This window comes from Acartia tonsa, chromosome 9, assembly GCF_053477335.1.
Source record: "Acartia tonsa isolate MP-2025a chromosome 9, ASM5347733v1, whole genome shotgun sequence".
Lineage (NCBI taxonomy): Eukaryota > Metazoa > Arthropoda > Copepoda > Calanoida > Acartiidae > Acartia > Acartia tonsa.
In genome coordinates, this window is record NC_137268.1 from 11,586,307 (window position 1) to 11,658,034 (window position 71,728).

The following is a 71,728-nucleotide window of genomic DNA, read 5'->3' on the forward strand; positions in this document are numbered from 1 at the left end:
GGTCTAAAATTAAAAGTTGAAGGTTACATTGAGAAAAACAAATAACCCTGCTGGATTACTGAGTTAGTCAGGAGGGGTTGATACCTGTCATAAATACTGTAAAGGTTTACAACTTTATGTTTACAGTTTTAATGGTTGAAATTTTTTTTCAATAATATCATAAAAAGTGCTTAGTAAAGCAAAGCACAATCGGACTGGATATTTTAAGAGAGGATTATTTTGGCAGGAGCAATATGCTTTATCCCTGGCCGAGCTTAGTTGTTGCTGCGCCTCAGTTTTGGAGGACACTCAGTTGGCATGGAAAGCTAGGGATAAAGAGAAGGAGAGAGAGAGAGAGAGAGAGAGAGAAAGAGAGAGAGAGAGAGAGAGAGAGAGAGAGAGAGAGAGAGAGAGAGAGAGAGAGAGAGAGAGAGAGAGAGAGAGAGAGAGAGAGAGAGAGAGAGAGAAAGAGAGAGGGGGGGAGGAGTAGCTAGAGAAAAAAAAGATGAAAAAAAATTGAAAACGGCCTACACGTAACTTTTTAATTTTTTCCGGAAGAATAAAAAAAATTTCATTATTGATAAATTACAAAAATTTAAATAATCATACATAACAATTTTTTTCAAAGAATAAAACAATGAATTTTAAAAACTCTGAAAGCTCAAACACAAGCACAAACAAACAAACACACACACACACACACACACACACAGCCAGACAAGCAGGTCAGCAGCTGGAGCTAAATTATCCACAGTACAATACCTTTCTATCTTCAGGTCCACACTAGACTCTTAATTCCTATTGTATTTAGGATCAGGGATATTAAGGGACAAGACAATGAATGAATTTATGAAAGACTGATGTACATCCCCAGTGATGATAAATGATAAATAATTACCCGTACTTTAGATTATAATTGGAAAAGTTTGAAAGTTCTGCTAGTTTCAACCAACCAATCAAAAACAATCACTGTTTTTTTTTAACCAGATTAAAAATATTTGGTTCTACAAAAATTCCAGTCAATTGTCCCCCTCCTCCCTGATTTAGTATACATTACAGTTTCTATACTATTATATGTGATGAAATAGAAAAAAAAACTTAGTGAAAAAAGTGAATAAATAGCAATTGAAATTTTGTATAAAAAGTGTTTAAAAATTTTTAGGACATAAGTGAAACCAAAGTAAAAGACAGTGATTTTGAAAAAATATCAATAGATCTTTTTCTAAAATTTTTATAAAAAGTGAAATCTAAACTTCTGAAACCTTTCACCTAATCTACAAGACTAGCAATAAGTAAATAGTTTAAACAAAAATTTATTTAAAATACTTCAGCATTACTTAGAAAATGATTAATATCGGGTGGATTATAATCGGTCCTTAGCCATACTGAAAAATCATGTATAGCATCATATTACAGAAAATTTTCATCGAATATTATCATAAAATTCGGTCCCTTTAGGTTTAATATTAAGTATAATTTTTCAATTTGATATTCGCCGAAAGCTGTCTATAATACGATGCGTTATGTAAATATTATCAATAAAGTTAAAAAATAGAATTTTAATATTTGTTTCAGAGAGGTAGGACAGAAAAATGAGAGTTTTAGAATAAAATAAAAAAGCACCTCCATCTTATTGACCTCCAGTTGCCTCCAAAAAGCCTCCAGAAAAAAACAGCTCTAAAGAAACCCTAATTTTGTTGATATTTTTAAAAAGTAGGAAATTTTTACTAACAAATTTTAAATTTAATACCATCATTGAGATTCTCAAATCTTTGATTTTTTTTGAGCAGGGATTTTAAGGGATAAATTCATGTTACCCCCAAAATAATGATTTACAAATTACCCCTTCATTTGGTGAAAATTATTTGTAGAAAAGTTTGAACAGTTAGAAATCAATAAAGTTTCGATAAAAGTTACAAATGTTTCAAGCATGTGAATAAGATAACCTTTTATTTCTTCAGAACTTTGGTTACCGGCTAAGCTTTTTATTTAATTTTTTTTTTTTTTTTTTTGGGGGGGGGTAAATACCCCCTCCTGAATGGCTTGGGGTGCCTACGGCCCCCAAAAAGTAGGGGTAAAATTTTAATGGGGGGGGGGGAGCGACGGGGGGAAATTTTTATCTTTAGGATTTTATTAGAAGCTTTAATGTAATTTTAAAATTAGTTTTATATAAAAAAAATACATGTATTTTGTTTAGGAAAACCTTTCTCCTGAATCAAAGCTTGGTGTCTTTAGTACAGAAGTAAAATCAAAATCTCATAAATCAACAGGTATTTATTTATTCACCTTTTTAAAAAAATAGATAATAGTTTTTAACAATTTTATGGCCCAAAGGGCCTCTTAAACAAATAGTTAGTTTGTCTGTATGCCTGGTGACACATGTATGAAATTATTTTCTACTAAAGTAGTGGGATGTATTTATGTCTGTCTACAAGAAATTATACCTATCTTGGCCCTATTTAATCGGATTGTAAATTTGTTTAACTTTAACAAGGATGATAACATCCATAAAAGCGAAGCACTGAAACGGTAGAACAAACGGACATTAACATTTGTATAGTATCTGAAACATAAATGTACAAATGTCGAATCAAAATTGTAAGTAAATTTGTTAAAAAAACTGCTTAAAAACAGGATAATGTTTTTGGACATACTTACATTTTTGGACTTGATTATAGAGTTGCTTCGCTTATAATATTGTTCTTTGTTGTCCCAGGAATCAATATACCAAAAATCAGATCAAACGGATAATTAGAACACTTGAAAATTTGTTGTTAAAAAAGTAGAAAAATCAACATGTTTAAAATGGACGTACGGACATTCTGGTAATGATTATAGAGTTGCTACGCTTTCTAAATCGTACCCAACTACTACAGGAATCATCATACAAAGTTTGAAATCGATAGGACAATTCTAACATGCCTAAATTAACGAATAAAAGCTATCTATCTCGGACAGACGGACGTACGGACGGACGGACCGACCCTAATTATAGAAAAGCTTCGCTTTTAATAATCAGAAAATAATTTCAAGATGTTCAAAAACTTAGATAACCTAAACCTCGGAGACTAAATCCGAGCCTTTCTTGTAATTGCTATACACTTTTTCTAGCGGTTTCTCGGTTCTTAAACACACAAAGCTTACTACCTTAGTATAAAGGATGAAAAAAAGCTAGTTTTTCCTTTTCTTCTAATTCAATTTATAGACAATACAATTTTCTCGGAAAGTGCGACGAAAAATATTTTTGTGTCTCTAAGGGACAAAAATAAAACACCCTGCCCTAGATTTTATTGCAAAATAATGCCAATTATTTTTGCAACGGCAAGAATGAACGCAGGCAACCCTTCTTAATTAGATGCTAAAATTTAAAATTATTTATGTCAATACTAATGATTGCTTTTAATTGAAAAAACATTCCTATTTTATGACATGTTCATTATAATTTTTTATTTATTTTTTTGTAGCAAAACTATACGAATTCAAAATGTCCGTCCATCTCTCTGTCTTTCCGCCTGTCCGTCCGTAGGCAAGGGAATAGAGCAAAGTGATTTTTTTACTCCTATTCAAGATAGACAGCTGAAACATTTCCATTATTTTGGATTATTTTTCAGTACTAAAAATATTTGGCTATTGGAATGCTTTTAAGCAGCTTTTTGCTTGGATGATTTTTTGTTCGATTGAAAACAAATTTGGGTATAAATAAATAAGTAATACTAGAAAACGACCAAAAGGTTTAAGTTAGCACATACATGTAACGGTCAACGAAAAGCGCAATAAAATAGACCTTTTAGCAGATCTGCAAGTAATTTAAAGATTTATTTTGGTGTTATATCAGCCGTTTGGCCTAGCTTATCTCATATTTTTTTCTTTAAATAAAATTCCTCTAAAAATGTTATTAAATTTGAAGCTTGTTTGAGCACTTTTGTTGAATCAATAAAGAGTGTATTGTTAAAATGTGTCATTTTAAACTATTTCAAAAATTTTCCTTTCTCTCATTATTTCTCTTTTTTCTCTCTCTCTGGGATAATGATTTTTAATAAAAAAAGAAAATTTTATTTTCCAGTACGGCTTCGAAACCGATTAATAAACCCTTGGATTAGATCCGATTCTCAGCCATACTGAAAAATCATGGATAACATATTACATAATTTTCCACAATTATTTTTTTAAAAATCATAAGATTAGTACCAATTAAGAACAAAAGTGGTTTTAATCATTTTTTTAATATCAACGGAAAGCTATCTATAATACGATGCGATAAATAACTATTATAATTATATTATTAATATTAGTGTTGCGTCCCTAGAGAGGGCATTCCATGGGGGGGGGGGGGGGTAGTTTTAGCCACCAGCTAACATTTTAGCTTTATATAGAAAAAGTAAAAAAAAATTTAAGAAGATGATTGAAAGAGGGGGGGACATCACGTTCTCAAAAGAACTGACTGTGACCCATTTACAGCTTCCGTGAAATGTGGACCTTTTTCTTATAAATTTACATCCTTATTCGTGAAATTCTTTGCTTAGTTCTAATGCCCAAATTGTAAATAAGCTACTCTGTAATGTCAAATTCCTTCTAATTCAATATACATAAAGTGTATACCTTTTATGGGATATAGGGAAAGGCCAATGGATAATTATTCATATATACATATTTTGATTACTCTTACATAGACTATTAAAGCTTTTAGTAGTGCTTCATGAAAAATGACGTAAAACTGGCCTACCATTAGTTAATTAAAATGTAAACTAGCCTGCCATTGGTTATTAATATTTAGTATGTGTATATGGCCTATCATTGGTAATTTGTATTGTATGACGTCATTTTTTTATAGACTCTATTAACAGCTTCCTATTAAAATTTTGATGCAAGGTAAAATTCTGGTGCTCCAATATTACACACATTTGTAAAAATGGGCAATTTTAAAATTTTGGAGGCTTAATTTATGTTTCATTGGCCTATTCCGGTATCCTCAATACCTTGAGACTCATTTTGACAATTTCTCCCCACTGCCTCTAAATTTGTCCCACTCCTCCTCCCTTTCAGCTAATGTGACTTGCTCCGGTCAACGCGCGACATGGCGCGGCGTAGAAAAGAAAGTGTGGGTCAGCTTACATTACCTATCTTTCTCTCCCTCCCCTCTTACTATCTACCACCGACCCCTACCCTCCCCATCCCTCCTCAACTCAATATAAAAATATCCCTAAAGAAATTAGCTATTGACATATTTTGCAGAGCATTTGGGCACTTTCAAAACAAGTCATCTATTAAACTTACACGCATTTTAGATTTCCTAATCATTCAAAATCACAAGACTGTTTTAATGATTAAATTATCACTCATTATTTAACGTAGTAGTTAAGTTTTTTGTCTGAAGCTTAAGATTTCGATAACTACTGAAAATATTAATTTCTTAAATCATGGAGGTTTACATAGGTCCCAGGTTGGTTTTTAGCTATTTTTCTGTCCTTCCCATCCATTCTAATACAAACTCTGTATTACAGAGCCTATAAATACTAGGAGCTAAGCTGTTAGTAAATATAAAAGGACTGACGTTACAAAATTAATCCCGACAAAATCCAAAAGTAGCAAAGCACAGAAATAAACATAGAATAATAAAAGACAGTCTGTACCTGATTGACAGATGGACAGACAAAGGTAGTTATAATGTAGCTTTGCTACTAAAAAATAAAAAAGACAAAAACGTGTTTATCCTCTCACAAACAATCTGTGTAATCTTTAAAAGTTTGAAAAACAAAAAAACTTAATTTTTTGCTTACAAATCTTTAGCAAAAAAATAAAATGTACTTTTGATTCTTGTTGGTAATTATTGTATTTATGCCAGTGCCGTGAAAAAGATGTATTATTTTGCCAGGAACTCTGTGATGTTTCGCTTCTTGTGGGTGTTGTCGTCATTGTTTAAATTTGCATTGCAAATACAAATACATTGTAATGATCTTTAATCAAGGATACGATATCCATAAACAGCGCAACAATGTCAAACTAATAAAGCTTTTTAAAAATCATTATTGCGACGTTCTCACTTTAAAAAAGGAGCTGAAAATTAGTCTGACTGGTTAGGGGAATCAACACAAAATTTTTTAGAAGCCTACCACTTATACCATAATTAGAAACTAAGTAAATCTAATGAAAGCTTTGGTACTTATACTTTACTATTAGCGAATACGCCCCTAGAGGCCTCTCTAGAGGAGGAACGTAAAATGTTTTTTTTTTAAATCTATGATAAGATAAGCTGTAAACAAAAAAAATTTAATAGGCCGCTACTAGAAATATTTTTAGCATTATTAGCGATCTCTCTTGAGAGGGTGGTTGTACGTCCTCCAAAATAGCTATAAACCTTCACAGGACCTATGCGAAGCTACACTCTAAAAGAGAACAATATCGGTGAGCGAGATCTTTAGGTACAGACAGACAGAGATCCTGTTACCTGTTGATAAAGACAGACTGATGGACAGCAATTAAGCTACGTATAGAGTAGCTGCGCTGCTGAATATTGTCCCAAAACTCGATATGTGCACACAGAAAAATATCTTAGACATGCCGTAATGGCTAATTTAAGAATACGTAAACTCTGAAGAAAAAAAACAAGGATGACAACATTCGTAATAGGAGAAGCATAGCAAAGAAGACAAAATAACGAATATTAACCTTTTACTATTTTAGAAAGAGGATATTTTTTTCAAAATCTAAGCAAACTTTAGCGTGCATTTGACGTCAAATAGTTTAAATAATTTGCTTACTACATGGTACCGACCATAATCATAGAAATGTTTTGTTAAACACCAAATATATTCATAGATCTTGTAGTAATATCGTATTTCTCTTTTACCGAACTTTGTAATCTAATTTTTAGGGTAATTAGATTAGTTAAGAGTTTACTATTATCAATAGAATCCCTCGCTGAAATAAAAATACAAAAGCAAATTAGTCTAGATAATCTGTTTAAAAAAAACTAAAAAAAATCTATTAATGATATAGGGTTTGATTCTCTAATTTAATTTTCACCTTACTACCTAAGCTTTGATATTATATAAATTTAATGTTATTTTATCATTTTTCTATAGAAACTTAGATCTACATTTCATATGATTTATCTTTAGAATATCTGTCCCTGTAGAAAGCTGATGTGAATTGAGTATTGATATATTTTTAGAAATGCATTCATTCATACGTCTTTTATGTAAAGACGTATTCAGTCATTATTTTCGGGGGAGAGGGCAGAAAACTTTGTAAGAGTTTTTTTCTGTGGAGGGCGGTGGGTATGCAATATGATAAACATTATAGTAGCAGGATGTGTATTTGTGTGTAAATAACACTAGTATCTGTATTGTAAACGAATAAATCTATCACTCAATAACTCCCTCCCAGGAAAGCTTCAAAGGTCTTAAGCAGGTTTAAGGCTATGTGATCACCCCTTACTCTTAATTTTATATATCCCAGATTATTAACATTACCAGCAAAGCATTTTCTTTTATTTAATTTATATTTTTTGGGAGGGGGGGGGGGGGGGGTGATACCCCTTAACTCTTTGGTTTGAGCTTTAGGGGCTTGGGGTTAAGCCAATAGTATCCTAAATACATAGATATAAATTTTACATAAACATCTAAAGAGTGCAAACATGCACGAAACAATTTGTAATGTCTGAATAAACATGAAAAATTCATATTTTGTTTGTGAGTTAACCTCTTAAATATCTGAATGTGTGTACAATAAGATCAAATAAATTCTGGATCTATCAGTCAAAAATTCTTTATGCATCTTGTTATTAATTAAGAGCAGGTTTTACGCTTTTTTGGGGGGATGGGAGGGGGATTTACCCTCACCCCCGATCAAAATGCAACCCTGTTTACATGCACAGCCATTCCTGCAAACTGTTACATATCATAAATCTCAATAACTAGAATTTATTTCAATAGTTTGACACTTTCCAAAATATTTTTTGTACCTTTTTTATTATATAATCAAATACTGTTCTTAAGTCAAATTGACACTAAATAAAAATTCCTATTACGAATTTTTGTTCGTTAGGACATCGCTAACCACCATATCGATGCATGCCCATGGTTCCCAAGATAGTTTAATGCTATTTTTTATCTTAAAATCTTAGGGTGGGGTTTCTTGCCCCTTTCGCCACTTTATAAAGTACCGAACCCACTAGTACTTAAAAACAACTTGAAAAGTTGAAAAATAAATGATTCTTATTTTTATATCAATTGTAAATTGTATATAACAAAGTAGGCGGATTTGAAGATATATGTAAGATCTCGTAAATGGGTAATCCTTTGCTCTACAATTTTATAAAAAGAATAAATAAGATTAGTCCTGGGCTGGTTTTGAGCTATTTTGTGATAAGAAAAAAAACTGTTTTTTTTTAAACAAAAAAATAAGGTGAGGAGGTTATCCAAGTATTTAATATATAATACAAGAGTTTTTTAATAATTTAAATTAATTACTAATGAAAATAATCCTTTTGTTTGTTTAGAATCTGTCCAGCCTCAGTGTTAGTACTTTAGACAACCATCCTCTCTCTACTCTGTGTGTGTGTCCTGTAAAATCTCCAGAATTCCTACAACTTTTATATACACATGTGGAACCTTTAAGTCTCCATGAGACAGGTATGTAATTAATCCTATTTTATTAAGAAGTAAGGTTTTCTGTTTGTAGCTTAAGATTTTGATAACTGCTCAACCGATTGGGTTCTTCAGTTTAGGAAGGTTCAAATAAGTTCTGGGCTGGTTTAAGAATATTTTGTTTAGATTTTAGTATGGGGTTGGTTTTAGACTATTTTTCATCACTTCTCATCCCTTTTGATTACAGAGCCTCTTAATTCTATATACCTATATATAAAGACAAACAATCAATTACAATTATATGCTAGCAACGCTTTGAATATTAAAGCTGATAGAAATAAAGGTCTAGCAAACATTGAACCTAGTCGTATTTGGAATCATATTTTTTCAGGTAAAAATAAGGTGTTGATTTTATTTTATCGAAATTATTGTGGAAGGTTTTAAATCCATTTGATAATTCTAACAACAAAACTAAAACCACATTTTCCTTAATAACATTCTGCTTTATGTTTGTACTGCAATCATAAAGATATTTTACTTTCATAAAAAAGAATATTTTGTATCCAAACAATGAGCTGAGAAGTATGTTATCATTCCCGCAAGTAACAAAGACCAAATTATGCCAAAAATGATACCTGTAGGCGCTAACGTCATAAAAATTATGGTTTATCCATCTCTTTTTTTTGTGTGTGATCTAGCTTCAATTATGGGGACCCTTAAACATATTACTAAACAACAGTCTTTTCCCTTTTATTTTTATTTTTGTATCGATAGGTTAAGTTAGATTCTATCGAATAGATGGAAGCCGTGCAACGTTAGGTCAACAAAAATATACGCCCCTAAGGGGTTAGTCGTAGAGAACCCCCTTCCTTTCTTCATTTTCCATTACTTTCAAAAAAAGGGGGAAGGGATTCTTTGCTTTCAAATATAAAAAAAATGCGGGAGTGATGACACACCAAAGCTGAGACTGTAAAATATTTTACGAAGAGGCAACTTCTTCTTTTCTCTGCTTTTTATGACAAAAACAGTTTTTAAAAAAATTGGTTCTGATTTTAATGAATGTATATTTGGGTATGACGGAGATACTTTTGCTGTACGTTTATTAGATATTAAGAAAGTTAAAAGAAAAGTCGAACTATATAGAGAATTATATATTTTTTAAAAATTAAATACTACACTACAAAATAATAATTTCTGTAAAAAAATCGGAATATTATACATGGGAATGTTTAGAAAGATCTCGTAAACCGCTTTACCGATCGGTCAAAATTTTATTGATAGATAAAAAGAAAAAAATCCCCATAAACTTATCTTTTCACAAATAATGCGAGTGGTTTTAGTTAAAAATTGGTGTATATTTATGTATCATATTATGCCTAACATAAATCTAAAATTACTTCTTTCTAAGAAATATGGCCGATTACCTTAAATCTGAAAATGGACCACAAAAAAACCTTGTTTGTTAAATGTGAATTATAATGAATATATTAGGTTAGGTAAGTCTAAGTAAAGATTAGAGTTAAGTTTTAGCGGGATTAGAGTTATCCATAGGGGTTAAAATAGTAGAAAATATGAGGGGGTGGGGGGTGAGATAATGGTCCACGTATTGGTTGAAGGAATTGTGCCGGAATATGTTTAGTCATTTCCTTCCTCGACCGAAACTTTTAAACCTCACATTTTCTTGCTATGTTTAATGTTTATTTCAATGTTAAGATGTTTTTTTTACAGGTGATACAATGTAACCAGAAATGAATAAATTATATTTTCCTAATTTTCAGTAGGAGAAAAGGCCTTATCAAATAAACATAAATCTTTACTTTAGGATGTTGGAATTAAATTTTACAAAATATTAAGGTCTATAAATGCCACCATTTTTCAGGAAAGCTTTAAAAAAATTTTATATTAACCATTCTTTTACTTTTAGAGAGATAAAGGTATCAAGCCGCTAAACAACGTAACAATTATTTTTATTTTAGATAGAAGAAGGTATCAAGCCGCTAGACAACGGCGACCTTTGTAAATTCCTGCTCGTGGTGCTTGCCTGCTGTGCCCTCCTTGTCATACAGTTCTTATTCTTTGCTTTCTAATCTATAATACGAGGTAAGCAATCATAATTCAACTTTCACAAAGCTTTTTATAGTGCCTATAAAAATGACGTCATATTAACCTACTATTGGGCAATTTAAATGTATACTGTCCTGCTATTAGTAATTTAGTCAGTGTGTTGGCCTATCATTGGTCATTTGTATATGTATGACGTCATTTTTTATAGGCTTTATAAACAGCTTCAAGTTTCACTTTTTTATACAGGGAGGGAGGGGACATTGGACTATAATTATGCTAATACACAAAGTCTTATAAGCTATTTTTTTTATTTGTTGGCTTAAAAACTTTATTAAATTTTGATTTGTTGGTTCAAGCTAGCAATGTCTATATTTTTCCACCTATAACTTTAATTCTTACCAAAGGAGTAATTTTCGTTATTAAAATATGGGTTTGACATTAATTTATCGTCCATTGTCTTAACCCTTAAGATCCCCGATTTTGTGGGTACTAAATATTTTTTAAGGATTTGTATCCAGGGACGATGGATAACCAAGATTAAACTATTTCATGACAAATTTTCGCCAGTCAAGCATAACAAGTCAAGTATTTTAAAGCAATGCTACTTAAATGATAGAGGGTTAGCGAGCCCTGCAAGGCCAGGAAGCTGAAATAATATTTGAAGTTCTGAAAATTAATTCATTTTGTCTCAACCCTAGAACAATTTTGTCTGGCGAATATTTTGAGCTGAATAGTTTACCTTTATGTTAGTTTGTATATAATAAATTTTACTATTTTCTTTATAGTTTACAAAATGTTATTCCTTATTTATTATTTAAGAAAGATTACAATAGTAGGTAAACTTAAATTCTACCCATTCTTTCTCTTTCAAGATTAACTAATCTTCTCTTGTCATATCCTACTATATCCTGTGGATATGAGTAAAGGGGAATTCATTTTGTAACTTAATGACATTTGTAAATTTTCTAAAATCAGGTTAAATTTAGTAATAATTCATCAGTAAATTAGTAATGGAAATTCACTTTTGTATGCTAGATAATAGCAGGGCTCAGCAGATGCGCGTCATCCGCCTATATGCCTCAGGGGACTCAAACTTTTACAATTTTTAAAAATCAACTGGAAGTCTAAACTTACCCAATCATTGCAGTCCCTCTTTTAAAAAACATTTCAAAGCATCAAAACCGGTTTAAATTTGAGGCTTAGTCGCAGCTGACGCGCTGCTGCCAAGCCATGGATAATAGGATCTATGACGATATGTGTCTATCTATTTATTTAATTCTTTTTTAGTAATAATTTAAAAGCTTCTTATTAGTCAAATTAAAGTGTCTTAGGTATGATAGTCATAACTTTGGTAAAAAATTAAAATTTTTAGTTCACTGCTCAGAATTTTATGTACAGTTCCATATTGACTGCAAATTGTAAGTACTAAATGTATCCGTAGTATTATCTTATTAATTCAAATATATTTTGAACATATTTTATACTCAAATATTAAAGAATATATTTAAGTTTGTTAAAATTTTGTATTGTTATTGTTGGGTAAGGAAAAGTTAAGATAAGGAACTAATTTATCAGTTATCTCGTGTAGCAACAACGTAATACACTCACTAGAAAGAAAGTTAAAAATATTTCTCAGGGACATTCACTAATTACATTTTTCTCTATTTTCTAAAGGAAAAAAGCAAACTTATGTGTGAGGCATTTGCATTTATTAGTACATTTATTTCTAGTAAAATAATTCTTGAATTTTTATTAATCAATTAATAATCTGTTAGCTTTTATTAAAACTAGCGGCTTCGCCCCTAGCCTCTAAGGGCTTTGCCCCAAGAGGTATAATTACATTTTTTATTACCTGGAGATCCCCCACTCCACCACTATTTTAAATAATTTTTAAAAAATGGAGGGGGAATTTTGGTTTTTGTGGGGGTTGGGGGGTGTCCCACCCCCCAAGGAAATAGCCTAAAACCACCACAGGACCAGTAGGTATATTCCCTGAAGATCGGTTCAGTGGTTACCGAGATCTTAAGGGACAGACGGACAGACAGACAGACATCATTCTACTTTGTATTATAGATTGTCTTAAATTCTGAAATTTTAAATTCTGACATAACCAAGAAATATTTTATCAAGCAAAGAATAAAAAATGTCAAATTAACCACCTTCTAAAAATGTAAAATGACCTCTGAATAAAAATATTTAGGCCACATTGCTATCTGACTCATTGTGTAACAATTGATTCTGCTTCCCCCTTTTTTAAAAGCGAAGCTTTTCTATAATTAGGGTCGGTCCGTCCGTACGTCCGTCCGTACGTCCGTCCGTCCGTCACGGATAGCTTTTTTCGTTAATTTAGACATGTTAGAATTGTCCTACCGATTTCAAATTTTGCATGGTGATTCCTTTAGTAGTTAGGTATGAGTTAGAAAGCGTAGCAACTCTATAATCATTACCAAAATGTCCGTACGTCCATTTTAAACATGTTGATTTTTTTACTTTTTTAAATAGCTTTTTTCGTTAATTAAGGCATGTTAAAATTGTCCTATCGATTTCAAATTTTGCATGGTGATTCCTGTAATAGTTAGGTACGAGTTAGAAAGCGTTCAACTCTATAATCATTACCAAAATGTCCGTACGTCCATTTTAAACATGTTGATTTTTTTAACATTTTTAACAACAAATTTGTATGTGACCTAATTATCCGATTGGTCTAATTTTTGGTATACTGATTCCTGGGACAACAAAGTACAATATTATAAGCGAAGCAACTCGATAATTAAGTCCTAAAAATGTAAGTATGTCCATAATCATTTTCCTGTATCAAGCAGTTTTTTAACAAATTTACTTACAATTTTGCTTTGACTCTTATACATTCGCATTCTGATTATTCAGTTCTGACATTATACAAGTGTTAATGTCCGTTTGTCCTACCGTTTTAGAGCTTCGCTTTTATGGATGTTGTCATCCTTGTTTTCATTTTATTTCCTCTTATCTTTTGTTCCCCTTTCATTTATTACCTCTCTTGCATGTACAACCCCCTCCCTCCCCCCCTCTTTCCTGCCTGGTAGTAGTTGACCGCTAAGTCACCACAATAAAGCCTTGAAATGCCTAGTAAGCTCATTAGAGCAACACACACTCTGTATTTTTTTTAGTAGCGAAGCTACTCTATAATTTGAAATGTCCGTCTGTCCGTATGTCCGTCTGTCCGTCTGTCCGTATGTCCGTCTGTCCGTCTGTCCGTCTTAGTTTGGGGGAAACGTGATTTTCTCGGCTCCTATGAAAGATAAAAGGCTGAAATTTTTTGACAACATTCCTATTATTAAGGAGCACAATTAACTATAAAACATCGATGGCGGTCGGACCGCTTTTTAGCAGGTTTTAGGCTATTTTTGTATTTTTCACATTTTTCTCCATATCTTAGGTGTTTATGGTCCTATTACCAAAATTTTTTCAGTTATAGATATTAAAATTGAATTTCCTGTTGTTTAAAGAAAACAACTATGACGGTCAGACTGCCATTAAGCAGGTTTTAGGCTATTTTTGTATTTTTCACATTTTTCTCCATACCTTTGGTGTTTATGGTCCGATTTCCAATTTTTTTCCGTTATAGATATTAAAATTAAATTTCCTGTCGTTTAAAGAAAACAACCATGAAGGTCGGAATGCCTTTTTGCAGGTTTTTGGCTATTTTTAAATTTTTCCCTTATTTTTCCCTTATTTTTCATATCTCTGATGTATATAGTCCAATTTTCCAAATTCTTTAGGTAAGATAAAAAATTAAATTTCCTGTCGTTTTAAAAATACAACCTTACAGCCTTTAAGCAGGTTTTTGGCTATTTTTATATGTTTTACATATTTCCCCATATCTTTGCTGTTTTTGGTCCAATTTTAAAACTTTTTTTGGGATATCAGTATCAAAATAATCTACTCTTGTTTTTAATAAATACACTTTAAATCTACTTGTACGTATTCCCATCCATGATTTTTTGTTCTTCGCTACTTATGGATGTTGTCATCCTTGTTTAAATTCAACTCAAAATAAATTATTGTATTTGTATCTAAACAAAAAGAGTTTATCCTATCTGCAGACTGTAATTTTCATGAAAACGAGAGACTACACTGTTAAAAAGAAAAACTTTTAAGTGAAATTTAAAATCAGAATGCCTTTGTTATAAATGGATATAGATTATACGCGGATATTATGACAGGGGAAAATTTGACGTCAATTTAGGTTGCTAACATGGACATCATTTATTGGCCAGTTCATTCATCCAGTGAAGGGAGGTGATTGGGTGAAGGGGGTGTTAGTGTATTGTCTTTTTCTTGTAACAATAACCAAGTAAAGAGATAAGAAAAGCAGACCAGAAACTATCTTTACAAGCAAATATTTTCAGAGAGATTACTTGCGCAGCGACTGTATTTCACTTATATTGAAAGGATAAGTAGAAAATAAATCAAAATGCCAGGTACAAGCCATGCTGAAAAAATCATACATCAATGCTTTTGCACAAAAAATAAATATATATTATATATACGCATAAATATACAAATGAAATAATCTTATCTAATATTTGAATAACATAAGTGTGTAGATTGGTTTGCTTGTATTATCCTTATATCTCCTTACTATTTGAAGATGCAGGTTGCTAAAGCTCAAAACAATTGTTGTGCTCCTCAATACTAAAATGTCATTTTGCTTACTAAAACCACTGCTTTGAAAAAAAGTTTATCACATACACGTACTATATTGTTTGAAACATCTTGTAAGTTTTAGATTGAAATAAAAAAAATACAGAAACAAAATGACATTTTTGTATTTTAAAAAAGTGGTTTTGTTTTTTACATTTAAAGAGAAACTTTTACAGTTTTTGAAACACAGTAAAAATGTCCTAAATGTGAAACTTTTTTAGTAAATGTATTTGTTTTGATATCAAATTTTTAGAAATATTTAAACGTCTGTTATTTTTTGTATACTAAAAATAAAATCCACTGGGTTAAAATATATTTTAACATTTTTAAAAGTTTCATGTATAAGAAACATTTTTATGGTGTAAACATATTTGTTTAAAGCAAAAATCAGTTAAAAGGGCACTAAAATTTGAGCTTTAAAAATAGGTTTCAATTTTAATTTACTTCTTTTATTGAGCTTTTAAGGATACAATGCTTTTATTTTTTGTCTTAAACTTTTACATACTGATATTAAAATATGTCCAACAGAAGTGAATTCCTGTAAGCCCCAGCTTTTTGGCCACATCAAAAACTTGTATCAATCTACATAAAATATTTTTATTATTGTTTATGTTATGTACATTTATTATCTGTATATCTAAAAAGCACGGGCAATAAAAGTAGTTAAATCCTGTACATTGAATAATTTTCAGGTAAAAAATAATAGGGCAAAGGCGGTAATTAATATAATTTTTAATTATATACAATTTCTTTAAAGTCTTTTTGCTAGGTTAAAACTGGCTCTGTTTAACAATGGTACTTATCTCATGTGTGATATTACACTTGAAAAAGCCACTTACTGGTTTTGCTTGCTGAGTTGTCAAAAAAAGTAAAAAGGCCACTTATAGCCTTAATAATTTGTTTGGAAATTATAAAAATTAAATTAAAAAATGATTGTTCTAAATTTGCTCGATGTTCTAACACACATTTATTTAATCAACTTGAATTTGACCGGTTGGTTATTTTCTTCTGAATTTAATATGTACTTTTATTTCACATGTAGGGATTCAGAACTTAAAATAGGCAACAAAAAAGTTATCAACTTCTTTTAAAATTAAGCTAAATATTATCTGAAATCTAGGGTGATAAAATTAGGACAATGTGCGAATGTTCAAAAAATTTGCTAAAGTTTAATAAAATGATGATTGTTGACATCTATGAAAATGTGTGACACAGGCCTTGAAGTTTTGTTCAATAACATGGGCGTGCATCAGGTGGGTATAAGGGTGGTACAATCCACCCCCTCCCCCTGCTATAAAAATTCCCAGTAGATTGTAAACTTTATCATGATTAAATTTTTTAATTATCAACTTTCTTTTGGATCAACTTGGTCTAACAACCCCACACAACTTTAAACTTTATCAGAGGTGTAAAAATTTACAACGCGCTTCGCGCACCCCTGTGAAACAATCCAGGGCATATGACAAATTTTAAATGCATGTTGAACTGATATTTTGTTGCACGGTTTTTTTTGTACTATATTACAGTACTAGCGGCTTCGCTTTGCCCCAAGAGGTGATAAAAAAAATTAAGGCGGAATTCGTTAAAGGACCAAGGAAATCTTAAGAAAAAAAATAAAAATAAAAATGAGGGGGATTTTTTTTTGTTTTTGGGGAGTTGGGGTTGTCCCATCCCCCCAAAAAAATAGCTTAAAACCACCACAGGACCAATAGGTATATACCCTGAAGAGTAGAATCCGATCGGTTCAGTGGTTACCGAGATCTTAAGGGACAGACAGACAGACGGACAGACTGACAGACAGACATCGTTCTACTTTGTATTATAGATATGGAGGGAAGGGACATTGGGCTCTTAATTACTCTAGTCCCCAAAGTTTTAAAGTAACGTTTTCTTATCCGGTGGCTTAACAACTTTAGAGACTTTTTTTAAATTTAAAATTGGTTGATATTCATTAGGTTGAGTGTCCAAACGTTCCAACCGATAATTGTAATCTACAGAAGGGTATTTTCTGTATGTAGAATAAATTTATCGGCAATTGTCTGATCCCTTTGAATCTCGACTATATTATATACAGTATACTATGGGAAAAATGCAATATTTGTTACACATATAATATAACATGTACATATATAAAGTGGTCAAAATATGTATTAAATAAAATGTGCAAAGCTAGGCAACTCTATGCACTAGGCATCTCAGCAAGGCCTAGCCCAAAGGGGACAAGGGCTGACTCTAAGTATGTGTGTGTGTGTGTGTTTGGGTGGGTGAATCTAGAAAGGTTTTGCAAAAATGAATTGTGCTAAAGTTTTATTTGCACTCACTCATATAAGCCAACTTAATATAATATACATTAGATGGGTTAACAAAATTCATTGGAATCGATGGATTTTTTTTTATTTAAGTATTTGAAGAATTTTGATACAAGTATAACACCCTTATAATAATCAATATTTGAAAAAGTACTTCGCCATCAATCAAATATACCAAAAAGACAATTAAAAATTGAATGGAAATAAAAGTGGTTATTTTCTTCTCTCGCGCATTTCAGGCGTTTTTAAGAACAGTTTGACTTAATAAGAGCATTTGACTAAAAGGTTTTACGAAAAATCTCACTGGAAAGTAAAACAGTTATTTTAAACTAAAAACCTTTTTATTTAAATTTAAATAATATTAAGGTTTATTTTTAGAAAAATTTTGAAGCACTCTAATAAACAATTAATGCTTATTAATAAAACTTTGTATTTATTTTGATAATTCTTTCCTAAGTTCTGGAAAATTCTTTGGATTTCCTCATTTAATTATACTGCACAAAGAATTGAAATAATTAATTTATTATTATTTTTCCTCGTTTATAGTTAAATTTATAGACGTTTAATAAAATCTATAAATATTCATGCTTTTAACTTTTATTTATTTTCTTGGTCGATAAAAAAGATAGCTATATTTCTTTTTAGGTTTTATGATATCGATAATGATATTTAATTCGATTGGGCTTCGTAATGCCCAATTTTTTGTATTTTTTAATTTTAATTTTAGCTTTCTATGATGTTTTTAAATATCATAAATACTTATTCTACTTGATTTATATATAAGATTACGCCTTCCCCCCTCACTCTATTCATGAAAAGCTTAAATTGCATAAGTATATTTAAAATGTCAAAAAAATCTAAATCTGTTTATTTATTTAGGTAAAATTGAAATCAATATTTTGCTACTTGCTATGCTCTTTGTATATGTACACCCATATTGATAAATATATATGCTCATAATAAACTGCTTGAATCAGCACATATTTTAAAATTAAGCAGTCAATGCACTAAATTGATACCGCTTTAACATTTTGGGTCAGTAATAAAAAATATTTATAGTTGTAAAGAACAAGTATGTTCACGTTACCAAATAGCGTAGCTTTACTAATGGCTCAGACTGCAGATGCCAAAGGTGATAATAATGGTTATTTATCGCATCGTATTATAGACACCTTTCCGCGGATAGTGAAATAATGAATTTTAAGGTTGAAACCAGTTTTGGTAGCCCTGGTTGCATAAGGCCTGGGTTAACAAAACTGGTATAAATCTTAATATCTTTATTTAATATTCGTGGAAAATTGTCTGTAATACGTTACAATACATGATTTTTCAGTATGGCTTAGAACCGGTCCTAATCCAGCGGCTATTAATCGGTTTCTAAGCCATACTGAAAATTGTTTATAAGTTACTGCATTAAAAAATATATTTAGTGCATTATCATAAAAAAAATGTTATGAAAAATATAAGTTGACTTAAAATTCCCCAAAATTCACGGTAAAAATCTTCAAATTTAAAAGCATTAAATTAGAAGAGACAGGAGGAAATAAAATGTAAAATCAATCATGTGGGTAAATGTTCAAAATTTCAAATAGGTAAACGGTAGGTTGTGGCTAAAACGTGAGCTTTTGGCTTTATATGCTTTTATCTAGCTTGCTTTATGTATCTTGATGTGATAATTATTGTTCTCACTACTCACTCCTCTCTCGAACATGACTTTGAAAACTTTGAAAGAACTCCACTTAGCGCAGGGTAATAGATTATCTTTTATAAGCAGTATCCACAATTTAGCACCTTTTTTTTTTTGTTTAAAAGAAAATTTAGAGCTAGATTTTTTTAGCTTAGTTTTATAAACATTTAAAAAATTTAAAATTGCACTAAAAATATTTTTCAGTAAGGCTTAGAAACCGATTAATATATACTGGATTAGAACCGGTTCTAAGCCATACTGAAAAATCGTTTTCTTTAAATTAAAAAAAATTGCTGATTTTTGAATAAAGTTTAATGTTACCGTCAAAGTTCTTCATTCTTTCATTGTTTTCAAATAATGATACAGGAAGTGGGACACTACTTTTTACAAATTTTAATGGTAATAAACAACATATAGATATTAAAAAAGAAATTTGCTTTATATGTTTTTTTGATGTACGAACATTATTTATGTAGCATGGAATTTCAACAAGCAAAAAAGGACATTTATATTTATTTAAGAAGTAGTTAATTTGCTTTAAAATGTATTTCAAAAGTGACTTAAAAACTTTTTTAAAGGGTCAATCATTTTTTGATGAAAGGTAAAAACAGTTTTGTAGTTAATGAACATTTATGTAATCATTATTAAAATGAAATTAAAATGCCTGTCTTTAAAATTCTAGTTTATGGGGAAATACGTAGGAAGACGTTTTGATTAGTAATTTTAAAAACTGCTTACTGTCAAGGAAGCTCTATTATAGACCAATTTTGTACATCAACAACAATTAATAAGCGGAGAGCTAGAGAAAATGCACTTTAATTTCCTTGTTGTGCTGGTTTTAATGATGTTCGAAAAATTTAGGCAGTCAGCCGTTTGCCTGCTAGCAGTTTTTAAAGTTACAAAAAATAACATTCCACCGTATTTTCGATTTAACCCGCTAAAGGTTACTTTTTTTTTTGTAAAAATTTGTAATTTTTTCTTTAGTAATCCACAGCTACGCGATGCCTGTGAACACATCAAGTACAGGAGCCACTTATGGAAAATCTTCAGATCCACTCTGTCCCCTGGGCTTCCATCCACAGGTATCCACAGTTGATTTCTTTTGTGATGGTTGAGGTAACCTCCCCCAAAATAGTTATAAGCCATATCTAGACCTATCATAAGCTTCACTCTCAAAGAGAAACACTTCAGTTCAGCTGTTAGTTAGATATAAAGCTACAGACAGACACATACAAACAGACCGATGCCCATTCTGTTACTTTTATATCAGGATTGATAATAATACAAAGGGGTAAATTTTGTTTATCATCTTTTAAGATGTACATCAATTTTTCGCGCATTGCCTTGTTCCTTTAGATCCCAGCTTATTGTAACAATATTTTGTAGTTTCATTATTATATTTTATTTATAGAATTGATTTTTTCATATGTTTAGGTTCGCTGGCCAACTAGATGTAAACGTTGCTTTAGGAAATAAGCCAGAAAATTATTTTTTAGACACATCATATTTTTAGATAAATTTAACCACTAAAACGAAGCGAATATTTTGTAATATCACAATTTTGAATATTTGTTTTGTATATGTGGAAAGTTTATTTCTAGATATAAAATCTGTTTAAAAATAATATTTAAAATGTAATTTTTAGATATTTACAAATCAAGTAAGGTACGCCATACTTTATAGAATTAAATTAACGTGATAATTAAATATATTTTGTGGCTTAACCTGTAAAAATAGGGATTATAAAGAACACAATGACAGCAATGATAAAAAGAAATTTTCCAACCTTGGCTCCAGCACAGAAGAGGATCCTTGGGCCGCCAAGAAATCATCCTTCCAGGTAAAAAAAATAGTGTCCGCTAGTTGTCTGGTAGGGAATTGCATCGAACCTTTCCCCAATCCAAGTTTTAAGTCACTGCTACTATGTCAGGCATAGCTCAAGCAGGGGAGTATGCCTTAAGACCCTAAAAAAGCAACCCAAAGTATGGACTATTGGTATTAAGACAAAGAACAATTAATAGGTTTGTTGATTTTAGGACACTTTTTTTCATTATTTCATAGTGGATTAAAAGTAACATTGAATTGTTGTTTAATCAAAGATAAATATTTTATAATCACCGAAAAATGCTGTTGATTAAGCCCTATACATGGTAAAATTGTCGTGATTAAATTTAATTTTAATGAAAAAGTTTTAATTTTTTTTATAAAATAATTAAAGTTAACATTTATTTCTATTTTTTTCATAAGAACAAAGCATTTAACATACATAACAAAAAATATTTAGGAAAAAAATCACTTAAAACTTTGCCTTGCTCGTTCTTGAATACCTAGTACTTTAGATGTTATATTTATAAAACAAAATTGCATATGTTGAAACACAAGTCGTCTTACATTATCCATGAATTAGTTGCAATCAACTATTTTTTATCCTAAAGACCTCAAAATTAATGGTCTGAAATTAATCGCCTAAAATCGCATATCTTCATGCCTAACCTGATTTTTTTTAGAATTATATAGCTTAGATTAATACATTTTAATTTACTCTTATTTCCTGTTCTTTTAAAGAAATGTTTTTTTTGTGATTTAAAAGGCGTAAGTTTTCATGAGAACTAATCCTGTTGCAGTTTATTTTTGGTTAACATTTCCAACATAAAAACTGACACATTAAGTTAAAATTTCGTATCTAATTTGAGCAATGCAGTATTATGCATGTTTTCGTGTATGTAATATCAATATAGAATAACCAGGATGATTACATCAATGAAAGTGAAGCTCATCAAATCTAACATTGTATTAAGACCACAAAATAACTTTTTAAGTGAAATCATTTTTGGTCACGTAAAGGCTGAAGTGTGTAGAGATAGTGTGAGGGGGGGGGGGGGCTCTGACACTGCAGGATATGGTTTGTAGGGTCAGAGAACCCTTCCCCCTCCCATTTTTTGTGAATAAATTTGTTCAAAATTTCTTGATATCCTAGAATAAAAAAGACATACGATGGATAGGCTACTCTTACAAACCCAATCACTAAAGGAATCACCATTTAAAAAAAACAAGGTTATATGACATTTATTCGATAATAAAGGTAAAAAGGTATAAAAATAATAGACGTACATTCTTATGGTAATAAATATAGAGTTGCTTTGTTTTATGAATAAAGATATACATATATTGTTATATGTATGCCTGAAAGTCTGTAGTCAAAAGACCTTTAAAATGCATTCATAATAGGCATATGTGTTTGTGTGTGTGTGTGAGTGAGTGTGAGTGTGTGTGTGTGTGTGTGTGTGTGTTAGTGTGTGTACAAGTTCACCTCAGCTAAAAAATGTTGGCAAACATCCAAAAATTGTTTTAAAATCCTAATATTGTATCTTTTCTCTGCATGGAGCTTTTTTAAAAATTGTGGCAAAAATCTTTTTGTATTTGACCTTATTTTCATAATATCTTTTAACAAAATAAACTTTAAAATTTTCTAGATTGTTTCAAAATATTTTCATGATCAAAATTAAATCATTGATGATTTAAGATTAAATTTCCAATAATATTCTAAATCATTCGGAAACTTATTATAGGCCACGGGCGTCCAAGCTTTTTTTTTTTTTTGGGGGGGGGGGTGAAGGGATGGTTTACAAAATCAGAATGGGGAATAATTTGTCTTTGTGGTGTAAAATGACGTCGGAAGCTAGCAAGGGGTAAATTTATTTTGAGGGGGAGCGAGAGAATACCCTCCCTCTTTTTTAAAATTGAAGGTTTGGGGTCAAGAATAGGTTTGAGGGAAATCATCTGATATTTTTATAAGGAAAATATTTGTTTTGATTATATTTTCAATAAATGATTTTTACAGAAATTTATATATTTCAAATTTATCCTTCTTACAGGAAACTTTTACAATAATATTTCATACATTTTAAAAAGAATAGTCCATTCTTATAATATTTAAATCCAAACCATCCATGAACCCCAAAAATGGGACGAAAGTTTTTTAATTTTTTAGATAGGTTTTAAAGAAAGGTTGTTGATTTGAACTATGTAGATTTTGGATTGTGATTGGTTCAAATCACGGTCACACCACTTTCCTAATTAAATGTTGAACATGCAGGTGCTTTTAAAGTACCTACCTTTAAATAAACATACAGTTTTTGTTAGATTTCAACATTTCAGACAGACTTTCAATGTTAGTTAACAATTTTATTACGAATTCAAGATAATGCATGTACTTTCAAGTGTATATAATATAAAATATTTAAATCTAAATCTATTTTGATTTTTAGAAAAGCAAATCAGTGGACGTTTCATTAGAATCTGGGGCGTCATCAACTATAAACAGGCAAGTAGTTTTTATTGAAAAAATATTTCATATGAAAAAGGCATTTAATTTCCACCGTTGTTTTCTTAAACTGAAATATAAGATATGTATGTACATGTACATGTATGTATATGTATATTTTATAGCAGTGCTAGCGGTTAAGCCCCTAGAGGCCTATTTTAGCACTTGATGTGGATGTTAGGGGAATTAGACCACCCTCACCCCAACTAAAAATTTTAATTTTAAAAAGTGATATCCTACAAAAATAGTTAGAGTCGTTCTAGGACCTATGAGAAGCTACATTGTAAAGGAGAACCATATCAGTTCAGTGTTTAGCGAAATCCTAAGGCATATTTCAGACATCCTGTTACTTTTATATAAGGGTTATACATAATTAAATTTTAAAGCGTCATTGATGATAGGTTGATACCTAGGTTAAGAGGTACTCTTAAATAACTTTAAATTATTCAAAGGACAGATAGAGAAGGAGTTAGTTTTATTCAGGGATCTTAAGGGATAAGACAATTGATGATAAATAGATATAAAACCCCAATGATAATAAACAAAATTGCCCCTCCTGTAATTTTAAATTATTAGTTTAAAAAGTTTGGACAATACAGTTTGGAACCAACCTATCAAAATTTAAGAAAAGTACCCAAAGTTTTTGAGCTGACAAATAAGATAAAAACTTTGAGTACCGTGTAATTTGCAGTCCATTTTCTTCTCCCCCCCTGGTTTTATTAGGCCTTTAAAAGAGAATCACAGAGTGTAGAATCAAACAAGAATTATAAAATCCTAAAAAGCGAAGCTTAATAGATCAAACAAAAATACAAACAAGACTTTGGACATTGGACTGTACATTATACAATTAGGGTCGGTCAGTCCGTCCGTTCGTCCGTCAGTTCGTCCGTAACGGATAGCTTTTTTCGTTAATTTAGACATTTTAGAATTGTTTTATCGATTTCAAACTTTGCAGAATGATTCCTGTAGTAGTTAGGTACAAATTAGAAAGCGTAGCAACTCTATAATCGTTTCCAGAATATCCGTACGTCCATTTTAAACATGTTGATTTTTTACTTTTTAACTACAATTTTTTATGTGATAAAATCATCCGATTGATCGGATACTTGAAATACTAATTCCTATTACAATAAGGTAATATAATCAAGTCCTAAAAATGTTAGTATGTCCTTAAACAGAATTCTGTATTTAAGAAGTTTTTCAACAAATTTACGTATAATTTTGTCAAAACTTATATATTCATATTTTGTATATACAGTTCTGGCACTCTACAAGAGATAAGGTTCATCTGTTATACCATTTCAGAGCTTTGATGTGATGGATGTTGACATCCTTGTTTTAATCTATAAAATGGATAAATGTGTTTGCTACGCTTATAATATACTCCTTATTGGAGGGATAACTTTACAATTAGAGCTTTCCGTTATGATGAGACGTTCGGACAATTAATACATTAGATATGGAAAAGCTTCGTTTTAAAAAGAGAAGAGAGATCTAGAGAAGAGAGGAAAGATTCAGGGAGGGAGTGGAAATTGGACTTTAAATTTCATTGGTGCCCAAGTTGTGAAATTTTTTTCATAGCTCTAAAACTTTGGATACTTATGTTGAATTTTGATTGGTTGGTTTCAAATTTACAGTATCTAAACTTTCGACCAATGAATTCGATTTAAATATCATCATTGGTAGTGTATTGTATTTTTTTTTGGGGGGGGGGGGTTGGGGGTGTCCCACCCCCCAAGAAAATAGTTATAAACCTTCCCGGGACCTATGAGAAGCTACCCTGTAAAGGAGAACCCGATCGGTTCATTGGTTAGCGAGATCCTTCGGTACAGACACACAGATACACAGACACACAGACAAACATCCTGTTACTTAAGTATAAGGATTTATCTATCGTAAATGGTCTTATCCCTTGAAATCCCTGACGAAGAGTAAAGATTTTCAATTCTTTTCAATTGAAAATTCTTTTGAGAGAAAAGACATTGAGATGCTCGCTGCCCCCGTCATTTTCATCAACACTAGCACACACACTTATACAGTTGGGCATTTAAATCCATCAGAGTAAAATAGAGTGATCAATATAGTACTTATAATTAGGTGACAGGATCTCTGTCTGTCTGTGTGTACCGAAGGATCCCGCTAACCGCTGAACCAATTTTATAGATTCTTTATACTTTTATATACTTAAACTGTAATGGCTTTCAATTGATTAGGGTAAAATTGAGTGATCAATCTACTATTATATATTATATATTCAAGTCAACCATTTATTTATCCTCTTAGAAATGTTTATTTCAATTTTGAAAATTTGAGTACCCCCCCCCCCCCCCCCCTGACTGAATAACTATTTTAGGTTAGGTTAGGTTTAAGGCTAGGGAGCCGACGAGCGCTGCGGCTAGACAGGCAATAGTGGCCGAGCGCTGCGGATAGGCAGGAAAGGGTGCCGAGCGCCGGGGGGGGGGGGGATGTTACTAAAATTTTCAAAAATGAAAAATATATGTATTTCTAAGAGGATATTACCATGTATTTAAAACTTTGGGTACCTGTAATTTTGTAAGCACCCAGCCCAATGTTCCTCACCCTGCCTCCCTGTGAAACTATCATACATGGAGACACACTCAGGGGTGTCATGCACACTCTTTAGACACATTATAAAATCTAATATGGTGTGATACCACTTATGTATTTTTCTATTCATTTTAAACATTTGAACTGTAAATCGATGTCGCATCCTATTTTCATGTACTCTGATAAAATGATGCTCGCTGCTGGCTAAAACAACGTTACCCCATCCACCCTATTTCCCCATCCCCACCGCTCCTTCTGGATGAACGAACTGACTAATAAATGAGGTTCATATTTGCAAGATAAAATGATTTAAATTTTCTCCTACTACTTTCACTACTTTTAAAATACCACCTCCCTTTTTCTTCACTTTATTTAAAGCATCCTTTAATTTTTATGCTATTGTGTCTTTTAGCGACTATGAAACAATATGTTTATGCATGAATATGAAGAAATTATTGGATAACTTTTATTACATATTTGTCAGAGATCTAAAGGGATAAGACAATGGCCCATAAATTGATGTAAATCCCCAACAATTACACCTTCTGTAGATTACAATTTTAGTATTTGTGACGTATGGACACTCAAAATTAAATAAAAGGCTCCAACGTTGTTTAGCCAATGAACAAGAAAACGTTATTATAAAACTTTGGGAACTAGTGTAATAATCAACCCAATTTCCCCTCCCTCCCTGTATATTTGTAGTGGCCAGGGCTAAACTAAACTATTCATAAAAACTGACAAAAGATGTAAAAAGAATTTATTTAGTAAGTGCATTTCTATTTCTACCCCTCTTTTTTTAATTCATTTCTAGTGCTGCAACTCTTTGATTAAGATAGTTGTCTGTACGTCACTTCAAAAAAACAGTCATCATACAACTTTTGTTTTTCACATTATTCTAATAAATCTATAAATGTATATAAATATATATACCCAGACAGCTACTTTGATCCCCCTGTTGGGGACCTTTTTCGTCTGCTAGCAAATTGTTTTCTGCTATTGGTTATTTTATATTCTCGACGCTATTGGTTGATTATAAAAGATCCGATTGAAAGTCGGCACAGGGTTCTCGGGATCCCCCTCTATTGTTTAACCTAATACGTGCTATCAATTCACCAATTAGTTTCTTACTTTATAACAATTACTGATAGCTCTCTTTCGCTACTTTTGAACTAAACTGTCCTTGTTGTTCATTGATTCCAGGATTGATTGATTGATGTTTAAAAAAAAGATTTTTCAAGGTTGTGCTATCTTTAATTTTCCTTGTGATGCAGTTTTAAATTTTTATTTTGCTTTACCAGAAAAATTAATTTTTAAAAATGTATGTAATTCATTTACTTATAAACATTGAAATATGCTTGTGATATAGAATATTTATATATTAACAGCTCTGGATATGATAAATGATTTTTCAACGACAAGAACTATATTTTCTTTTTCTACTATCATAGCTGTATGTGCGCAAAACTGAACAAGGATGAAAACATCCACAAAAGCTAACCTCTACATATCAGACAATTGGAAACTTAATATAAATTGTCAGTTCTTTTACTTTTGAATGAATAGAATAATATTTGATAGTCTTAACCATTTTCAATTTTAAATTGTCGTAAAACTACTTTAAATGGACGGATATATTAAGACTTTTTAAAAGATAAAATTCATATACCATTATATGATAGTGCCTACTCTTCTCATGAATTGTCAAAACAAGACATTGCGATAAAACAAAGAAACCCTAAAAGTAGAAAAACTTCGCCCCTAAAATATGTTTTAAGATAGATGATGTTCTACATATATTGAAGTGTTGATGCATTTCAAAGGAAGCTCCTCTACTTTATTTTAATTTTAGTTTTAAAAAGAATTTTTTTTTGAGGTTTTTTTTTCATTTTTGGGGAGGTTAGGGGTGTCCCACCCCCCAAGAAAATAGTTATAAACCTTCCCGGGAACTATGAGAAGCTACCCTGTAAAGGAGAACCCGATCGGTTCAGCGGTTAGCGAGATCCTTCGCTACAAACAAACAGACAGACATCGTTCTACTTTGTATTATAGATATATTGTATTTTTCAGGATCTTAATGTATATGGCAATGGAATTTAAAATAAAATGATAAACAAAATTCTTACTGCTAGTAAATTAACCAACTCATTGTGATATAAAAACTCTAATAAGAAATCATAAATGTAATCTAATTAACAGTCCATTGTCCCCTTCCTCCGTGTATAAAAATTTAAATTTTACTTTTGGGCAAAGGGATATAACGATAAGACAATGGACGATAAATCAACCTTGTTCCAGTTATTACACCTTTTGGAAGTAATCACCTAGAGGATAAGTTTGGAGATTATAATCGACTCAATCGACAATTAAAGCTAATCAATGGAAAAACTAGATTATACAGAAGAAAAAAATTACACTTAATCCCCCCCCCTCCCCTATCTATTAAATCATAACAATTTAAAAAGCATATATGGTTAATTTTTAAAATATTTTTTAAAATTATATCATTAAAAAAGCACATTTTGTTTTTTTTCTTATAAATTTTGGGGAAAGAGTGTCCTGTAAACAAACAAAAAAAACTTTACTTGGAAATTTGATAACTCAATGACTAATTCTTTCCTCATAACATAATGACAAACTTTCAAAATAATATTTATTTCTGTTAATGGATATATTATTATTTGGATCTTACTACACCAGCTTTTCATGGTCTCTAATAATGTGAAACTTGCAGCGGGCTAAAATAACGAATTCATATTTTAGATTTGCCAGTTACACAACTGCGGCGGCTGCAGCTTCACAAAACAAAACAGAAGAAGATATTCCAGAATGGAAAAAGGTAATTAATTTTTGCCGCTTAAAATCTATGAATCAGCAGAAAATTCTGGAGTGGTTTTGGGCTATTTTCTCTCTAAGTGATGCACCTAGAGGATAAGATACCAGCTTTTTTCAAGATTAAATACAAAATGAAAATTGAATTCAGAAATCATAAAGCTTTAAAAATTTTATCATGAATAAGAATAAGATACATTTTTAGGCATTATTATGCAGAAACCTATTTTTAACTTTTCAACAAAAAAGAATAGATAAATCTATTTATATAGATAAAAATTTGATAGTTTTACATGATTTTCATTTTATCACATATTCTATTTTTATTTTTATGAATAAGTTTTACTAAACAAAATGTCGGCATCCATTAAAGCGAAGAAGAAACAAAAATATTTTTAGAAATTATAAAGCTAGAACCTAACCTGATTTTAATATACTTATAATTTAACTCTTTATGAAAAAAAATAAATGTCGAAATTTTTACAATAATAGAGTAGCTTTGCTACATAGGTTGGGACAGATAACCAAGCCAAGTTTGATACCAACCAGATAAATTTTTCATGTCTAGTCAAAGTTTATATATTGCACTTTTAAGTGTTAACAACAGGATAATTATATCACATGAAAAATTGATGTTTAAAAAGTAAAAATTCACCATGTTTTAAATGAACGTGTGGACTTTCTGGTAACAATAATTGAGTTGATACACTTTCTAGTTTGTACCTAAATGTTATAGGAATCATCATGCAAAAATTTAAATTGATAGAACAATTCTAACATGTCTAAACAGCTATTCGTTACGGACGGACGGACCGACCCTAATAATAGAAAAGCTTTGCTTCTAAAAAGAGATTGTGTAAGGTATAATAATTTTTATAACAATTACAGTATGCTATGATACATTTAGAACATGCTGGAGAGACAAAAGAAGCGGGAGAGTTTAACAGCGGATGACAGCAGCACCCCCAGCAGCAGTAGCACAGCTACAGCAAGCGATCCCAAGGATAGAAACTTCAACTTCCTACCCGGAACTACTCTACATTCCTCTTATGTTAACAAGTCTTATGATCAGGACTCTAGGTCAGTATTTTTAGTACCGAAGCTACTCTATAATATACTCTGTCAGTCCGTCTGTACGTCCACAAAGCTGTGGGGGAAAGTTTTTCTTTGCTGAGTTTTTTTTTGGTGATGATTTCATGTACCAATGATCGTCAAGTATATAGTTTACTTGGTCCGTCAGCTTGTCGGTGATGCTTCAAAAGACATTTTCATTGTTATTTTTTAATCCATTTAAAATCTGCTTTATAACTCACTTTGTCCATTTGTCCATCCATAACTTATTTGTGCTTCGCTACTTATGGATGTTGTCATCATTCTAATCGAGTTTCTAGGTTTTGTCAGTTTTTTTCAAAATTTTTTGCCTTTTTTGTTTTTGCTTGTTAAGTTAATCGGAAGTTAACATCCTAAACTGTATCCTGCTTGGGGTAAATCCGCTAAAACAAAAATACCTATCTAAAACAAGGACTATTAAAATCAAAGTAATTATCTCAAAACATTCACAGTCTAGAAATAGCTGTATAAAATAATTCATTTTTAAAAAGTACACTTACAAAACATTGAAATATCCCTAGGAAGTACATTACCTTATGATTAGTGAGAAATATCATAAAACACTAAGAATCTTTAATTTTTGTTGTTGTATTGTCTGATTACAGAAACACTCTTTCTTAATAATTTCTATTTTCAAGTAGAAAGCCATAGCTTTTCAGGCCGTGTATGTTCTGCTCATATAACCCTAAAATTTGGAGTTTTAAAATTCTATTAGAAATAAGTAAAAGTTTACTTTTCTGTAAATTTTTGTAATGTTTTATAAAATACTGTTACTAATTACAAAACTTGCATTTAAAACATTTGTCCACTGAAATTTTGCTATCTAATTTTTTTGAGAAATTAAAAAAATAATCCAGGCCCAACATGTTACAGACCTAAGCCTGAACTAATTATTATTCTTTAAAAATTTTTAGTAGCTAAGCTACCCTATAATTAACCTTATCTGTCCGTCAATCTGTAACTCTACCAAGGAATATGATTTTCTGCGTCCAGTTAAAGTTTTATTTAAGCATGTTAAAAATAAACCTTTATTGGTAGGTTATCAAGCTGGGGTTCAGCATCTAACCTGCGGGCCTCCTCTTCCTATGGTAACCTAACCGCAGCAGTAGAGGAGGAATCAAAAGATACTTCTTCTTCATATTCTTCATCTTACAGGTTATTATTTGAGGATTTACTTATTTATTTAGAGGATTTTTCCTGTGAACAAAAAAAAGATTATATCCGGTCATAACATGAAAAGATTAAAAAAACATTTTTTTTGCATATGTATGTAATATAATTAGTGGTATACTCTTTAAGCTAACAAGTGAATTGTAAAATATGAAAAAAAAGGAAAGGCTGAATAATGATCTATAATATATATGTAGGGGGGACATGGCGTAAAATATGTAAAAGATGTTGAAGCCTAAATATTTAGAGAACTAGGGAGGGTAAACTTTATATTACCTACCTCTAACTTTTTTCTTTAACATGATCATTATTGTAATATCAATTTAGTTTTTAAGCGTAAAAAAATGAAATACAAAAGCTTTTGATACCATTTTTTATTTTAGGTCTAGCTATTTGAGCAAACCTGAAAAAGAGAAAGAACCTGAACTATCACCTTATGAAAAATACCTACAGAGGAAAAAAGACCAGGAGAAAAAAGAGGAGGAGGAAAAAAAGAAGAAAGAGGAGGAGAAAAAGAAGGAGGAAGAACGGCAAAAAGAGCGGGTGAAAAAAAGAGAGGAGGATAGAAAAAAGCTAGAAGAGGATAGGAAACGGAGGGAAAAAGAGCGCGAGGCCAAGGAGGAAGAGGAAAGAAAAAAAGCTGAAGCTTCTAAACCAGCCACAAGAACTTGGGGTAAATCAGCAGCTACTACAACTAAAGAACCAGCAGCTCCAACAGCTTCTAAATGGGGAGCTAAAACTACCACAACTCCTACAGATGATGATCCTGTGAAAAGAAAACCCTGGGAGAAACCTTCAGCTGCTGCTAAGTCTACCTTGCCTAGTCTGAATGAAACTCCTAGTAAAACAGCAACAACTAATAATTCCACCACTCCATCATGGAGATCGAGCACAGCAAAGAAATCTAGTGATAGTGGATCAGAAAGTGTCTCTCTAAATAATAATTCCAACCATAAAGAATGTGATCATGATATTGACGCCTTAGAATCTAAAATTGACTTGCTCTCTAATGAACTCAGTGCTATCAAGTGTAGAAATGAAGTCCTAGAAAAGCTTCACGGGGAATCAACTTCTAAGAAACCGTTGACACTTGAGTCAGCAAAGGCTGCAGAAACAACAGCTGAACTGATAAAGGCAAGACAAAAAATTAGTGAACAAGAATCTCAACTGTCATCTCTAAACAAGGGCAAGAAAGCATTAGATCTTAAAGTTAAGGAATTAGAATCTGCCCTGGAAAGACGGCCTCAAATTTCTGAAACACAAAAAACAATATCCGAGCTTCAAACTAAGCTTAAATATGTTGAAAAGAAATGTGAAGATCTGACTATGGAGAATGATGATCTTAGAGGTAATGTTCAGAATCTTGAGGTTGAACTGGAAGAGGTTCAGGACAACTTTCGTGAGGATGAGGTTGATGAATATAGATCACTGAAAAGAGAGCTGGAAAATTCTGCTAAAAATTGCAGAGTTTTGCAGTTTAAGCTGAAGAAGGCCGAAAAATCCTTGCAAGACACACAAACTGAAAATGTTGAGCTGACATCCAAATTGAGAAGCATGAGTGGTGGTGCTTCTGCTGTTGATAACCTGAACAAGATTAGAACCCTAGAAAGAGACATTGAACAGAAGAACCTTCAGATTAGCAGGCTTGAGGCAGAGGTGAAGGCTGCTGGTAAAACCAACAGTCTGCCAAGAAAGGGCGGACCCGGACCTGTTCTTAGCAGGACTGGATCTGTTGAAAGAAGTGTTGAAGACCAACTGTTGAAAGATCTGCAAGATTCTATTGAAAGAGAAAATGACCTGAAGGAACAACTGTCCATGGCTGAAGAGGAAACCAGTGAAATGAGATTGAAACTGTCCAGATTGGAGGATGAGAATGAATCACTTGCCAGCCAGGTCAAGAAAATGGCCATCAAGAACAAACGTAGAAGCCCTAGCCCATATAATAGAAACTCTATTGACAAGGATGAAGGTATTAGTGAAGATGGAGAAGAACTTTCTCCAACTGAGCTTAAGGTACAGCTTGAAGTTGCTGAAGGAGAAACAGGTTTACTCAGAAAGAAAGTTGAAAATCTTTTGACTGAGAACCTAAAGCTTACAAAAGAGATCAAGGATGTATCTGGCCAATTAAGTGAAGAGAAGAAAAAGAAATCAACATCATCATATTCTTCCTACTCATCCAGATCAACTGCTAACCAGGACACTCAGAAGATTGATGAACTTCAATCAGAAATTAACTCATTCCGTGTTAAGCTAATTGAAAAAGACAGAGAGATTGAAAGACTTGATGCTCAACTGAAATCTTCCAAAGGTGGAAGAACTCTTGTCAGAAGTGGATCACAAGAAGAAGACTTGGCTAAGAAGCTAAATGTTATTGAGAAGGAAGCTGAAGTACTAAGAAAGAAAACAGCTGAACTTGAACAAGAAAATGAAACTCTCAAGCAGGACAACAAAAAGATTCAAGCTGGTTATGGCAAGAAACCTGCTTCTACTCAAGAAAAATTGTCAATGGACAAATTCTCATTGGAGGAAAAGGTAAAGGGTCTTGAGACCAAGCTAAAGGAGGCAAACAAGAAGATCACAGAGTTGGAAGAATCTGGCAGAGGATCAATGAAGGTCAATCTTGAAATTGACAGAATGAAGAGAGAAAAAATTGCTCTTGATACTGAGATTTCAAAGTTGAAGGAAACAGCTAGCAATGAGAAGAGAAGAACTGAGAAGCTGGAAAAAGATCTTACAATGGCCCAAGACAAGGCTGAAAAGGCTCAAAGAGAGATCATTGCTGCTGAAAGAGAAAAGAGAAAGACAGAAGAGGAGAGATCTAGGCTGGATACACAAGTCAGCCGTCTTGAAACTGACCTCAGGAGCTTGACAAGGGAGAAGGATAGATACAAGGAGGAGTCAGAGTCAGCCAGAGCTAAGAACAGAGAAAACCTCAGCCAGACACAAGAAGGTATGAAGGCATTCAAAGATCAAATTGATTTACTCAAACAAGAACTGAGTGAAGAGAAGAAAGCACAGAAGGAGCTGAAGAGACAGATGGATGAAAGAACAAGACTGTCAGAGGTTGAAGTTTCTAATCTGAGAAGAGACAATGATAGAAAGTCTGGAGATCTTGATGAGAAGATGAAAAAGATAAAAGATCTTGAAGAAAAGGTCAATGACATTGAGGAGAAACTTGCAAAATCAAAGAGAATTAATCAACAAAGAAAAGACAAGATTGAGAAGCTTGAAAAGGATGCTGAAAGTACTCCTAGTGCCAATTCATCCTTTGCACTTTCTGAAGCTCAAGAAAAGATTAAGCAGCTTGAGAAACAACTTGAAAATGCTCCTACCCTATCTACAGACTCTGCTAAATTAAAGAAGGATCTTGATGCACTAAAGAAAGAAAAGGAAAATCTTGACAAGGTTCACAAACAGCTTGAGCAGGATTATAATGTCCTAAAGTCTAAGATTGCTGATGATGATCTTTCAACACTTCAAGGAGAATTGTCAACTCTAAGACACACATACAACAGCAAGTCAGATGAATGGATCAAGGAGAAACTTGATCTTGAGAAGAAGGTTAAGGATCTTGAGAAATCAATCAGAGATTCAGCTGGCAGTGGTTGGGATACTGAGAGAAACAGATTCAAGTCTATTCTTGAGGATAGAGATAACCAAATAACCAACCTCAAAATTGAGTGTGATGTATCAAAAAGTCAGCACTCATCTGTTAAAAAGGAGTTGGAAGATGCTAAACAGAAACTTCAAGATTATGAGAAGATGAACAGGTATGGTAGATCAGCTCTTGAGTCCAGCAACAGCACTGATGCTTCTGGTGAAGTAGAAGATCTTAAAAAACAATTAAGCTCCATTGAGAGGGAAAGAAAGTCAGATATGAACAACCTTAAGATGAAACATGATAGCAAGATTGCTATCATGTCTGAAGAGATCCATGCTCTCAAATCACAAACATCTAAGTACAGACGAGAAAGAGATCAATACAAGGAGATGTTTGAGGGTATGCAGAAGAAGCTGACTGATAACAAGGGCAAGGTTAGTGCTGGTGATGCAGCTGGTGAACTACATGAGGCCAGATCCAAGATCTCAGACATGTCCTACCACATGCATGTTCTGGAAGATGAACTATCAGATGCCAAGATGGAGGCTGCCAAGGCTCATGCCAACATGATGGCTCAAAAGTCCAATTATGAGATCCAGGTGGCTGAGCTTAACTCCAAGATCAATGAAATGGAGGAAGAGACTTTGATAGAGACTGGCAGAGCAAGAATTGCTGGCACAAGAACTAAGATGGAGTTGGCCTGGCAGAAGGAGAGAGAATCACAGAGAAAGTTGATCAATGAGATGAATACCATGTCTAGAGACCTTAAGAGCACTCTTCTTGATGTTGAGAAAGAAAAGGAGAGGGATAGATTAGATGCCAAGAGAAAGATTGAAGCCATGAAGAAAGCATTTGAAGAGGAGCAGTATGACACCAAGAAGCAGATTTCAGACCTCCAGTTTGACTTGTTGGAGCTTAGGGACGCCCATGCCAAGCTTAGAACCACCAATGAAAAGCTTAGAAGAGAGAAGGATAGATCAGTCGATGATATTAGAGCACAGGTAAAAATAAACACTTCCTTGAAAATTAATGTTTTTATGTTGTGGTGACTATAAGGTTCTTATGTATAGGAATGAGATACTGTTTTTTGAAGGATTATTTTATGAATGTATACTTGATATTTCAACATAATAAATAAATTTATTCCATCCACTCCACAAATTAAAAAAATTCCTTACAAGTAATATTGATTAATGAAGTACGCTATTTGAAATAAAATTTATCAAGTTCATTTTTTTCAATTTAAGCATAGTTATTTTTCGCTTCGTATTATGGACAGCTTTCCAGTTTTGTTAGCCATAAGGGCCCGAGGCCATAGGCTACAAAATTGCTATTAATTATCTTTTGATTTTAGTAATTATGGAAAATTGTCTGTAATACGATGTTAAACATTATCATTCAGTATGGTTGATAACTGGTTTTAATTAAGTGGATATTAATCGGTTTCGAAGCAATACTGTAGAATTTATTATATTTGTCTTTTAATAGTTATTTCTCGTATCGTATTATAAACGGCTTTCCGCGGATATAGAATGTACAGTTATAAGATTAAAACTAGTTTTTTTAGCCCCATGGTGCCGAAGGCACCGGCTAAAAAAAACTGGTTTTAATCTTATGATTGTACATTTCTATATTCGTAGAAAACTGGATATATAATACGATGCTAGACATAGTTTTTTCGTATGGATGAGAACCGGTTCCTATCCACCGGATTCGAATGAATACGAGAAAATGTTTTAACTAACGTTTTCATTTTTACTAATAGTATTTTGAAAATAAACATGAACATATTACAGCTTTAATTTTATATTCAAAATTTAAAATCAATTTCCATTTTAATTATGTGTCAATTTTAGAGCAAATCACGCGTTGAGTATGGAGTTGAGAAGCAGACCATGCGTCTGATCAGAGATATGGAGGAGTTCCTAGCTTCTGTTCCTAAATACCTGGGTCAGGAAATGCTCAACAAGGACGAGAAGGACGCCAAGCTGGACAATGAGAAGAGCATAGCCAAAATGGAGTTCAAGACAGCCTTGTTGCGCATCAAAGAGTCAAAGGATGAGCTTGATGCACTGCAGCGTAGATCACGCCGCGGCGAATCAATTGAGACAATCAATGAAGAATCGCCACGCGGTCGGTCAGGTATGAGGAATGCTTCACATTCTGCCAGCAGCCAAAAGCGGGCTTTGTACAGGAAAGCAGTGTCGATGAGCGATGGTATGTCGGCCGACAACATGAACTTGTGGCAGAGCAAGGAGTCGTTGGGCAGCAGTGAAAGCGTTGCCTCCAACGCGTCCATCCCGTTGCCTGTGCCAGTGCGCACTCGCAGCACAGGCAGGGGTGGCTCCGAGTCAGGATATTCTAGTGATGCTTATAATCATATGACAATCAGAAGGCTGGAGCGTGATACTAGTGTGGACCGCTTGTCTACAGGCCAGTACCTTAGTTTTTTTTTATTTACATTTTTTAGTGTAACTAAACAGAAAGCAGGCATTTAGGGATAGCTCAATAGACATTAAATTACCCCCCCCCCCCACCACCAGTCCTAAAGTCTATGCGTGAGTTTGCATTCATTAAATGAAAAATTTTTGGGTTTTAAAAATAAACCTTTATTATACCTTGAATCTCTGACATTAAGACAATATATAGATAGTTTAGTAGACATTTTCAACTGTTAAAAAATAATTTTTTTGATTTTAGAAATCTAACTATTGTATTTAGATTATATTTCTTTAAAACATATTTTCAAGAATTTAGGTGAAATTAAATATCATTGTACCTAGTAGAGATATACACATATGTACTAAAATGAATTTTGTTCTTTAAGCTTTGTCGAGATATAGGAAATAATTTGCAGTGTATATTTTTATTATACATTACAATTAATGTATTTTTAATCTAATTTGGTTATAATTCCATTCAAAGGTGACTGCCACTTGTAACTATTTCTCCTTCCACTTTTATTAAGAAAAATAATGGATTAAATAGGTGATTCAATTCTGTACTAAATACTAGATAATCCTCCCAAAATTGTTAAACACCTTCCCTGGAGAGCTGGACAGAAAAGAAGAACACACAAACAGGCTGATAAATGGATTTATGATACATGGGTAGTGGTATATTGACAGGGGAAAATTTAGGTTGCAAATATGAACCACATTTATCGGTCAGTTTGTTCATCCATTAAGAGAGGAGGGGATGGATGGGGGGGGGTTAATATTAATTAGCCAGCTGCGAGGATACCTTTATTAAAGTACATGAAATCTGTTACAATATCCAAGTAATAATATATGGATTGACAGACACATTACACACACATCCTGTTACTTTTTTTGATAAGTATTAATAATCAGGTTCCCGAGAATCAACACAGAGTGAGTTATTGCCAGGAGAAAAGAAGAAGTCACGTGGCTTGTTGGGAAAATTAAAGAAAATTGGACGCAGCGTTTCACAGGCATGATTAAAGTCATAGATAATTATCAAAAGTTTAAAGAGAAAACTATTATAGTGTTTTCTAATTTAGAGGATTCTCATTTTAAATTAGTCTGAAATTTTTTTTTTTTTTTTTTTTGGGGGGGGGGTCGGTTATTTTCCTAGTTGGTACTATTTTCTAGTTCTAGCGCAATTATTTTGAAATGACGTCATAAAGTAACGTTTAATTCGTTTTTATTTTTATGAGGGAATATTAAGTACATCGGAATACTTCTGACAAAAGTTTTTACTTTGTTCTTCCTATCCCCAAATCCCTGATAATACTCCATATACTTAACCTTTAACCCTGCCTGTCCCCCAGGAGAGATGTAACGAGGAACAGGAGTTTGGCTCCGGATCAGATATCAGTAATGTGTCTAACCAGAGTAAGCTGTCCACGTCCTCCAAACTGTCCACCACGTCAAAGATGTCCACTGCTAGCAAGATTATACAGCGGGCCAGGTAATTGATCCAAACCCTTTTTTGTCGTCTCGGATATTGGTCAATACGTTCCTCGATGGTCAGAGGAGGGGATGGAGCAAAGTAATAAGGGGGGGGGGAGAATAAATATTAGCCAGCTAGGAGAAACATTTTATCAGCGAAAACCTCTCCTAATATCAACCTAATATAATTCTTTTAGAATGAAGCTACTCCGTCCGTCCTAATGTTTTAAACTCTACTTGTTTTAAGAAACTATTTTGGTCGAACCTTTTTTCTGTCAGTTTTTTAGTTTTTAAAATAATTCAATATAATTACCTTCGGTCTATACTTAAATCTTTATCTGTTCTATTGTTTTGGAAACTTTTCTGGATCAACTGCAGTTCACGGTAAAATATTTCTGGTAACGAATATTTTCAAAAATCTATGAGTTTTAGAGGCTGCTAGCTGCCACACAGCTGCACGTACAGATCATGCCCGCACACTGTTTTAAGCGGCATGAGAAGACCTACAAATACTCTGGAATGACATAAAAAATTAATACATAATTATCTCACAGTGCAGAGAAATGCGCAAAAAGACCTATTTTACGCGTTTTTTCTTCAGTGAAGCTTTCCCTGTGCATCATTGGATCTTATCTATTCCAGATTATTTGTAGGCCTTCTTAGGCCGCTTAAAATGGTGTGCGGATATGATTTGTACGTTAAGCCGTTTGGCAGCTAGCAGCCTTTAAGATTCTTATTTTTTTTTAGAAATATTCGTTACCAGGAATATTTTACCGTGAACTGTAGTTGATCCACTTTTTTTACTTGAAAATAACTCAACAATTATTATATCTTTTTCAACAAAATTTTCCTCTTAGATCTGTGAGTAAGGATCGTGGTGCAGAAAAGAAAACACCCTTCGGACCTCCCACTAACGCCAACGCAGCATTTGACAAATACTTTGACAAAGCTGAGGCCGCCGAAAACAGTAAATCTACGCCGGGCGCCACACCAGATGCCAGACAACCGGCCACTGCCACGACTAGGACAGCAACGGCTGTGCGGCCAGGAGCTGTGTCAACTGCTAAACCCACCGAGGCCACTGGCAAAACTACTCATCCGCCAGTAGCTGCCACCAGAACTTACAGAAGATTCTAGAAATGCTTTCATATTTGGTTCTTTGTAAATGGTAAGTTTCTTTTAATAAATTTTTGGGAATAGTCCCTTTCGTGGCAACGCCCCTTTAGCGGCGATTCGTCGTATTTTTAAAATGGCTTTTTGTAGGTTATTTTAGGTTAGGTAGGTTCTGTGAAAAATACGAAGAATCGCCCCTTAAGGTGCGTTGCCATGAAAGGGACTTTACCCAAATTTTCTGCTATTGATTCAATCTTCAGATTGCATATAAGTCCAAACAAAAACTAATTTTGTTTTATGATTGGCGGTTTCCTTCAAATCACACACACATGGACCACTACTTCAATTTAAAGATAAAGCCCCTTGCATGCAGGACTTTTGTTTTACTTTAAATTACCCAACTTTTTCTCAAAAAGAGTAACTTCTAGAGAAAATTTATAGGCAAAAAAGTTTTCATACTTTTATTTGGCATTTTTTTTTTACAATAATCACCCCTTCCTTAAGAAAATAAATCTTAATATATTTTAGACGTTACAAGAAGACCAAAAAGCCTACAGTTCTGTGACCTCCTAGGACTTCACAACTCCGCCCATCCAAAATTCTCGCAGCCTTTGATTCGGCTAGCGGCCCCACCCACTCCGCCCATTTGTGATGTGAATAATTTTATACCCTTTTTTTGTTTACAATTATAAATTGTTATATATTTGATATTTTGCAAGAACCTTTTTTTCAGAAAATAATAGTTTTATTTAAATTTTTACGTACTTGCAATAATTTTCATAAAGTTCCCTTTTTGTTATGCATAAGGATTTTAGTTTAGAGAAATTATTTCTTAATTTTTTTTATTTGTTATTTATGGAAGTTTTTGATCTTTTGTGCTGTTTATATGTATGTTAAAAAATTGTTAAAAGGCAAACTGTAAAGAAATAATTTTTGTGGACTGTGAAAACTGAAAATTTTTCAATTTTTCTTTTATAAATTGTAAAATTTTAGTTTGATACTTAGTAATCTATAGAAAGATATTTTATTGTAATAATGTAAACTTTATCACATGAATATATACAAATAAAATCATGAAATCTTGAAAGAATTTTTAATCTATGACTAACTGTAATTCCCTTCCTACAAGGGTGCAGAAACTTTTTCTTTTTAAAACTACAATTGTATGTGGGGGGGGGGGGGTCTCCTTACACCTCAAGGTCCCCTAGAGGCGTATCCACTACTTTTAGACGAATTTACATATTTTGGAGATCATCTTTACAATAAACAAAATGAAGTCAAAAATATGATTACTCCATAAAGTTTGAAACAAGCGTGTTTACTGATATTTGACTGTCATGTTAAATGCTTCACTAAAGTCAAGACTACAAAATTTAGTAAAAACAATTAGTGGTCCAAATGGATATACTAGAGGTAGATAAAATGACATTATTGTCGTCAATTTAGATTGCTTATACAGTGTTCATTTATTGGTCAGTAGGTTCCTCCAGTAGAAAGGGAGGAGGTTGGGTATAGGGGAAAGTTGGGGTGTATCGTTATATTAGCCAGATAGTAGTATAATTATATTAGAGTATTCGAAAATGTGCTGTAATATCGATCGATTGTTGTTCCCGATGTCAATTAGACAAAATAATATTTGGTAAATAGGTTCAGCAGAAGTAAATGTAAAATATTGAATGTTTTCTGTTTGTACGTTCAGATCTCTCAAAATCTAATAAAAAAAAAACAGATGGAGTTCTCTATTTCAGGGAAGTTTCATAAGGGTCCTAAGGTTGTTTTATGCTATTTTATTTCTGGATCATAATCGATTAGGCTATTTTCCAGCCTCTGACGCTCACCCCCCCCCCCTCTCCGATTCGAGAACTTTATTCTATAACCCTCTGATTCTAGAACTTTATTCTATAAAGTAGTAAAGTTTTTATAGTCTAAAGCTAAATATCTCGGAAAATACAGGTTCGAACTGGTAGAACGTTTTACGGAAGTTTTTTTCGGGTGGTTTTTAGGCCATTTTAATACCTCTCAGCCCTTCCCTAAAGGCTAGGGGCGGAGCAACTAGTAATTGATACAACAACAAATATTGATTGAAAAAATATATTTATCTATTTTACAATTACATAATTTTAATCCACATAGAACACAGGATTTTTAAAATTAACTTTTAATTTAGGCTAAGGTGGTGAAAAAGCCAATGATAAAAAAAGATTCCTATATGCTAATATACATGGGAAAAAAGGAATTAAAGGCACTGTAAAGTAAAATAATTCAATATATAATATAACTCATTTTATGAAATCTTAATTTACAAAAAAATACAGGGATATTGCACCTGAAAATAAAATCCGCCAGTTAAAATTGGTTATTCTTTATATTATACCTACAGCTATTATCAGGTATCTAAAGGGATAAGACAATGACCAAAAAATTTATGTACATTGTACATCCCCAATAAAGATAAATAAAATAACCCCTTCTGTAGATAAAAATAAGTTGTTAAAAAGTTTGAACACCCAACTTAATAAATCAACCAATCAAAATTCAATATAAGTTCCCAAAGTTGTTAAGCCACCGAATAAGAAAACACTATTTCAAAACTTTGGGGACTATTTTAATAAACAGCCCAATGTCCCCTCCCACAAAAGATAACACAAAGATAACAAATACAGAATTTAAAAGTAACTGGATAAATAGTTTTCTTCTTGTGCAATATTCCCGTCACTAAAAAAAACCTTAAAATCTAAATACTTAATCTAACTTATGCAAATTTATCTGAGGTAGATATTTTTAGAAAGAGAGAGGTCATTTTCTAGTAAATCCCGTAAAGGTGTGTGTTATAAGGCCTAAAAATAGTAGTAGAACGATAAGGTGCTCTATATATTTGTATTTCCTATTGAATAGAACAATAGGGAAGAAATTTTTTTTTTTTTTTTTGATAACCGTACCTGGAATATCTTGAAATTTCTATCAAACGCTTTGTTTGGCTCAAACTGACACAAATAAAAAAAATATAATTATGATAAATCAACCTGTAAAGAATGACTTCTTCCTTTGTTTAATGGTATAGATTGTTCTTAACCTTTACCTTGTACCTATAGAAAACATTATTATTATAATTATATTTTTTTTTAATTTTTGTCAGTTTGAGCCAAACAAAGCGTTTGATAAAAATTTCGTATTTTTTAAAGATATTCCAGGTACAGTTATCAAAAAAAAAAAAAATTTCCCTATTGTTCTATTCAATAGGGAATACAAATATATAGAGCACCTTATCGTTCTACTACTATTTTTAGGCCTTATAACACACACCTTTACGGGATTTACTAGAAAATGACCTCTCTCTTATTTGGGAGCCAACATTTTAAATTAATTAATTTTAATATATATACAAACAAACACAATTCAAACAAGAGCAATACTATCCATAAATAGCGCGGCAACAACAAGGCTTACAACATTTTTGAAATTAGTAAACTGTTATATAGAAAAAAAATCTTAAACTATTGAAAACTGAAAGGTCTAGAAAATTTCAAAGTTTAGGTTTGAAAATGCTTAAATCAAAAAGAGCTTTGAGTTCTATGAGATTGTAATCCTTGTAATATTAAATTAACAGACGAACGAATATACCACAAGTTAAGAGTAGTTTTCTTACCAAATTCTTACAAATAATAATTCTAAATAGTATGACTTAATAGTAAACAAAAAAAATATACGAAATAAGAGGACAGCTAGACTAACTTATAAAAAATATCTTAATCAAAAATACAATAAACTCTAATAATTTTAATTTATAGAAAAATTAAATGATGCTTTAAATGAACATCCAATTGAAAGACATCCAAAGAGCTCTACAAATTTTGATTCAAAATGAAAGAAAGAAATACATAATAAAATTTTTTAAAGAATGATGCATCTCAAGACGACTTTTAGAATTTGGAAGGAACTTTTATCAAACAATATTCCTCACAATTGAGAGAAAATACATAGAAAAACACAGAAAACACACAAAAAAACATACAATTATTACATTATTTTTTTTTGGATGATACATCCATATTTTTCATTACACAAAAATTTAGCTTGAAAATTTCTTTTGGGGTCTCTAACCATTATATTGAAATATTTTATATTGCTAAATTAGAAAATTTTAAAGCTGAATTTTAAACAAACAAAAAGAAATAAAAAAGTAACAGGGAACATAAATATAATTACATTTATCAGGATAATATGTGTAGCATATTTCAACTTTAAAAGCAGACTAGTAATAGTTATGTATCGCGTCGTATTATAAACAGTTTCCGCGGACATTAAAATAAAAAAATATAATTTCAAAACCATTTTTGTTTTCCCCGAGGGACCGAATGCATTTACTAACGCAACTGGTAGTAATTTTATGATTTTTATTTAAATATTCGTGAAAAATTGTCTGTAATACGATGCTATGCATGACTTTCAGAATGGCTGAGAACAGGTTATAATCCAGCGGATATTAATTGATTTCCAAGACATACCGGAAATAAACTTTTATAGATGGACAAAATTCTATGCTTATTAGCAAGGACCAAAATATGTTGCTTATTCGACGACCGAAGTTACCCTCATCTAACCAAACTATTTTAAATTTTACACAATGAAGGGAGGACAATAAATATTTGATTTTTAACATCTTACAGATATATTTTTACATAAATTTGAGCTGAATATACAATATTTCATTATTTTAAGCATATGTAATATGTATGGCCAAAAGTTTAAACTTTTTTAAATGCATTACTTTAATTAAACCAAAAAGTTACTGTATATTACAATGAATATATGCAAGATTATAATTTGCCCCTTTAATTTCAACTTATTTACACAAACGACATTGGTGAAGATTTATCGCAAAAAGCACCCTATTATTATCATAAGGAAAAAGGATAAGAGGATGAATACTCACCCCTTTTTCATGGTATAATACTACTTCCCCATCCCTAAATTTAGAAGCAGACGAAAATCAAAAACCGCCCAGGGCTTTTTGTAAGTCAATCATAAATAATAATGTGAATAAAAAGAAAAGCGATATTTAGCAAACAGCCGTGGGCGGTCAGAATCCGCTGAATGTTCATTATGAAAAAAATTTCCCCTTTTTTAGAAAAAGAAGGATTCATCTTTCATGAACAAATTTTTTTAAATAAAAAAAAAATTCTATGTAATTTTTAATTAAAACATTAAAATGAAAATATCTAATCTAATATTCTTGCCCTAAATATGGAAATAGTAAAAAGTAAAAAAAAAAATTTTTAATAATTTTTAATCCTCCCATTTGAAAAGTAGTGGAATAGCAATAAATTTTAGCGCGGCAACAGCGCTGAGTAGGCCTCTAGGCCCACTGCCTATTTTCGTCTTCTAGTTGCTTCGATTCCTCTCTTTTATTTTTTTCTCTATGATTATTATTTAAAAGGAAATGAAGTGTATATATTTGTGACTAAAATTTAAAAATATATTCTGTTCAAAGCACCAAAGACACTGGGAAAAAAAAACATTGCATCTATCATTTAATAAATTCACTGGGACAAAAATGTTTTTAGTAGCGTAGCTACGTATACATCTAGCTTGTTGGTGGGTTTAAAAGTTGATGGCATTTCTTCTAAATGATGTTGAGTCTATGGAGTTGTTACTGATAAACTCCAAAATACTCCTTAAAAATTTTAATAAGTGAATAAAAATAAATAAAATCTTTAAAATCAAAGTGAAGTATTAGAAGGTATGAAATCTTAGGACATGTTCTTTCATTCAATACATATTATGTTAGTCAGCAAATATCCACTACTATGCAATGAGATAGGGAGGCTACATTCGACTTTAGATTATACTGGGTAATCAAAGTTTTAAAAACAAGTTCTCCATTTCGTTGGCTTAAAACTTTGGGTACTTGTATTAGATAATGATGGTTGGTACAAACTAAAAAGGTTCTAAACTTTTTCACCAATATTTTTATACACGAAGAGTTAATTTAGTATATTGGCTTAACCCTTAAGATACCTGCTCAATTATACTCTACTAGTGGATTCCCCCCTAGGGGCTTTGCCCCAATTGTGGTAATTAAAAATAATTAAGTACCTCTCTCTGGAGATGCCACCACTAATTTTTAAATAATAAAAAAAATTTTAAAAATGGGAGGGAATTTTTTTTTCATTTTTGGAAGTGTCTAAAATAGCCAAAAACCACCACAGGACCAGTAAGTATGTTCCTTCAAGAGTAGAATCCGATCGGTTCATTAGTTACCGAGATCCGGACGGACGGACAGACATCAAGCTACTTTGTATTATAGATAACAAAATATAATTATTTTTTATATGCTTCGCCAACAAAAAAATCTGTTTACCTGACGTGGTTATAGACAATGTCTCTGGCGAGAGGTAACAGCTCATCTGCTACCCTCTTATCACATACTACAATATAAACAATTTTTAAAAAGCAGGGATATATATTTGAATTAAATGGCGTTAAAACCCCAAAGTACTTTAAGCACAAATAACCCCACCCTCCCTTATCCTTAACAAATCAACAATAAGGGGAGGGGGATGTAGGTTTTCGTTTGTGACTTTAGGACAGGTAGCATGGGTGGGGTACTATATAGCCCCGCAGGGGTTAGGCATACAAAATCTGCACACTTTACTTGATTTCAATATAAAAATAAGTGGAGGGGAATTTAGTTCTCAACAGGTAAATAGTGGGAAAGCACTATAAAATTTGATTTCTCATTGAATGGGCATAGATTTGATGATTTATAAATTGCCAAATATTTTAATATATGAATTGTGAAAAAACTTTCTTGAATATTGTTAAAAAAAAGGTTGAGTATGGTTAAAAACTACGATTAACGCCGAGCGAGGTGATATTCGCGGAGGCCCCAAATTAATGATTGAAATAAAAAAAAATGTGCCAATTTTACACATTTTGCATCTCTTAATTCATAAAAATACTTACATATGGCATTTTTGTGTTCTTTGAAAAAGTGTTCATACTCGAAGAAGCATATTGTCAGAAAATCAAACAGATCCCTATAAAAAATAATAATAAATAAAATTAATACTGTTAATTTAATTTTCTTGTAAATGGCTAAAAAATGTTAAGGCAATTTTTTTTTACTTTTGAGAAATCCGGCCATTTTCAATATCCGGCCGGATACCGGATATTGAAACTATCCGGCCGGATATCCGGCAATATAATCTTTTATATTTTACAACAAAAATCTCTGTTTTTTTTAATCTTAAATGGCTGTAATTTTCTTATTATTGAAGATAGAAGAACAATTTTTTCTGAATATGTTTATCTTTATGTAAATTTTATATTAGAAATCTCAAAACATAAATTTTGGCGGTGGCAAACCGACGATTTGCGGGTAAACGGCAACGGATTTTATGAAATTGTAATTTGTCATGAAGATATATAAAAAAGCCTAAGTTTAAAATTTGAAATCTTCAAGTAAAAATTTGCGGTCACAGGAACCGTTTAAAGATTTCTGGAGACCTGGAGGTTCAGGACTTGCAGGATTATACCTGGAAACTGAAATCAACTTGAACACCTATATTACATATGAGGATGTACGACTATAGCATATTTTAGTATTAGATAACATGAAATGCTTTGTTTAAGTAAAAAAAAAATTTTACTTTTTACCTGAATGACCTTACCAGATTTGCTGGCATCCTGTGCCCGCCAGGAAGGAGGTATTAAAAAAATTTCAACTCTCAGTTATGTGTCATACCCATATTTCGAAAGTCACTTAGTTATAGCCCTCTACCTTTTATACACAGAAAATGGGATAGAAAAAAAACAGAGGGGGGGGGCAGGCATTCAACGCCACATCCCCGCCAATCCTCCAACCGTTAGGGGTTGATATTAGAGATTGAGGGAAGTTATAGTTCAATAGATTTATTTGCTAAGAAGAAAGATCATTTAATACTTACTTAATTTTTAAGTTTTAATCTTAATTTTATCCTATTATACAAAGTAGTAAGCTTTTTTTTGTCTGTAGCGAAGGATCTCGCTAACCGCTGAACTGATATGTTCTCCTTTAGAGTGAAGCTTCTTATAGGTCCCAGGGTGGTTTTAGGCTGTTTCATTTTTATAAAAACAAGGATGACAACATCCATAAAAGCGAAGCACTGAAACGGTAGGACAAACGGACATTAACACTTGTATAGTTTCAGAACTGAATAATCCTAATATAAATGTATAAGAGTCAAAGCAAAATTGTAAGTAAATTTTTTTAAAACTGCTTGATACAGGATAATGTTTATGGACATACTTACATTTTTAGGACTTGATTATAGAGTTGCTTCGTTTATTACATTATACTTTGTTGTCCCAGGAATCAATATACCAAAAATCAGATCAATCCGATGATTAGATCACATAAAAATTTGATGTTAAAAAAGTAAAAAAATCAACATGTTTAAAATGGACGTACGGACATTTTGGTAATGATTATAGAGTTGCTACGCTTTCTAAATCGTACCTAACTGCTAAAGGAATCACCATGCAAAATTTGAAATCGATAGGACAATTCTAACATACCTAAATTAACGAAAAAAGCTATCCGTTACGGACGGACGTACGGAGTGACGGACGGACGGACGTACGTACGGACGGACTTACGTACGGACGAACCAACTCTAATTATAGAAAAGCTTCGCTTTTAAAAAGTCGTTGTAAGGTTTTAAATTATTTTTCTGCACTTTCATGTCCCTTCTAATATCCCTAGATACTAGGGACGCAGCCGCTATAATATAAAACACTAGTTTATGAAGAAATTTTTTTTTGGGTATAGTCCTCTTTGTGGCAACGACCCTTAAGGAGCGATTATTCGTATTTTCACAGTAGCTTTCCTCCTATTTCTAGCCCCTTGCGGGGGACTCTCACCTTGCGGGGCCAATTGCCAAACCCTGCGGGGCAATCACCTAACCAAAAATAATCTATTAAAAGCAATTTTAAAAATACAACGAATCGCCCCTTAAGGTGCGTTGCCACAAAAGGGACTATATCCTTTTTTGATACTTTAATATGTAGTAATTTGGCCGGTTATCCGGTAATTTGGCCGGATAACCGGATATTTGCCAGATATCCGGCGTTGGCCGGATATCCGGCATTTGAAATCAGCAGGATATCCGGTATCCGGTATCCAGCCAAAAAAATATCCGGCCCAACCCTAGTACGGACAACAGATCTATAGTATAGATGTATATACAGACAACTTCTTTTTAAAAAAAAAACATTCGTTTGCTTCTAAATTATTTTTTGCTACTTGGCTGTGTTATTATAAGCGACAACATTGGTTGATTTTCAATTACCCAATAGAAAGGTTGCACAAGGTGGTTGCGATGGAGAATTTAACCCTTTCTCCCTCTAGTGTTTAACTCTAATGTTTGGACAGGACTAATATTTATAGTACCAGAATCAAAAGCACTAAAAGAAAATCCACTTTGCTATCCCTAGTTATTAATACCTGATATTGATATTATCTGCTAAGGCACTGAAGTATCATATCCATAATACTATCCCTAGTCATTAATACCTGATATTGATATTATCTGCTAAGGCACTGAAGTATCATATCCATAATACTATCCCTAGTCATTAATACCTGATATTGATATTATCTGCTAAGGCACTGAAGTATCATATCCATAATACTATCCCTAGTTACAAATACCTGATATTGATATTATCTGCTAAGGCACTGAAGTATCATATCCATAATACTATCCCTAGTTACAAATACCTGATATTGATATTATCTGCTAAGGCACTGAAGTATCATATCCATAATACTATCCCTAGTTATAAATACCTGATATTAATATTATCTGCTAAGGCACTGAAGTATCATATCCATAATACTATCCCTAGTTACAAATACCTGATATTGATATTATCTGCTAAGGCACTGAAGTATCATATCCATAATACTATCCCTAGTTATAAATATCTGATATTAATATTATCTGCTAAGGCACTGAAGTATCATATCCATAATACTATCCCTAGTTACAAATACCTGATATTGATATTATCTGCTAAGGCACTGAAGTATCATATCCATAATACTATCCCTAGTTATAAATACCTGATATTGATATTATCTGCTAAGGCACTGAAGTATCCAGTCAGTTCTGTGTTCAAATCCTGCACATCCTACAAAAGTTAAATCTCTATGAATTATGTAACACAATTACACACCCCCTTAAACTTAGGGGGGGGTTTGGAAAACTTTTGGGAGAATGTAGACCAAGAGAGTTGTAGGGGATGTAAACTACCTCTCCCTCCCCCCCCCCTCTTATTCAGGCCTCAGATTTGATAATGATTCCTAATACGATTTATTACGAATAAAGGGGTAATACTTTTAATATTAGCCAAATAAGTGAGTGGTACTTATCTTTAAATAAATCTTCCATTTAACTTTGAAAGGTTGTAATTATAAGGAAAAGACGGGGTTGTAGATTTAATAAAGGGGGGGGGGCGAAAGTGACACTTTTTGAAACCAAAACTAAAAGTCAAAAAAGGAACTCAACTAAAAAATGAGTTACAGGTCTGAGATTTTGCATGGCAGTTGCTTTATAGGGGTAAAATATGGAACTGTGAAGAAACGGCGGCGCAACCGCCGAAAACCGCCGTTTCCCGCCGAATTTTTTTGCATTTTCTCGGCGGTTTTCGGCGGTTGCGACGCCGTTTCTTCACAGTTCCATATTGTACCCCTATAAAGCAACTGCCATGCAAAATCTCAGACCTGTAACTCTTTTTTTAGTTGAGTTCCTTTGACTTTTAGTTTTGGGTTTCAAAAAGTGTCACTTTCGCCCCCCCCCCTTTTTAAGTTAAGATGTATAACCAGACAACTACCTGGATCCCCCTGTTAAGGATCTTTGTTAATATTCCCGACGCTATTGGTTGATTTTTCATGACCCTATTGAAATTCGGCACTGGCTCTCCTCAGGAAGGGGTAATACATTAATTTAACCCCTCCCCCTCTAGTGTTTTACTCAAATGTCTTTTTATAACACAAGCTTTTTATTTACCTTCAGGAACTGAAGTTGTGAAGTGGAAAAATGTTCTATCTTGTTGTTCAGATTGTTCAGTTTCTATAATACAAAATTTTTATTAGTTTCAATTTATTGGACTTTTTAAAAATTACATTTTTAAATAAACATTCTATGTTTATACATAAAATATCAATATCATATTGGTAAAGTTGTTATAAAGGATAAGGGTTTAGTTTAGGTTAGTTCAGGTCATATTTAATACAGGTTAGGCCTGCAGGGTTTTGGGAACCGCAATGGATAGTATAAAAAATACGCTTCCTCAGCTTCAAAAATAGTGGAGAAGGTAGAGGGGGGGGGGGACTCTAAGCTTGCTAGGCACTTTGAGAGAAAGCACCATAAATACTTACTCTATCTAATGTGAATATTCTTTTCTTGACGCTGTAGCACATTCCGTTTCTCCACACCCATTGCTGGTCCTAATAAAGTTAAAATGTAATCAACCAAAAATCCACACACAACTTATGAAAAATTAATACTAAATTAAGATAAGAATATCATACCAAAGACATTAAAATTGTGCTGTAAAGGACATTAAAGATAAGGAGCATAGAAATATAAAAAAAAACATAAAACATGGTTCGAAACAAAATAAACTGAAAAAGGTCTAACTTTCAGAAAACAAAGTTTTATTGGAATACCTATCAATAAAAAAAAGAACTGATTTAGATCTGATTTACATAACAAAAAAATTCTAGGTATCACGTTTGTTAAAATTAACTAAGATATAAACTCTAGGTAACTAATATGTATAATATTTACTAAAATCTAAAAAGAAATTTAACTTAACTGGTTTCAAAGTAAAAGTCTAGATTACAAAAACCAGAAAGTATCTATAGAAAGCCTACAGAAAGTATGAAAAGCCTTACTATTTAAAACAACTAAAGACGGAAAAATTCACCAAAATTCCCTATAAATGAAAAAATGTTAAGGTATAAAAACACAAAGGTCATTGTCTAATAACCAAACAAAGAATAGATAAATCCTATTTTATAAAGAAGTAAGGATTTTTTGTCTGAAGATAAAGATCTCGGAAATTGCTGGTTCTATTGGGTTATATTTTTCAAAGAAGTTTTCATAAGTATCTTAGGGTGGTTTCTACGTTATTTTCACCCCAACCCTCCCCTCACTCCAATTTTTATTGATATGTAAATTCAATGTTTAATTCAAATATTAAAATTGTTTTGAATCAATGATCATTTCTTGATATCCTAATTGTATTTTTCTATTTAATAAGTGAAAAATAGTCTAAAACCATCCTTATACTTTAATTTAGAAATTGATTAGACTAAAACCATCCCGGAATCAATCAAAACATTAAGTTCAGTGGTTATCAAGATTTTAACAGCCAGACAAAAAATCTCATTACTTAAAAGCAGGGGCGAATTCTTAAAAAACTTTTTTATCAGAATGGCTCACTAAAATCAATGAGGCTCGCTAAAAATAATTTTGCCTCACTGCGAGTCTCACTGCACTGATTTTAGTAAGGCAGTAAATTTTTTTTAAGAATTCACCTCAGAATAAAATGTGATAAAAGTTCCCTTAAATAAGAAGAAAATTCCATTACTTTTAATTTATACTAGCGGCTTTGCCCCTAGCCTCTAGGGGCTTTGCCCCAAGAGATGATAAAAAAAGTTAAGGTGAAATTCGTAAAAAAATAAGAATGAACAAGGAAATCTTCTACAAAAAAAGGGACAAAGGATATCTCCTACAAAAAAAAATGGGTGGGGATTTTTTGTTTTTGGGGGAGTTTGGGGTGTCTCCCCCCCCCCCCCCCCAAGAAAATAGCCTAAAACCACCACAGGACCAATAGGTATATTCCCTGAAGAGTAGAATCCGATCGGTTCAGTGGTTACCGAGATCTTAAGCTTCAGACAGACGGACGGACAGACATCAAGCTACTTGGTAGTATAGATAACAATGTATATACGGCTCTAAAAGTCTCTTCTATTCACTAGTATATTGGTCGTCCTATGACATGCGATAGTTTAGTTATGTTTGTGTGTTAAGATCTTACAAACCACTAAACAGATTAACTATCCATTTTAGTAAAGCTTTACACAGGCCTTGAAGTAGTTTTAGGCTATCTATTTTAAAATAAAATATCGAGATGGTTTTAACTTTTATGATCCCCCTAATTAGAGCCACTAGGGACGCAGCCAAAAATAAATTCAATATTATTAGAAATATCAACTATAATAAGGAACTTGTAAATATAAAAAAATCTAAATAATTGTTGTAATATTTAACAGTCTTTATGTACATTTCAAGCTCTTTTTGGGTAAATAACATTAGTTTTACAATAAAAATTAATAGATTTAACTATAAATTAATTAAGAATGTTGTACCTAATAAGGATAAATATGGTAAATTTGCAAGGACTAGAGTTGCAATTATTGTAATGCAACTCCTTTGTTTGCACTACGTAGAGCTAGCTGTATATACAATATTTTCTACTCTGGAAAATTCCACATCTATATACTTGCAGCTTCAATACTATATACTAATACACTATATAGTAGACTTTATATTATAAAGAAGGATAAAATCAAACCTCGTTATATTCATAATTATCCAAGGATTGGCCACGATTTGAATCCATTTTTCTAGTTCACCAACAACAAATCAATATCCTCAAATGTCACTATTGCGTCATATATACGCACAAACACGTATTTTAATTCCCTTTGGATATTACGCAATAAGTTACGCAGAAGTAGCACACATACACACTGACTCTCTCACTTAGTCTTCGTGTGTTTTGATGGTGAAACACCACAGTTAACTAAGCCTAACAACGCAAAAAAGTACACTGCTGTCAAATGGAAGTACGGGCTTACAAACGTTTTTGTTTAGGCGCTTTAGAGGAAAATCATTAGCATACTCAATTTTATCTTTTTTAGATCTAAAATATCATAAATATCAACAAAAAACAATAAAATGTTTAATATATTAAGTTTTCCCCAAACGCTTTTATAAAAGAGTGTAGTAAGCATTAATCAATACAAGGCCAACTGAAATTTTTTCCTACACAAAATAATATTTCAGAGAGTCAGCTTAACATATTATTAAGATAAAAAAGAATAAAGATTCATTAACAAAAAATTAAATAAAATCAAAATAATGAATAAAATTTTATAATTTTTTTTATGAAAAAAAATTCACCGTATGCTTTTAAGGCCTTTTGGGCTTGGGCTTTCATTTTCAAACTTTTAAAGGAAAATGAGAGTAGAAATAGAGATGAAATTTTTTACATTTTTTCTCTATTTCCACGCCCCTTTTATTGTGCAATATTCTTTTTGTATATAAATATAAGAAAATTGTGTTATTTTTAGGCATATTTTAAATTATAGTAACAATAATAGGTCATTTTGTAAACAAAATGAACATTAATTTTTTCCCTGCGTATTTAAAATCTCACACCTCATTTTAGAACGCAAAAATTCCATATGTTTTAACTTGGAGGATTTTTCAGATTTTATTTGGAAGATTTTAGTAGATAATTAATTAATTATTCATAAATTTGAACAAGGATGACAACATCAATGTAATTATAGGGCGGGCAAACCAGGGAATTAAAGGGATAAGACGATGGCCGATAAATCGATGTACATTGTACATCCCTAATGATCAAAATTACCTTTCTGTAGATTACGATTAGTGAATAAAACGTTCGGACACTCATCTTATGAAACAACCAATCAAAATTCAAAGTCCCCAAAGTTCTTTAGCCAACGAATAAAAAAAACTTTATTACAAAACTTTGCGGACTAGGGAAATAATCATCTCAATGTTCCCTCCCTAACTGGGACAAACAAACATATACTAATCATGTAGTTGAAATATTCATCCAGTGGCGTGCACTGCACATGGTTTTGCCAGAGGGGGTAAAATGACAGGAATAACAAAGGGAAGGCAGGCATACTCTGATTCAATCATAAAGAGTGAAAAGGAGGGGATGTGGTAAAGGGGATGGTCAGTTGATATCTTTATTTTTACCAGCTGCGAGCATCACTTTATCAGAGTACATCAAAGTAAAAATATATGCATAATTTGTTGATGAATTTCTTTGATGTATAAATAGATTTGCTAGCTACGCTAATTAAAATTAAAATAACTATATTAATTCTTTATACATATCCCGGCATTATCCCTAAAATATCCTTGTTGGCCACAAATAACCTTTCTCGAATTTTTTTTGAAAAATTGAAAATATACAGGAAGGGATAGGTATTTTTCATTTGTTATTTATTTCTTTAGTTCGAAGTGCCGAAGGCACGGGCTTAATCTTATAATTGTACATTCTATATCCGTGGAAAGCTGTTTATGATACAATGCGAGAAATAACTATTTCTATCCATATAAATAACAAGGATGACAACATTCATAAGTAGCGAAGCACAAAAATCGTGGTTGGAAAGAGAACCTCGTAAAAGTGTCGAACTATGACGTCAGAAAAAAATAACAATTAACCAATGAGAAGCCAGTATTCACTGTAATTGACCAATGGTAAAATATATAGCGGTCTCTCATTGGTTAATTGTTAATTTTTTCTGACGTCATAGTCAGACACTTTTACTGGGTTCTGGAAAGAGGTACAAGTAGAAAGAAATTCTTTAAAATCAAGAATAGATTTACCGAAGAATATAAACACAAAACCTTATTTTATTTTGAATGATGACTGACATGTCAACGGTCAAAGTAAATTACATACTGGATGCTCAAAAAAGTTTGAAAATCGGAAAAATTAGGGAAAATGTAAAAATATAGAAATTACCAAAAACTTCTAAAAGGCAGTCCGATCACCATGCATGTTTTTTTTGAAACAACTGGAAAATATTAATTTTGATATTCTTAACTACAAAAATTTTGAAAATCGGACCATAAACACCAAAGATATGGGAAAATATGTAAAAATATAAAAATAGCCAAAAACCTGTGAAAAGAAAGCCCAACCTCCATGGGTGTTTCATTAAACAACGGAAAATTTAATTTAGATATTCATACCTAATAACATTTTGAATGTCGGACCATAAACACCAAAGTTGTGGTGAATAAAATGTGAAAAATACCAAAATAACCTAAAACCTGCTAAAAAGCAGTCTGACCGCCATGGAGGTGTTGAAGTTAATTAAGCTCCTTAGTGATTGGAATGTTGTCATAAAGTTTCAGCCTTCTATCTGGCACAGGAGCCGAAAAAATCACATTCCTCCCACTTTGTCTCTAACAGACGGACGGACAAACGGACATTCGAATTATAGAGTAGCTTCGCTACTTAAAATATATAAAACAATCTTAAAATTTTTTGGTGGTTAGTAGAAACTTTTTCTTGGGCTAATCATGGACTAATATCAGTCCAGTAGTTTTCTAGATCTTTTATGACAAATAAGCATCCGACTGATAAGGATTGTAATTTTGTGTCGTCTTCCACTAAATTTTCATTGTAAGGTTGCTTGATTTTTAAGAATTTTTTTTTGTATTTTTTTGTCAATATAAGTTATAAGCATACAAATTTCGATATAATGTAATACATTTTTAGGAGATACAAGCTGCTGCGCCCATAGTTTTTAATTATGTTAGAACCCCAAACACCTTATTCTAGTGAAAAGGGGGCAAGGTAAAATATTGTTTAAATATGGAGAATTTTTTCAACAAAAGGGTAACTTTGTCCATCATTATTTGGGGTTGTATAGAAATTTATCGTCCTTCGTCTTTTCCTCTGAGATCCTGACTAATACTATTAACCATCGTAATAGTTATTTCTTGTATCGTATTATAAACGGCTTTCCGCGGATATAGAATGTACACTTATAAGATTAAAACTAGTTTTTTTAGCCCCGAGGTGCCGAAATATATTCGTAGAAAACTGGATATAATACGATGCTAGACATAGTTTTTTCGTATTGATGAGAACCGGTTCCTATCCACCGGATTCGAATGAATACGAGAAAATAATATTATACTAATGTTAAAAATCATAAAACCTTACAAAAAATAAACACGAAACCTTGTACTTCTTTTTAATAGCGGAGCTGCTCTATAAATTAACGTTGGTATGTTATCTGTTCATCTATCCCATTTTTGTTAATATTATTCTGAAAAATGACACATGCACAGACAGTAATCCTGTTACTACTATAAAAGGGTAAGCTCCTAAATGTAAGATTTTATTATCTTGTGTAGCAGATTTATCTGTTAATAAAGTTAACTTTATTACAATTCTAGTTGTAATTTTATGTACAAATGGATATCTATAATACAAAGTAGAACGATGTTTGTTTGTCTCTCTGTCTGTTTGTTTGTAGCGAAGGATCTCGCAAACCGCTGAACCGATCGGTTTCTCCTCTACAGGGTAGCTTCTTCTCGTAGGTCCAGGGAAGGTTTATAACTATTTTCTTGGGGGATGGGAGACCCCCACCCCCCCCCCCCAAAAAAAAATTTCTTTTCTTTTCTTTTTATAACTAAAATTAAAATAGTGGGGTTGACTAATGACTACCCCCCCCAAAAATTTTTTTTTATTTTTTTAAAAATCTAAAATACGAAAACCTCTTGGGGAAAAGCCATTAAAGGCTAGGGGCGAAGCCGCTAATAGAATATACGTTGATATTATGGCAGGGAAAAAATTGTCGTCAATTTAGGTTGCTATTTTCCTTGACATTTATTGGTCAGTCCGTTTATCCAGTAGGAGGACAGGGGGTGGGTTAAAGAATTGTTATTTTAGCCCGCTGCGTGTTTCACTTTATTAGAAAATTTGAAACCTGGATTAAGATCCAAATATTACTACTCTAGATGTAATTATATGTGCAAAATTGCCAAGCAAGCGACAAATAAAAAAGATAAACATGACTAAATGAAGTTTATGCTTTTTTAAAGCTTTTCCATTTCTTTTGAAATTAGAAAGTTCGATATTGGGACTGTATTTGGAAGGTTTTTGGCGACTTTTCCGCAAGCAACCAAACTCTAAAAATGCTTTGGGACTTTATCTCAAGGACTTTTTAATTTTGGATGAGTTAATGAACATTAGGGGATAAAGAGGCGATAACCGCCTCCCCCCTCCCCCTCAAAAAATCTCGTAGTCATTGGATTTCAGTTTTTCAAACATTATTTTACTTCCAGCTTTATTTTTGTGAAATTTCCATTACCTAATGTTAAAATCCTGTGAAAAATAAAATAAATTTAGAAGGATAATAAAACAATTCTGATGTAACAAAAATAAAAGTCATTATTATTTTATCAAATTCACTTTAACATGCTTAAACAGGGATGAGAACATTCATAAAAGCAAACATTTAAAATTATGCGGAAGGAAAAACGAACACAAACACTTATAGAGTATCAGAACATAGTGAGCAGAAAGCCTAAATAAATTTGTTGCAAAATTTTTTTTACGAGATATTGTTTATGGACATACTAGCACTTTGAGTACTCAATTATATGTAGAGTAGCTTTGTATATAACATTCTACCAACGCACCGACCCTAATTATAAAAAGCTTTGCTTTTTTAACACATAGACATATTTTTATCGTATTCAAAGGCTAAACTTATTTAAAGCTATTTAGAATTTTAGCTAAATCAACCTAAAGAGTTATTCTACATCAGGTCGTATCCGGCAGTATTTATGAATGACTTAACAGTTAGCTCTAAGTATAAATTTAGGTATGATATAATGATCCTTTTGATTTAAAACATAGTATGAAGATATCTTTAATAATTACCTATAATCAACGTTCCATTCACTTTAGAAAATTTTCAATATTTAAAAACTTTATATAAAAGGAGGAGAGTATGTATCTATCTGTACCGAAGGATAACAGCTGAACCGATATGGTTCTCCTAAACAATGTAACTTCTCATAGGTCCTTGGAAAAGTTTTTTACCACCACACATCGATTTTTTTATTTTTCCTTTTGAAACAAATATTAAAATTAAATGATGGTCGACTCCCTCCTCCCAAAACAAAGAACTTTGTTAGTTTGTTCACTTTTACTTTTTTAAACTACAAACATAAGGGGTAGGTTGGTCAAATTTAACTCTTCTCCCTCCAAGAGGCCTCTAGGGGCATAGTCACTAGTTAGTGAATAAAGGAAACACAGTTTATGAGAAAGATTACAGTGTCCATAATAGCAGATGGTTGACTAACATACCACTATAATAATAATAATGAAGGAAGGTTTTTAATTACACACTCATTAACATATACATTTACTTTATGATTATTTGATGGGTTTAATCATGCTTTTTTTATGTACTACAGTTTTTAGAAAACAGCTGAAAAGCAAAAAAATAATGTTTCTTAAATTATTTCAAACTGGGACCTCTAAGGGCACCTAAGGTTGAAGAGTTAAAGTTGACACCTCTATTTTCAATATAAATTTAAAAGAAAATGAAAAAAAATATCATTTTGGGGACTCAGAGTTATCTTTTATTAGGAGGGTAAAGAATAAGACAACCTTCCCAAAAATAATAATAAACCTTCCCCAGAACTATAAGAAGCTTCATAGTAAAGAAGAACCATATTGTTTCAGCGGTTCGTGAGATCCTTCACTAGAGACAAAAAAATTACAACTTTATATAATAGGATAAGACTCATTTGTGTTTTGATATTTAAGGTGTTACATCTTTAAAAAATTTATAATATATTTTTGTTTTTCTTTTCTTTATTTACTTTTTTGGTGCACTGTTAGGGCCTAAATTATGACTAAGGTCCAACAAAACAGAATTAGTCGAATGATTTATTAACGTTTTTTAAAATAATATATTAAACAGAACAAAGTTTTATTTTCTTCATAGTTTCGAATCAATTTGTATCCAGTCGTTTGTGAGATCTTAAGAAACAGACTGATCAACATGAACCCAGCCTACATTTTTCCGTATGAGAAAATTATGGATAATTATTTTTCATTGAATTTTTTTTTCTTTTTTAGTCTACTGCATTTCCTAATGTTACTTCATTAAAAATCTACCTGCATTTTTCAGGATTAAAGCTTCTCTATAATTGAAATAATAGTATGTTTGACTGTAATCTTTTCTGCTGCTATGTATGGCGCGTGCCAATTATAGTAAATAAACTTAATTTATTATCCATCAAAGTCGTGCAATCAAAGGGTGCGTTGTATGTTACTTAACATAATATTCTATAGTGGGTATATAGAGTATCTCCAATTACAAGCAGACGATGAACTTATTGGAATGGATTTATTATAACTTGGATCTTACAACAGATTATTACGTTCTCTAATAAGATTTAGCTTGTAGCGGGCTAAAATAACGATCTTCCCTATCCAAACCCCTTTACCTTATCTCCCCCCCCCCTCCTATTGACTGTCCCAACGAGATTTAATTATCTGGTTATATTCCTTCCTAAAGTTCCTACCAACATTAATTTCGATACTCATGTTTAATGTGTAAATCATAATATATTAAAGGAATTTGTTCAAAAAGCTTCACTATTCATGGAAAAAAAGCGTACTTGGTTAATTTTTAACAAAAAAATCAATTAAACGTATTTAGTTAAAATATTTACCATAAAGATAAGTAATCGCTGGCTCATTATAAACAAGGATGACAACATCCATAAAAGCGAAGCACTGAAACGGTAGGACAAACGGACATTAACACTTGTATAGTGTCAGATCTGATTAATCAGAATATAAATGAATAAAAGTCAAAGCAAAATAAATTTGTTGAAAAACTGCTTGAAACAGGACATACTTACATTTTTAGGACTTGATTATAGAGTTGCTTCGCTTATAACATTATACTTTGTTGTCCCAGGAATCATTATACCAAAAATCAGATCAATCGGATGATTAGATCACATAACAATTTGTTATTAAAAAAGTAAAAAATCAACAAGTTTAAAATGGACGTACGGACATTCTAGTAATGATTTCAGAGTTGCTACGCTTTCTAAATCGTACCTAACTACTACAGGAATCATCATGCAAAGTTTGAAATCGATAGGACAATTCTAACATGCCTAAATTAACGGATAAAAGCTATCTATCTCGGACGGACGTACGTACGGACGGACCGAACCTAATTATAGAAAAGCTTCGCTTTTAATAACATGAATAAATACAATTATACATAAGAACAATTATGTTCCTAAATAGTACAGTAATATCAAACCAATAACATTTTAGGTGAAAAAAAAGGATGACAACATCCATAAAAGCGAAGCACTGAAACGGTAGGACAAACGGACATTAACACTTGTATAGTATCTGAACTGAAAAATCGGAACATAAATGTATAAATGTCGAATCAAAATTGTAGGTAAATTTGTTGAAAAACTGCTTAAAAACAGGATAATGTTTATGGACATACTTACATTTTTGGACTTGATTATAGAGTTGCTTCGCTTATAATATTCTTCTTTGTTGTCCCAGGAATCAATATACCAAAAATCAGATCAAACGGATAATTAAAACACTTGAAAATTTGTTGTTAAAAAAGTAGAAAAATCAACATGTTTAAAATGGACGTACGGACATTTTGGTAATGATTATAGAGTTGCTACGCTTTCTAAATCGTACCCAACTACTACAGAAATCATCATGCAAAGTTTGAAATTGATAGGACAATTCTAACATGCCTAAATTAACGAATAAAAGCTATCTATCTCGGACGGACGGACGGACGTACCGACCCTAATTATAGAAAAGCTTCGCTTTTAAAAATAATATCGATTTTTATCATTTAATATTTTTTTGGTTGGACATGTTTGGTTTTTAAAGAATTTATATATTTATTTTTTTTTTACTTTTTTGTTCTTTATTTTGTTTCCTTGTTCTCTCTTTTTATCTCTCTATTTCTTTCTTTCTACCTTTCTCTCTCTCTCTCTCTCTCTCTCTCTCTCTCTCTCTCTCTCTCTTCTCTCTCTCTCTCTCTCTCTCTCTCTCTCTCTCTCTCTCTCTCTCTCTCTCTCTCTCTATCTCTCTCTCTCTCTATCTATCTATCTATCTATCTATCTATCTTTCTCTCTATCTCTCTCTCTCTATCTCTCTCTCTCTCTCTCTCTCTCTCTCTCTCTCTCTCTCTCTCTCTCTCTCTCTCTCTCTCTCTCTCTCTCTCCTCTCTTTCTATTTGTCTCTCTTTCGCTCTCTCCCTCTTTCTCTCTATCTCGATCTATCTATATTCTTTTTTTTCTCTCTACTACTTATTCATCTTTTATATAAATAAGTTAAGGAAAGAAAGGGAGTAGACCTTTAACTTTCGATTTTGGTTTTTAACTAAAACAGTAAAAAGTAAAATTTTAGGGGGAGGGAAATTTTTTCTAGAGAGGCCATTTCTCTTGTTAGGATGATGATATCCCAGCCCCACACTCTCCCTTAAACCCTATAAAATAATTATAAAACTGACCCACTACAATGACTGGTCCTTGTTAGTAAAGTTTTATCCATAACTTAAACATAAAAGAAAAAATTATAAAAATCAATAATGTTAAAAAGATAAAATAAGTTGACGGGGTTATTTTGGACAATTTTGATAACTTGATATATATATTTTCTAAATATTCAAACCTTTTTTAACTACTAGCGGCTTCGCCCCTAGCCTCTAGGGGCTTTGCCCCAAGAGGTTTGATCAAACCAATTTTTCGTAATTTAGATTTTAAAAAATAAATCTTAAAAAAAAGTTTTTCTTGGGGGGGGAGGGGAATTTTTTTTTATGAAGGGAAGGGTAGTCGTCCCCACTATTTTAATTTTAGTTTTAAAAAGAAATTTTTTTTTTTGGGGGGGGGGTATTTTTAATTTTTTGGGGGGATTGGGGATGTTCCACCCCCCAAGAAAATAGGTAAAAACCTTCCTGGGACCTATGAGAAGCTACCCTGTAAAGGAGAACCCAATCGGTTCAATGGTAAGCGAGATCCTTCGCTACAAACAAACAAACAGACAGACACACAGACAAACAAACAGACAGACATCGTTCTACTTTGTATTATAGATGTGCTTTTAAGTCAAAATATCATTATTAGATTAACGTTATGTTGTAAATGTAGATTTATTATAATCCTATTATATAAAATTTGTCTTTGAGTTCTCCAATTTAGGAAGCTTCACATAGGCCCCAGAATGGTTTTAGGATATTTATTTTTAGATCGAGTTATGGGTTGGTTTAAGGCTATATTTCTCCTTCGAATACGAAGCCTTAATAGATAGATAGATATTTATTAATTCCACTAATTATAACAAATTTTTATATAAGTTCATTACATTGAATAAACAATATCAATAATAAAATATTAAATATTTATATGATAGGATAACTAGGAAGATCATGGCACTACATTTGTATAATAGATACTATTGTAGGTTTACCCATGACTTAATTTTAATTTTCATGTTACTGATTGTGAGAAGACGGCGGAGGACAAGGCAGGCTGAAGGCTGAGAGTATGTTCATAAGTAATTATTTTATGGACATGTACAAGGGTTATTGTGTAGGTTTTAGTAGCAGATATTGCAATTATGATCGCTACAGTTTATGAATAGTTTGTATTTATCTATAAAGTGTTTTAGTATTGCTTTTTTAAATTTTTTTCTGTTTTTTATTTGTTTTAATTCTATATTTAGTTCATTCCAGTCTTTGGGAATGGTAAATTTTGTTATAGATGATTTGTTTGCTCCGTTTATTTTCAAGTTCCAAATATTCCTGCGTAGTCTCTCATGTGGAACTTCTTTTTTCATTAAGTTTAGAATTGCAGTTGGTGCGTATTCATAGAAAACGGAGTGTCCTATTAATAGGTTATTGTATGTGATTAGATCTTTGAATTTGAGAATTTTGTATTTCTTAAAGAGTGGTTCAGTGTGGATTCTTCTGGATGAACCATGTATGTTTAAAATGATACGTTTTTGTATAGTAGTGATTGTATTTAAAGCTTTTGTGTTGTTTGGTGCCCAAATGCTAATTCCATATTCTATGAAAGGCTTACCTAGTGCATTGTAGCATAGTATTTTTTGCTTTGTTGGAATCTCTTTTTTTATGTTTCTTAAGATATGATTGCATGTATTTAATTTACTTATTGTTTTATTGATGTGGCTATTAAAATTTGCCTTTTCATCTAATAGAAATCCTAGGAATTTGAAAGAGGATTCTTGAGTATTAATGTGATTGCTTTTAACAGTTTGTATGATGGTATCGTTTATTTTAATGTTAATTTCTTGTTTTGTGTTGAAATTTATAATTCTGGTTTTAGTGGGGTTTAGGGTTAGTTTATTGTGGTTGAACCATTCAGTGATTTCTGCCATTAAAGTGTTTCCTAGGGTTTCTATTTCTGTTTTGTTTTGCCACTTACTGCAATCATGGTGTCATCTGCAAAGAGATTTATGAAACATTTGATCATGTCTGGTAAATCATTTATATAAATGATGAAAAGTAATGGTCCTAGTATTGATCCTTGTGGCACCCCAATTTTTGAAGCTAGAAAGTTGGAGAATTTTTCTCCGATTTTGCATGTATGTGTTCTGCCATTTAGATAATTTTTGAACCAGTTGAGTTCTGTATTTTGTATTCCTATTTTTTTTAGTTTGGTTAGTAGTATGTTTATGTCAACGGTGTCAAATGCTTTGGTAAGATCTATGAATATGGAAGATGTTGACATCTTATTATCTTTGTCCTTTTCGATTTTTTCCATAGTTGCAATCATTGCATGGATGCATGAGTGTAATGATCTGAATCCAAATTGCTTGCATGAAAGTATATTGTTTTTTTTCTAAGTACATTCTTAGTTGGTGAGCAACAACTTTTTCAAGCACTTTGGAAATGGCATTTATAAGAGCGATTGGTCTGTAGTTGTTAGGATCGGTTTTGCTGCCTTTTTTGTAGATTGCAACGATGATTGCTGCTTTTAATCTGGTGTGAACAATACCTGAGTGTAGCGAGCTGTTTATTATATTAGCTAATACTCTGGGTATTTTTTGTAAGATGGTTTTGATTATGACACTTGGGATTCCATCTGGTCCTGCAGATAGTTTAGGTTTTAGTGTCTTATTTATTTTTGTTATATCATCAGCTGTTATGTTTTTGAATTTGAATCTAGTGTTTTGTTCATGTATGTTATTTATGTATTCTTGTTGTTTTGTATTGTCTGTATGAATTTTATTTGATAGCTCTGTACCAATTCCGTTAAAGAATTTGTTTAGCTCTGTAGCAATGTCAATATCTTCAGTTAGTTCTTTATTGTTAATTAATATACTAGGGGCACAGCTATTTATAGAATATAACTGTACTTTAAAACACCATTTTGTTGTCTTAATTTTGTCTTTTTTACCAAAAAGTTTTCATCCAGATGCTTTGTTTCAGTGTTCCGAAATTAGAAAATTGTCCTGAAATATCTTGTTACATGTTTAAGAATGAATTATTACATCAAATTAAGTTTTTATGTGTAAATTTATGTATAATATTAATAGTGTGGATATTATACAGCTGAAAATGTTTCAACTTAAAAACAACTATAAATAGTTAATTCGTTTACAAAAAACAACAAGGCCTTTTCAAAGCTTTCCCAAAAAATCATGACTAAGAGGTCTAATTGTTGCTTAAGATAATTTAGCTCAAACTTTTTCGCAAGGTAATAATAACACTTTCGTTCTAATAGGTGCTTTCCCAAGCCAGACAACTAAAACCCACTTACCCTACACTTTTTAAAGGGCTTTTTTTCCACTGAATGGGTTCTATCCCTGCGGGGATTAATTAATCATTATAAAACCTAAACTAAGTATACTAAAATACGCGTTTACTTATTCTAAAAGATTGATTGTAGTCTACATCCGAGTTGAGGGAAACCACTTTCTAACATAGTTTTCTTTGTTGTTAACAATTACAGCCCAATCTTATCCCTTGGCTTTTAATAAAACGTCACTTATTAACTGCGAAGCTACTCTATTGTCCATTTTGTTTATCCGTAACACTACTGGGGAAGTGTGATTTTTTATACTTCGCTACTTATGAAAGTTGCCATCCTTGTGATTTTAGATTTATAATTGAAACGTAATGCTTGCTAATGATATTTTTAAGGAAATATATTAGTAGAAGCAAGGAGGATGACAACATTCATAAAAGCGAAGCTCTGAAGAGGTAGGACAAACAAACATTAGCACTTGAATAGTGTTAGAACTTAATAATCAAAATATAAATGGATAAAAGTCGAACGAAACAAAATTGTAAGTAAATCTGCTGAAAAACTGCTTGGATACAGAATATTATTTAAGGACATACTTACATTTTAGGACTTTATTATAGAGATGCTTCGCTCCTTTTTTATCCTAGGAATAAGTATTCAAAAAATCAGACCAATCGCATAATTTTATCACATAAAAATTTAAAAAGCAACGTATGGACTATCTGGTAACGATTATAGAGTTGCTTCGCTTTCTAACTCGTACCTAACTCCTATAGGAATCATCATGCAATGTTTGAAATCGATAGGACAATTTTAACATGCCTAAATTAACAAAAAGAGCTATCCATTACTTTCTGACGGACGTACGGACGGACCGACCCTATGTATAGAAAATCTTTGCTTTTAACAAGAAAGTCAACACCCATAAGTAGCGAAGCGTGCAAAATGTAGAGAATAAAGACATATACAAATTTAAGTGCTAAAAAAGTAAACAAAGCGGTCTTTTTTGTCACTGACACACAAACAGACATACTTACAAATTTTATTATTAAGAAAATGGCCATTGATTAACAATCTTCATAAAAAAATCAAAAGCCTTTCATATCTGGCAACCAAATAATTGATATAATCCCTTTGTAGTGTGTTATTGAAGGACAAACGGAGCAACAGACTGAGTTATATGTAGAGTAGCGTCTCTGCTAAATATAAAAGGTAATAGAAAGAGAAAGAGAAAGAGAAGGAGAGAGAGAGAGAGAGATGGGGGGGGGGGGAAGAGACATAGAAAGGAAAGTGATTTTCATAATTTTTAATGGCTAGATTTATATCTAATCATTGTTTTAAAATAAAGGAGTCCTGTGATTTCACAAAACAGCGTTAATAATTAAATCAAATGATAGGATTTCCAGTATGGTTTCGAAACCAATTCATATCCCCTGGAATAGAACCAGTTCTTAGCCATACTGAAAAATAATGTATCCCTATGGGCTAATAAAACTGGTTTTAATCTCAGGATTTTTTATTTTAATAACTAAAATGAAATTACCATTATTAAGGTAAGTAAATATTATAGGATTTACCCCATCATTTTGGCCGTGTTCTTTTTCAAAGTTTTTCTTTATTTTCGTATCCGTGGTCAAGTGCCTATAAAAACATAAAATTTAATACAAATTCTATTTTGTTTGCCTATTACTTTCGAATATCTTTTCATAAAAAATCATATATTTAAAATTTTATTAAATCTTCATGAAAATTTAGTTTTATTTATATTCCTATTGATTTTCCTAAAAATGATGAAAAGAACCTAAAAATTAAAATCTAATGGCGATCAATAAATTTTTAAACAGCGCAGCAATTCTAACTTTATACACAAAACATAATTATTTAAGTAGTTTAAATTCAAAGAGCAACTGTTGTTATAATATCATTATTAGAATATGGTTCCATTTTTACTGTTTTAAATATTCCTCTGTAAAAGATTGGACAATGGACTATGAATTAATTGGCTTTCCAAAATTACTGTTTATGTTACTTATAGGGTTGGGCTGGATACTTTTTTGGCCGGATACCGGATATCCGGTTCCGGCCGGATATCTGGCCAACGTTCGATATCCGTCAAATTACCGGATATCCGGCCTAAAAAATCAGCCGGATATCACACAACCGGATAGTTTTAATATCCGGTATCTGACCGGATATTGAAAATGACCGGATATCCGGCCAGACCGGATATCCGGCCCACTCTTGTAACTAACTTAATAAAATTCATTGGTGGAAAATTTTTAACACCGCCCAACACAGTAATGATGTCATATTACGTCACAATAACATTTAAGCCTTAGCCAACGAACGCAAGAACAAGGGGGTTACATGCAGTTGATTGTCCCCTCCCTCCCTGACGTCAACATAGCGATTTTTTCTATTTTATCTCTTGCTTTGCATCTTTGCAATAACCTTCCTTGTTTTTGTTATTGAATAGGTACATATTACACAACAAGGACTATCATATATTATGTACACAAGTAGCGCAGCTATTATTATGTAAAAGTAACTATGGTATGTAGCGAAGGTTAGCCTTTACAGTAGGGTTGGACCGGATACTTTTTTGGCCGGATACCGGATACCGGATATCTGGTATCCGGATAGTTTAAATATCCAGTATCCGGCCGGATATCTGGCCAACGCTTGATATCCGGCAAATTACCGGATATCCGGCAGTAAAAATCAGCCGGATATCCGGTATCCGGATAGTTTTCAAAACCGGCAGGATATCGAAAATTGCCGGATATCCGGCTGGATATCCGGCCAAACCGGATATCCCTCCCAACCCTACTTTACAGTGAAGCTTCCGTTCCCATAGGTTCAGGTAAAGCTATAACTATTACTCTCCCTATATAAATCACCCCTAGAATGAAATATCCTCAAAAAATAAAAAAATTTACTTAGCACACCTACCACCCCAATTTTTACTCAAGTGCCCCAAGAGGCCTCTAGGGGGCGTTTACTCTATGATTACAGTGGAATTTTCTTTGAATTTGAGCAGGTATTGTCAATAAACTATTAGGCATGATAATTTCTCTAGAAAATTGAAAATTGAAATTGTTAGAATCCACAATTAAGCTAAATATTTATGGTCTCATTTGTTAGTTACCCCAAACAAACAAACAAACAGTCGAGTCTCTAGTTATAGAATATCTTTGCTGCAAATGATACGTTTAATACAACATTAGATATATTATTACTTGGGTGTTACACCAGATTTTCATGTTCTTTATAGTAAAGTGAAACTCACAGCGGGCTAAAATAATATAAAAATATCCCCACCCACACCTTTTACCCCATCCCCTCCCCTCATAAGGAATTAACGAACTGACCAATACATGAGTTCCATGTTGACGACAATTTTTCCCTGTCATAATATCCACGTATAGTATATATCCATTAATACAAAGCTAAAATTAATTCTTGTAAAAGTAATCCTATTTAGATAAAGTTTTAATCCGAGTAATTTTTGTATTATCTTTTCAAACTTTCTCTAGAAAATCGATTACACTAGCTTTTTGTGTATTTAATTGAATTTTAATCTAAAAATATTTTAGATTATTTACAAATATTATTTGGATGTTTTATTTTGATACATAAAACGTGATATTATATTATTATATGTAGATTAGTATCTTGTCAACTTTTAATGCCTTTTCCAGTATGGTTTCGAAACCGATTTATATCCACTGGATTTGAATTCGTATAGAATTGTATTACAGAATATATTCACGAATATTTAACTAAAAATCATATAACTAATACCAGTTTTGTTAGCCCAGACCTCCGGCCCACAGGGCCTAGCATTAATTGTATAAAATAGATCAAAAAAATGATTTTTGTAGTCTTGGTGTTTATTTGATTATGCCTGTCAAAAACTAGAAATATCCTAATTTTATAATGTAAATTAATATGATGGTTGTGGTCATTCTATTATTGCTGCGCTCACATCTAAACACATTTTAGTTTTCAGAGTAAAATTTTTAAAAGGATTTAACAAATTTTTAATCTTGACATAAAATCTTAAAAATGTGTCGAACTAGACCAAATACGCATATATGAATTATATGCATGTCTTAAAGAATCAAAATTAGCAAAATTTAAAAATTTAGAATCAGATTAGACATTGATTTTCAAATATTTTGAATTTTGGGAACAGTTTGTGGTTGATGAATCCTTTTCACAGATTTTTAATGCTGTCAATTTATTCAAAGATTTAGAATACATATTCTAAAAAATAAATTTTTATATTCAATAGAAGTGCTGGCCAAAATTGAAGTTACATCTAAGAAAAATCAAATCAAAAAATAAAAAATCTACTCAAATTGTAGTTCAACACAAAACAAAATTAACTTTTTTGGGGGAAGTAATTTTCCAGGGGCGACGTCTTTTGTAGGTTTGACCTACCTACGACTATTCCCTGACGAATAAGAGGCGTCACTGTAAAGGAGAATCCAAACGATCCAGTGGTTTAGATCTTTTGCCAAGTTAAACGATCCACATGCTAACATTGGTATACATTAAAAAAAAGGAAAAAACACAATTTTGCTTTTCATTGTATAAGAATAACAATTTTTCCCCCTAAAAACTAATTGAACCACAACACTAGAGGCTCGCAGGGAGTATAGGGACATTGGACTGTAAATTCCACTGGTACCCAAAGTTTTTTTAGATATACTTTCTTATTCGTTGGTTCATTCGTTGGAGAATTTTTATTTAATCATGATTGATTGGATCAAACTTGCATAGTGTAGTCTGACGGTAGGGGTGATTTTGTCTACCATGATTGTGGATACAACAATTGTCTTATCCCTTTAGATCCCTGGAGACTCATTCATGATCGGTTGGATCAAACTTGCATATTGTACAAGTCTGACAGTAGGGGTAATTTTGTCCACCATGATTGTGGATACAACAATTGTCTTATCCCCTAAGATCCCTGGAGACTTATGTATTGATTTTATCATTTACATTTTTAGAACATTACACTGGGAGGTGTTAAAGTAATCTCACTATTTTAACAGAGATAAGGGTAGCAGTAAAAGGAAAGAATATTTTACAAGGATTTTTAACATTCTGATAGAATTAAATAATTAAATAAATTACATTAAGTGGATCTGTGTGTGAATTAAATAATATCTCTAAACCCATCTGATAAAAAGGTCTTTAGTTTTACGTTTTAGATTTTCTTTGTACTGGTTCCTAAACAGGTTTTAGACTATTTGAAAATTTAAAAAATCCAAGTGGCCGTTCGGGAGCGGTCACTGGAAAATAAAACAAACTATGTGATTCTTTGTTTCCATTAAAGTTTGCTGTAACTATTCATACAAAACTTCAATATTCGTTTAAAAAAAAAACATTGTTATTCCTTAATTCTTGGTGGAGGTTAATCTTGCATGTTGTCTGATTTCACGGAGGATTGAACAGTTTCAAACATATTGAAGCTGCTCTTTATGTCATTTTAGGCATTATGTAAGATATATAATATTCTTTTCTAAGAAGTTTATGTTTTAGTAATGCAAAAAATTATCATTCACCAAGATTTTTCTTGGTGTTAAATGTTAGCTGTGTGTATATGTATAAGTTTCATATTTTGCCTTAAGGATTGCGAAGCACAAAAATTGCAATATTTCGACCATCTAACAGACAGCCAGACAAATTGAGATATAACAGCTCATCGTAGATATTCGTTATTCTTTCATTTAAGATTTAAGAAATTAGGCGAAAAAATAACATTTCTCCGTAGAAATCCCTTTTTAGTAGTGAAGCTACTCTATAATTCACAATGTCCGTCCGTCCGTCTGTCCGTCCGTCTGTCCGTCCGTCCGTCTGTCCGTAATTAATGAATTGGGGGAAACGTGATTTTCTCGGCTCCTATAAAAGATAGACAGCTGAAATTTTTTGACAACATTCCCATCATTAAGGAGCACAATTAACTATAAAACATCAATGGTGGTCGGACTGCTTTTTAGCAGGTTTTAGGCTATTTTTTATATTTTTCAAATTTTTCTCATATCTTTGATGTTTATGGTCCGATTTTCGAAATT

At 32.1% G+C, this 71,728-nt stretch overlaps 2 protein-coding genes across 5 annotated transcripts; one reads left to right on the forward strand and one right to left on the reverse strand.

The window, feature by feature from the left end:
• The first annotated feature begins 1,551 nt into the window (after positions 1-1,551).
• Positions 1,552-41,029, forward strand: LOC145328222 (uncharacterized). 4 transcript variants are annotated; one of them, XM_080171826.1, is made up of 19 exons: positions 1,552-1,692; positions 2,177-2,249; positions 8,480-8,612; positions 10,544-10,667; positions 12,004-12,049; positions 15,020-15,091; positions 20,295-20,392; positions 20,745-20,776; positions 21,045-21,150; positions 23,579-23,634; positions 28,966-29,041; positions 29,942-30,114; positions 31,183-31,299; positions 31,698-35,916; positions 36,772-37,348; positions 38,269-38,369; positions 38,709-38,848; positions 39,687-39,997; positions 40,471-41,029. In XM_080171826.1, exons 6-18 carry the CDS (start codon positions 15,085-15,087, stop codon positions 39,964-39,966), a joined length of 5,982 nt encoding a protein of 1,993 aa, XP_080027952.1. In that variant the 5' UTR covers positions 1,552-1,692; positions 2,177-2,249; positions 8,480-8,612; positions 10,544-10,667; positions 12,004-12,049; positions 15,020-15,084; the 3' UTR covers positions 39,967-39,997; positions 40,471-41,029. The 4 variants fall into 4 exon arrangements, with proteins under 4 accessions (XP_080027952.1, XP_080027950.1, XP_080027951.1 ...); XM_080171824.1 differs by lacking the exon at positions 15,020-15,091 and having other exon boundaries at positions 1,553-1,692; XM_080171825.1 differs by lacking the exon at positions 12,004-12,049 and having other exon boundaries at positions 1,553-1,692.
• A 4,336-nt stretch (positions 41,030-45,365) lies between these two features.
• Positions 45,366-53,828, reverse strand: LOC145328223 (uncharacterized). The gene is made up of 7 exons (XM_080171828.1): positions 53,572-53,828; positions 51,368-51,436; positions 50,997-51,059; positions 50,051-50,118; positions 46,909-46,982; positions 46,304-46,370; positions 45,366-45,616 (listed from the first exon to the last, which is right to left on the reverse strand). Exons 1-7 carry the CDS (start codon positions 53,617-53,619, stop codon positions 45,544-45,546), a joined length of 462 nt encoding a protein of 153 aa, XP_080027954.1. The 5' UTR covers positions 53,620-53,828; the 3' UTR covers positions 45,366-45,543.
• Between the last annotated feature and the right edge of the window lie 17,900 nt (positions 53,829-71,728).

Excerpts from the sequence above, each read along its gene's own strand:
- LOC145328222 (XM_080171824.1), top strand. The coding sequence starts at position 12,022 with ATGTACAGTTCCATATTGACTGCAAATT. Across the intron at positions 30,115-31,182 it reads TCTTATGATCAGGACTCTAG|GTTATCAAGCTGGGGTTCAG; the intron begins GTCAGTATTTTT and ends CTTTATTGGTAG. Across the intron at positions 38,849-39,686 it reads AAGATTATACAGCGGGCCAG|ATCTGTGAGTAAGGATCGTG; the intron begins GTAATTGATCCA and ends TTTTCCTCTTAG.
- LOC145328223 (XM_080171828.1), bottom strand. The coding sequence starts at position 53,619 with ATGGATTCAAATCGTGGCCAATCCTTGGATAATTATGAATATAACGAG. Across the intron at positions 51,437-53,571 it reads ATAATTATGAATATAACGAG|GACCAGCAATGGGTGTGGAG; the intron begins GTTTGATTTTAT and ends TAACTTTATTAG. Across the intron at positions 50,119-50,996 it reads CACAACTTCAGTTCCTGAAG|GATGTGCAGGATTTGAACAC; the intron begins GTAAATAAAAAG and ends TAACTTTTGTAG.